Source organism: Capra hircus, chromosome 29 (genome assembly GCF_001704415.2).
Source record: "Capra hircus breed San Clemente chromosome 29, ASM170441v1, whole genome shotgun sequence".
In the NCBI taxonomy this organism is placed as follows: domain Eukaryota; kingdom Metazoa; phylum Chordata; class Mammalia; order Artiodactyla; family Bovidae; genus Capra; species Capra hircus.
The window spans coordinates 36,924,214-36,996,083 of NC_030836.1; the positions used below are offsets into that span (position 1 = coordinate 36,924,214).

The window sequence follows — 71,870 nt, forward strand, 5'->3', positions numbered from 1 at the left end:
CTTAAGGAAATTCAAGCACCAGATCACCTTACCTGTCTCCTGAAAGTCTGTATGTAGGTCAAAAAGTGGCAGTTAGAATCAGACACGGAACAAATGAAAGATTTAAATTTGTGAAAGGAGCATGAAAAGGTATACATTGTCACTCTGGTTATTTAACTTGTATGTAGGATACATCATTCAATATGCTTGCATCAATCCCAAGATGCAATCAAGTTTGCTGGGAAAAATATCAACATCTACAGATGTAAAGATGACACACCCTAATGGCAGAAAGCAAAGAAGAACTAAACAGCCTCGTGATGAGGAGAGGAGATGAAAGAACTAGCTTAAACTAAACATTCAAAAAACTATTCACAAATAGACACTCAACATTCAGGGCATCCAGTCCTACCACTTCATGGCATATAGATGAGGGAAAAGTGGAAACAGTGGCAGATTTTATTTTCTTGGGCTCCAAAATCACTATGGACCTTGACTGCAGCCAAAAAATAAATTTATATTAAAAAAAGACACTTGTTCCTTGGAAGGAAGAAAGGTTATGAAAAACCTGCACAGTGTATTAAAAAGCAGAGACTCACTTTGCTACAGAGGTCTGTAGTATGAAAGCTATGATTTTTCCAGTAACCATGTACAGATGTGTGATCTGGACCATAAGAAAGGGTGAATGCCAAAAAATGAAGCTTTTGAACTGTGGTGCTTGACAAGATTCTTGAGAGTCCCTTATACAACGAGGAGATCAAACCAGTCAATTGGAAAGGAAATCAACCTCTGACTCCTGACTCAGCTGAGGCATCTACTGAGGGCCTCCAGGTGGAAAGAACGGATGCTTCCACTGCAAAAGTGCCTAACCATGGCAGCTCCAAGCAAACAGTTTGTAGCTCCTCCCCAGGAGGAAGCTCTGAAAGGCTGAAGGCTCTGTGTACCCTCGGTTCCTGATACAAGCGTTTCATTCTCCCCAGAAGCATTGGAGGCCAAGGAAGGGGCATTCTGGGCCCTGGAGGAGGGGGATGGCTCAGGAATCCACTGGGGCCATCACTTACCAAATAGGACTGGAAAGGACAGAGCAGGCATATGTGGCAGAGAGCTGGTGACTGGGGTTTGGGAACAAGAGGGAACCAGCTCTGCATGAAGTACCTCACCCAAACTGCCCTGGAGGAGAAGCCCAGTGATAAGGTCATCTGAGATTGGATGAAAAGAGTCTATTTCATTACCCCTTATAATTCCTCTGACTGAGGAGGTGGTGGAGTTGGTGGGTCATCACAAATTCTTCCATGGCCTAGACCATCTTCAGTCACTATCCTTGGGGCTGCCTCTCTCCAGCTTCAGTCATGTAGTGCTGGAGGAAACTGCAATCATGTGTGCTGCTGGGTCAGGCCAATGACCATGTAAAGTCAATCATAGGACCCCATTTCCCTGCCAGGATGGCTGATCTAGGACTGCCCATGTGAACTGAGGTGGGTCATTCAGAGAACACCCTTGAACTCTGATGGCTCCAAGCTTCTTTCCTTACTAGGAGATGCCTTCGGGATATAAAACACAAGGCAGGTAGCTAACTCCCATATTAGGTGTAGAAGCCTTAAGGAAGAAATTTGTCAAGCTAAGACCTTCAAAGGAGAGGAAAGGGAAAGAGTGAGGGTGAGAAAGAGAGAACTGATGACTTCTGATTCCCTGGGTCCAGTCACTGAGATTTTTGTATTTGCTCTGATTCTTGTGTCCTGGATTCCTAGAATCATTTCAATGAGTCTCCACTTTCTGTAAATCCAGTTGGAGTGGTCTCCTCTCAAATGTGATTCAGACTTTGTTCTAGATCCTTCCCAATCATTGTACATATCCCAGACTCAAACAGAGGTACCCATTTGTTTCAGCACCATTAAGAGTGAAACACAAGGCAGGTAGTTTATTCTTTATTCTTTATTGAGAATAGGGTGTGCAGACCACCAAATACAGTTCACCAGCATCCTGGTCAGGAGTGCCCTAAGTGTGAGTGAGTGTTTGCTCAGAGCAGCCTTACTGATACCTGAACCACTCCAAGCATTTACACTGCCTGTGCCAGGCCAATCCTGTCATTTCCTCGATCATACACGGAGAAATACAGCCTCAGGAAGACGGCACCCAGGATCCAGTTCTCTGTAGATGTCCTCACTGTGTTCTCTTTAAAGGTGGTAAAGCAGTGGCCTCTAGAATCCTGGGGGAGTCAGAGACACACACCAGTCAGCCTGAGCTCTTACCTGGGACTTCTCCAATACCCAGACCCAGCACAATTCTTCATTTTATTTCCCTCTTTTGGTAAGTATCATGGGGTTTTCTCAGCAGCAGGGGATATGAGAGTTCATCCAAAACCAAAAGGGGCCAAGACATGAGGTTGCCATGAGGAAGGCTGTGGGGGAGGGGAGGACTGGGAGTTGGGGAAACAGAGGAATGAAAAACAACAAAGTCCTACTGTAGAGCGTAAGGAACTATATTCAATATTCAGTGATAAACCACATGAAAATGAATAAGAAAAATAATATATATTTTATATGTGTATAACTGAGTCACATTGCTGTGCAGCAGAACTTAACGCAACACTGAAGATCAGCCACCCTTCAATATAATTTTTAGAAAAGAGCGAGAGTGTCCATAGTTCTCCTTACTCCCTGTTTCTTTCCTTTTGACTCCTGTTCCTTGTTTTCTCTGCAGAGAATGCCGGTTTTTCTCCTGCATCTCCACAATCTGTACTTTATTAAAAAACTTTATTTTGTATTGGAGTATAGCTGATTAACAATATTCTGAGTTTCAGGTGGACAGTAAAGGGACTCAACCATATGTATCCATGTATCCTGGTCCCAAAGACCCCCTCCCATCCAGGCTGTCATATAACTGAGCGGAGTTCCCTGTGCTACACAGTAACTCATTGTAGTTTATCCATCTTAAATAGAGCAGTGCCCACAACACGTTCTTGAAGACTTAACTCAGCAACTCTGCGAAGCCTCCTTTGGCCCACACTCACCCTCTTTGGCCACTCCAGGGTTGGTTGGGTAACTTACTCTGGTTCTCCATCCCCACTGGTCAATTGTAGCCCTCATCACCCCTAGTAAGTCCCCAGTGCCCCAATGCAGAGCACCTTGGAATGCCATTTGCATGAAATCCAGGGCAGTTTCGCCTAGAACCAAGCAACCCTCTGTATGGCTCCATGAGTTTGTGGTTTTAGAATGCCTCAAATTTGCTCTCTTCCTCAAAGCCTTCTTTGAGCCCATCAGCCAGCTCTCAACTTCCATAGGGTGCTGACATGAAGCCTCCACCCTGTGCCGGGGCTGAGCAGTCACTGTGCACCCTTTAACATCTTAGCATCCAACCTCCTGCACAGGGGTAGGGTACCCCAGCTCACAAAGGAGGCACCTGGCCAGAGCAAGGGGAAGATGGCACTAGGGTGAACATGTAATTTATCATCCAAACCAGGAAAACTTCCAGAAGGGAAAGGAGATTGTTAATCCCTATGGTGGGACATCACACTGGGATTGTCCCAGCCATTCTCATTGTCACATGGCCCATTTCAGGGACTGCTAGAGCCGACTTTCCATGTTCACTGATCTGAGGGTTCAGATTGAACTGAAGCTCTTTGAGGACTGAGGACCTGAGTGTTCCCCTCTCCTTGTGATTCCCACCATGCCAGCATGGTGTGGCATCTCCATATTTATTTAAGGATGGTCAATGTCCCAGACCGCCCTTTACTTTCAAGTGCTTCGTCTTGTGGCAGGCTCTGGCCCAGCCAGAGGGGCTCAGGGGCTCAGGGGCTCAGCAGCATCTGCAATGGTGTGACATGGCCTGAAGAGGGCGCCCTCCTCCCTGCAGCAGCCCAAGTGTTCCTGCAAGTTCCTATTTTCGAACCAACCCTCAGGGTTGTCTCCTCACCTTGTGGATGTAGGCTCGAGCTGGCACTGGGTAGTTGATGCCGTTGATGGTGAAGATAATAGAGGGCAGGGTATAGATGGCAAAACATGAAATGTAGTGCTGTTAGAGAGAGAGGGAGAGAGGTTGGCCCTGAAGATCCTTGTTTGTGGGGAGACAGGGAATGATGCTGGGGCATGACCCTTCACCTCGGAACCCTGTGGTGTGGCACCGATGAGCTTCTGGATACTATTGACCAGTCTTCTTGGGCCAAGGATCAGTGATGTCCCGGTGTCCACAATGGCCTCACAGCCACCAGAACAAGCAATAACCTTTCTTTTCATGGAGATGCTGAGAGACAGTGGAAAAAGCAGGCATCAACGTAACTCTGAGTCTCCCCAGAGCTGGCCCCTTCCTAACTGTCTCCTAAACAGCCCTTTGTCTCTTGCTTTCTTTTCCTTTGCTCTCAACACAGCATCTTTCTTGACATCCTTGAATTCAGTACTTGAATACACCAGGAACTTTTGCACCTTGACACAAACTGGTCTTCCTTCCTAGAATAGTCCCCTCCGCTTTGACTAGCAAATTTCTTCTCGTCTTCCAGATTCCAGCTTAATTGTATTGTTTTCAGGGAAGTCTTTCCCACGGTGTTTATCAGTCTCCTGTCTTGGTCACTTTCTGTAGACCCTTCCTCATGTCTAGCATGTACCAAAATGACAGTTCACCATGTGGGTGAGTCATTTCTTGTACATCTGCCTTCTTAGATGTGAGGGCGAGTTTTATTCTCATTGCCTCCCTAAAGAGCCTGGCACACAGTGGATGAACAATGTTTCTGTGTTGAATGAGTGAATGAAGACTGTAAAAATAATGAATGAGAACCATCCAGAGAGCTGTATCTGGTGGGGAACAAACAATGGGTCAACTGCAGAGTGAAGATGGAGATTCACAGGGGCAGCAGAATCTCATAGTAGGGGGAGAGAGGGACTCCTCTGGGAGAGGGTGTCTCTCAGCACTGTTCCTACAACCAGCTCAGACCCTGAGACCCTGGCCAGGAAATACATGACTAGCCCACAGAAACCCCAAAGGACAGGTCAGCTTTTGTCTGAGGGTATCACACAGAATCCTATCAAGTATGCCTCTTGTCCTCAGGTCAGTCCTGGATCCCACCTTCCTAATTCTCTGTTATAGCCCCTGCCCCACTGTGTTCCCAGGTATGTGGGGTGTCTTTTTAATTAGTTGCTTTCATGTCGTAAGACTGCAGCCAACCTCTCTCCAATGCTGGGTAGCTGCTCCCTAAGGAGACCAGTTTCCCCCATTTTCTCAGGGCTTTCCCTGTTTTTAAACAGACATTTATCTCTGCTGAGAACTTCCTTGGTCCCAGGTAGCCCTGGACAGCTGATCGTCTTATAACTCTGTCCAGGCTAGTGAAATTCTCTCTGATCATCTGTTCACCACACTGTAGAGTCCTCTAACCATGCTCCCCACCTCAAAGGGCAGTGGGTGCAGCCCTCTCCCAGCTGCACAGACTTCTCCGGACACTTTTAGGACCCTGGTCAGAGCCCTGGTCAGAAGGCCTGCAGTGATTATGAACCCATGGATTGTTTGTGTATCTATGTGCTTGTATATGTGTTTGTATGTGTCTCTGTGTGTGTTTGTGTCACTGACTAGCTGTGCATATTTTTATGTGTCTCTGTGTATGTTTATATGTGTCTGCTTCTGTGTTTCCGTGTGTCTGTCTGTTTTGCTGTGGGTGGTGTATATGTCTGTGTGACTGTGTGTTTTAGAATGCATTTGTGTGTGTGTGCCTGTGTCCATGTACAATAGTGGGAGCATCATTGGGCTGACCCTCAGAGGGAGAGGCTTACCGGTCCATGTGTACACTCCAGTCGCCTGTGTGGATCAATGGTACCCAGTTGAGCTCTCCCTTGTAATAGTGGTGGTCCACCCCACCAAACATCACCACACTGCCCTTCGCCCTGCATGTGTAGAGAGAAGAGGGGGCAGGGATTCTTGGAGGACAGTAATGACAGCACTGTCTTAGAGCTGTGCTTGTCTACCCATCAAAGCCTTGTCTACCCAATAAGGTCCCCATTTACCGATGCAGAAATCGAGGCTAGGAGTGATTGAGATCCAGACTGAGGTCGGTTACTGGCTAATGAGTGGCACAGAGGAGGTTAGAAGCTGAATCATCTGGTTGGGCTCCACCCACTATGTCTTCTGAAGAGACCCTGGACCTCCTGTTACATGAATGTTCAGATACATTCAGAGGACAGGGTGCTGAAGCATTTTTACTTTTCCCTTGTCCAGCTTGTCATTTTTCAGAAAAATCAAGTCCTGGGAGCGCTAAGTGCGTGGGTTCAGGTCACCCAGAGTTGGCTCTGCTGGCCTGTGAACTCTACTGTCCAAACAGCCCCACATTCAGAAGGGACCCCACCTCTGCTCTCCCTGTCTTGAAATGCCTAATATTTCTTGAACAAGGGGTCCCATGCTTTGGTTTTGTGTCCCACACTTTCATTTTTCACAGGCTCCTGCAAATTGGGTAGCTGGTCCTGGGCTCCCAGTGAAATGCTAATGAGGAAGGAAAGATATCCACCATCCTTCTCCTTACTTCCTTATCAAATTCATAAGCAAATCCTATTGCCTTAACCTCCAACAGTTTTCCTGTTGCCTTCCATTAGCCATCCCCTTCAATCATCCCCCTAGACCAAGTTACTGGTCTTGAGCCCAGGAGCAGGGTTGTGTTCCAATAAAGCTTTATTCATAAAAGCCAGCGGTGAATCCAGGTAGGCCCCTGGGGCCATAGTTATCCTGGGTTTGATTATCTCTCAGGATACTTCTTTATCAAGTGTTCTATAATTTTCATGGAACTGAAAGCATGTTACAGCTAATTTGGAGAAAAGGATTGTCCATTTCCGACTTACTTGCCCAAGTAGAAGGCAAAAACAGGCTCAGAAAAGGCACCTTGATTCTTCAGGTTGTCAAAGATGGGTATGGTTCTTATGAAGGACATGTCAGGGTAGTTCAAGCCCAAGACGCCATCAAAAGGTACATGCTCAAACCCGTATTCCGCCACGCTTAGTCCGAATTCCTGATCAGTACTTAGAAGGTCCCCAATCTGTGGGAGAGAAGAGTGTTCCTGCTTGCAGATACATGAAGTGGGGCTAGGACTGGGCTGGCTGGGGTGCATTGCCATTAGATCCTCAGAGAATAATTGAGTCTGTTCTGTGTCTTTGGTGGACCTCAGACGGTTAGACCAAACTGGAAGGGAAATTTGGGTTCCATTTGTGAGAGGCTGTGTATTTTAAAACATCTGTCCCTCTGAAAAACACCACCTGAGTGAATCAAATTGGCCTCATGGCTTCTGTACAGGTGTGGCAACCAAGAGTCAGGCCAGGACCGATTGGTGCTGCCTTGTGGAGAAAATGAGTCGAGAGCAAGGTAGCCTTCTCTTTGGCATCACTCTGACCTAATGACAGGAATGGACTGCATTCTGTGTAAGGCACTGTGGATTCTGCATCTGTCCAGGAAGACAGAAGCTGAAAACACAGTCTTGCTTGCAGGGTTCTATGAAATTACTGCCTGGGGAATCCACTTTTGGGGATATGTGTGTATTTGTGTGAGTGTGTATGAGAGAAAGAGAGAGAGGGGAACTACTCAAGTACTTTCGGGGAGGCAGGCCATAGGTTTATTAGATTCTTAAGGGTCCCCTAGAGTGAGAACTCATTTATCAGGCCCCCTGACATCTGAGGCCTCCAATTTCCCACTCTGGATACCTGATCCCTTGACTATCCCTAGGGTCCCCGGATCAATTTTGTCCTGTCCCAATCACCCCACAGCAACTTCAGTCCTGAAAAGCCAGCCCAGCTCCACCACTTACCACATGTGTGACCTCAACAAGGCCCTTGCTGTCTGCACCTCAGTTTCCTCATATGTCTCATGAGCTAATAAGACCACCTGCTGTGTGGGGTTATTGCAGGATTAAACCAGTTATTACCTGAAAGTGCCTGGAACAGTGTCTCAGAATATAAAAGTGCGTGCTTTTCCCCCTCTCTTCTCGCTCACAGCAAAATGAACCTTGAACTGCTCATGGGCAGAAGAGCTGCATGTCCACACCTCAAGCCACTCTCTGGGTTAGCTAATCTGTTTGCTCGTGTGTCACCATGGACACTGCCTCCCCAGGGACAGGATCCTGTGGGTAAGATGGCCAATATCTATGGGAGTTAGACTAAGAAGGGTCCTGCCAGATGGTCCTGCATCTGTTTTGCAAGCATGGTCACTTCATAGCCAGTCTGACTCAGCTTCCATTTACACGTTACCCGAACGGTGTCATAAGCAAGAAATCCTTTCATGCTCCCAGATCCATAGGTGATGCTGAAGGTCTTTTGGGTAGGCCGGAAGGTGGAAGACTGATGATGTCGGAACCTAACGTGTGTAGCTGCAGACACAAGAGATGAGTGTCATCAGATGCCAAGGGTGGAAACAGGGTGGCAGGGCAAGTGAAGGGTGGTCCGGGTACGGGGTGTCTGTACTCACAACAGGCTGAACTGGGGCAAAAGACAGAGGGCACCCACAACTCAGATGAGCCTGTGTCAAAGACAACCTGGAATTCCTGAGGGGGTGTTCCAATGGTGATTTTACCCACGTAGACCATCTACAGGGAAAAGGAGGGAGTGGGTTATTGCTCAACTGGCTACTCTCTATTCCCACACTGTTGCCTCTCTCTGGGTGTCACATATCTCTTGGGATTACTTTTGAATCACTGTGCAGCTCAAAGCCTTTGATGACAGTAGTGCTTGCATTTGATATTTTTTTTTCTGTGCTACATGATATGCAGGATATTGACTCTATGACCAGGCGTTGAAGTGGTACCTCCTGCATTGGAAGCACAGAGGCATAACCACTGAGCTGCCAGGACCACTGGACACCCAGGAGAGTCCTGGTGCCTTCATTTGAGAACCTCTGTAGTCTCTTCCAACCCAGCCTCAGCATCCCCTTCTCCAGGATGTCCTTCTTGATTAACATCAGCCACTGTCTCTAAACTCAGACGACATCCAATCAACACCACACAGATGACCCTTTTCATGACATGTATTTACTCTTTGCCTATCTCTCAGGCTGGCATGGGCATTCTTGAAGACAAAATAAGACCCCCTTTTAATCTAAATACAGTAAACACAGTGTTAGATTCTTATGACCTTACATGAAATACGGGTTCAGTAACTTTTTACTGCTGTGGTTCTTGCATCTGTGGAAACTGAATTCTTCTGCCTGAGGATTCACAATTGCTTGGCAGTTGGTTGGTTCTACCTTTTGATCAGTGATGGTTCACTCTTCATCTGTGACTGAGTGGCTCACTTAGTTCAGAAGGAACAATCTCCCTCAAACTAATGACACATCTTTGACACAGAAATGGATGTTTACCTGCCACCTGGTCATTGCCGGGCCCTGTCACCAAGACCAAGAGTTGAGGATGAGAGTGCCTTCTTCTCTGGGTGGCGTACCTGTTTCCCAGGCTTTCTGCCTCCTGTAGGAGTCCCAACCCCAACATCCCACTTGGCCTCTCCAGATGAGCCCCAGTGCTAGGCTAGAGCACGAGGGGGCGCTGTGGAGCACCACCCCCAATACACTCACATCCATGATGTTCCTCAGGGGATGAATAGTTATATTTGAGCCACGAGAAGAAATCTGGGACTGTCTGTAAGCATGTTCCTTCAGGAAGTTTTTCAGCATGCTTTTTTCACTGAGGGTTTTTCTCATGGTCTTCACTTTTGTTAGAGGTATTCTTTCATTGAGCATTTGACAAAGAAAACAAAGAAGCTACAATTAGCTGTCAGTGTTAAGGTATATTGTCATTGTAATGGCCCTGTGTATTTTCCAATCATTTTTATGAGTCACCTAATTATCAGAATTTTATGCATATACTATGGTAAACACATAGGTTTGAATACAGGTTCTTTTCTGCAATCTTGGGTGAGCCATATGACCATGTGGGATCTCAGTCTCCCCCTAGGTAAAATGGTGGAATGTAACAATTCAAACCCTCCAAATAGAATATCTTGGGGATAAGTGAAGTGATGGATATAAGGTACCTGATAAATAGGAAATGGATGACAATGACATCCATCTCAACAATGACAGCCATTAGCATTGCTGTTGCCATCCCATGTGTCCTTCTCATAGAAGCTCAGGGAAGGAGGTAGAAGGGGGACTCTTATCCTCTTTTACAATGGAGCAGTTTGAAATGCAAGAGGTTTCTGAGTTGGCTTGGGTCACACTGCTTGTCAGATATGAAACAGTGTATATAAAACAGTGTATCTATCTCCAAGTTGAAAGAGAATTGAGACTTCAAAGAAGAATCAAGGAGATAGGGAAAAAGTGAGGAAAATTTAGGGGCTCGAGAAGGAAGGATGAGTCAACTGAAAAATTAAAAGAAAACAACACAGAGAGAAATACACTCACAGAGACTTCCAAAGAAATGGAGAGATAAATGACAGTGATACAGAGATGCAGACATAGACATATACACACTGAAGTATATGGGGGAAAAATAAGACATGTTGAATAAAATGTAGAAAAGTGCTATTCCACAAGACCACATCGACATCTGCATAGACTGTGCACTGAACAGTTGCAAGGAGTTCTATTTTCAATAGATCATGAGATGAATGGACCCCAAGAGTTGTGCAATCACGCAAATTTACACCAAGACCCTTGGGATCCACAGTTCCTATAGCAAGTTACTTATCAATAAGTAAGAGTTGAACATTAAGACTGTCAGGGATATATTCCATTCCCTTTTAAACCTGATGGGTGGAAGAATAGTCAGATGAAAAGAAAAATTTGAGAAAGGAATATGATGTGGATTACAGTCCCCATACTTACATGACTATGCACTCTGAGAAGGCAACCAGCCCGAGGAGCACAAGCCACTTCATACTTCTTTCTTAGCTCCAAGTACTCAGAGAAGTTCAGGTTCTTAGCATGTAGTGGTGACCAGAAGCCCCTAGTTATATATGCTCTGACATGCCTTGTTTTCCCCTTTGGGCCACTAAAAGTTCTGAGAAAACACAAATCTCAAGATAAAATCTTTACCTCCTTCAGTGTCCTTGGTGAGTGGACTTTGAAGCCTCTCAGAATACAGAGAATTGAACTATAATCTCTTCCTTGAAGCTTGGCTGGAAAATAAAACTGATCTGCATGGGCATCTACAAAGATGGAGAACCTTGACTACTTGGAGGAAAAAATGCTAAGAACATCATGAAAATGGATACTAAGGGCCATGCTCGACATTCTTGGTTTCATGTCATCTTCCTAGCCACTTCATGAGAAATGCATTGCTGTCTTTGTTGGAGAGGAGATTGCCAGGAAGATAAGTTGTCAAATGGCAAAGTGAAGAGTTCAGGGACAGCCCAGGGACAAACAACTGGCTTTACTTAGTGAGTCTAATGGCAGACATCAGGGGTACCTATGATGCCAGTCTGCATCAAAGATCTAGGGCAGAGCAGTACTTCAATTGCATGCTTGCAGTATTGGAAGAAATGTCATATGCATCCACAAGATATTTTATATCATCCAACAAATGTACAAGGAAGAACTGTGTGCTGGGTTCTGGGTTAAAGGTTTCAAAGTCAAAGTTGATCAAGACAAAACTAGTCTCTATCTTAAGAGTGCTAGCAGTCTAGCTCTCAAAAACTCTTGGCCCCAGGAGGCAAGAGAAATGATAATAGGACTAGGTTGCCATGTTGGACTCTGGGCAGTACAGGCTTTACCACTGAGAGCAACCTTTCCTACATTTCACCCATGCTGGAGAGCAGGCCAGTTGGCCATGTTTTCAAGAGAAGTCATAAGTTTGGATATTTATGTACAATCTACTGATTTTAATGTTCAGTTCAGTTCAGTAGCTCAGTTGTGTCCGACTCTTTGCGACCCCATGAATCGCAGCACGCCAGGCCTCCCTGTCTATCACCAACACCCAGAGTTCACTCAGAGTCACGTCCATCGAGTCAGTGATGCCATCCAGCCATCTCATCCTCTGTCGTCCCCTTCTCCTCCTGCCCCCAATCTCTCCCAGCATCAGAGTCTTTTCCAATGAGTCAACTCCTCACATGAGGTGGCCAAAGTACTGGACTTTCAGCTTTAGCATCATTCCTTCCAAAGTAATCCCAGGGTTGATCTCCTTCAGAATGGACTGGTTGGATCTCCTTGCAATCCAAGGGACTCTCAAGAATCTTCTCCAACACCACAGTTCAAAAGCATCAATTCTTCGGCACTCAGCCTTCTTCACAGTCCAACTCTCACATCCATACATGACCACAGGAAAAACCATAGCCTTGACTGGATGGACCTTTGTTGGCAAAGTAATGTCTCTGCTTTTGAATATGCTATCTAGGTTGGTCATAACTTTCCTTCCAAGGAGTAAGCGTCTTTTAATTTCATGGTTGCACTCACCATCTGCAGTGAATTTGGAGCCCCCCAAAATAAAGTCTGACACTGTTTCTACTGTTCCCTCATCTATTTCCCATGAAGTGATGGGACCTCATGCCATCATCTTCGTTTTCTGAATGTTGAGCTTTAAGCCAACTTTTTCACTCTCCTCTTTCACTTTCATCAAGAGGCTTTTTAGTTCCTCTTCACTTTCTGCCATAAGGGTGGTGTCATTTGCATATCTGAGGTTATTGATATTTCTCCTGGCAATCTTGATTCTAGCTTGTGTTTCTTCCAGTCCAGTGTTTCTCATGATGTACTCTGCGTATAAGTTAAATAAGCAGGGCGACAATATACAGCCTTGACGTACTGCTTTTCCTATTTGGAACCAGTCTGTTCCATGTCCAGTTCTAACTGTTGCTTCCTGGGGCACTTGCAATCTTCCCAAACCAGGTCTCAAACCCATATCTTAAGCACTGGATCAGAAAGGAAAACATTCTTGAAGGAATTTGAAATACATCACTTTTAAATGAAACTTGGCACCATGGCCTATTTTTGAGGAGACTAATAGAGTGTTGTCCCCTACTGTAAGCAACCTCCTGAGATCAGGACTGATTTAGTTTCCCCTCCCAAGTGTTCCTATAGCATCTTGAAGCTGTCCCTGCCATGTGGTTTTGATCTTGCTTGAGTTTCTGAAATCCACACTAGACCACAGCTTCCAGAGGGCAGGCCTGTCACTTGACTCACTTGTAAGTATATGTCAGTAGATCTTATCTCATTATACCAGACTCTAATGTCAAGACAAGGCTAACACAAAGATCAGTTATTCTATTATGAGTGTTAGGTTACAAGTACAATGACTGTAATCAAACCCTAAATAACATTTGTCTTAAATACAAGACAATTTCAATTCACTCTCATACAATGTTAGTGCACGTCTCTCCACAGGGGTGGGAACCCACTTCTTTCTTGTCACATCTTCCACCTCTGCTACTTACCTCTTGTCTGATATGGCTGCTCCAGTCATTACATGTGCATTCCAGCTAGTGGGACAGAAAATAATACTTCCATTTGGAAGTGACATATCACCTCTACTCAAATTCCACTCTCCGAAGTATCTTCCATGGTCATGGCAAACCTGGGGGTGGTTTCTGGGGGTCCACAGAAGGGCAGGGGAATGTGATCTTACTATAGAACATTCATGATGAGTAACAAGGGCCACCGCTCTTCATTCATGTCCCTGTAATTCATTGTTCTTTGGTTCTCCCCACACAGCTCTCAGTCTGTTTTGGGCTACAGATATGGATATGGAAGAGGCTATAAGAGAGGAAATGGCCCAGGCTGTACAAATAAGGAGAAAACAAGAAAGGAAAGAAGATAAGAAAATATAAAAATGCAAAATCTATAGAAAAGCCTGCTTGTAGTCATAATTTTGCATTCATGCAATTTATGTATACTTGTGGTTTATGAATCAATTTATAAAGTAAAAAATAAGACAAATGTAAAATATAAATATATTAACTAAACCCAACAAAATAATAAATTGAAAGTGAAGTCGCTCAGTCATGTCCGACTCTTTGCGACCCCATGGACTGTAGCCTACCAAGCTCCTCTGTCCATGGGATTTTCCAGGCAATAATACTGGAGTGGATTGCCATTTCCTTCTCCAGAGGATCTTCCCAACCCAGGGATCGAACCCGGGTTTCCTGCATTGTAGACAGACGCTTTACCATCTGAGCCACCAGGGAAGTTAACAAAATAAGGCTAGATCATATTAAACACATAATAGTATCAGGATTAAGTTTGGATGCACATTGCATCCAAACCAAAACTTTAGCAAGATAAACTTGACTTTTCTCCCCCACTGAAACAAAGCTGGAGGTGGGCCAGCCAGAACTTGGGTGGTGTCCATCTCCAGGGTTACATGTTTGTTCAATACAGCTTCAGGAATTCCAACCATCACAACTAAAATCCAGACAATAGTTAGGAAGTAGGTGGGGAAGGGAAGAATCTCATCTCTCTGCTTGCATCTCAAAGTCACCAGTCATGACTAAGAGCACAGGTGGGTAGGAAATGCAGTCCTGTAGCTACTGGGCTCATAGCTATATAACAAACTATTTTCAGTCTTGAAAGAGAAGCAGAGAATAGATCATTTTGTAGGTAGCCAGCAGTGTCTGCCTTAAAGAACAAACCTTTTCTGAATGGATTAGGCTGAACGGCTGGACACAGTGTGGGAGCCAGGGGGAAGGAGTAGCAACGAGAAACAGCTAGATGGATCTGAACTGTGCTCCAGAAAAAAGAGGCAGGCTGGTCAGTAGAGATCTTCTAAGGACTGAAATGAAGATTACACATACCACATGACCCAATTTGTTTTGAAAACTTCTTTCCAACTCAGGTCCCAAATCTCTCTCAGTCTTCAGCTTCTAAATACCTTGCCTTTGTTACCTCACATCCTGACCTACCTGTCTCACCTTCCTTATTTCTGTTCACATCACTTATCCATCTAGTTCACCACCATTACAAAATCCAGTATTGAGAACTTTTCAACACTTTCTAGAATTGGGTTGAAACACAGTGACTCTTTCTACTTTAGTATTTGTTTGTCCTGATCAAGGTTGTTTGAAAGGACTGAGATGGCTAGAATTATGGAGATCTCACGTTTCCTCTAAAATCCCAACCAGGAATGTGATTTCCTTGGACCTGGAGGGGATGTGTTCACTTTTGGATCCACAGGTCTTAGCAGAACAGTAAGTCCCCTTGTATACGAACAAATTACATTTGAAAAGGGTGTTCAAAAATCCCAATTTCTTCATAAGTCCAGCAAAGTTACTTAGGTAGCCAACTAAGACAATTGGCTATATATTGCTGTGGATTAATAGCTTTATGACACTTTTTACACAAATAATACATAAAAAACAAACACAAACAATAACAGAATCATTTTTAATCTTATAGTACCTGGATAGGGAATGGCAACCTACCCCACTATTTTTGTTTGGAGAATCACCATGGAAATAAGACCCTGGCAGACTGCAGTCCATGTGTTTCAAAAGTCAGATGCAGCTGAGCAACTAAAAACACCTTTAAAAATAAAATAGTAGTACTGTCTACATTACCACTGCGTTTATACTTTCTTTCAGAAAGTGAAGCCTTGAACTAAAAGTCCTGCACTATTGTACTCCATACAGTTCTGTATAGTAAAGTACGCAAAATTACACCCACTTGTTTGGATGTGCCCATGACAATGTGTGTCAGATCTGTGAACTAACTGATGTGAATGCACTTGCAAATGCACTTTTACATGTTTGACAGTTTTCAACTTGAATGTTTATATGTAACAAACTTGCTACACAGGTTTTCAGTGAATGTATATAGTGAAGGAACAAGAGAGGAGAGTAAGGAGCTGCCTGTTCTTTCCCTTTTTGCATGTATTATGGCCACTTTGAATAGGAATTTCACTGGATGTAATTGAGGCCTGGTGTATGGGAACATGGCTGCAAGTGACAGAGGACCAGGATCCCAGGCGGTAGGACAAGAGCCATGGTTGGTTGAAAACAGCCAAGAGTGCAAAATAGGAGGAAACAAGTTTTCACTGGTTTATGTGAAAGACTTAGCAAATATCTGGATTTCTGTGTAGTGATTGAGCAGTGGATTAGAGGAGCAGTCCCTGTTGCCCAGGATGAGCAAGATAGGAGAAGAGAGAGGAGACTGAACCCTGAAAATGAAATGTATCCCAGGTCAAGTATGTCTAGTATTGAAGGGATGTAAGTCCTGTCAATTTATCTGCTCCGTTCTGCAAAGAATTAGAGTTGTAAAAGAGGGAAGGTCCACACTATGCTAGCACCTTATTCTTCTTCTGTCCAGTGAACATTGATTTCTAATGCCATTTCTTTATAAACAGAGGATGCACTTTGTATGATTTAAGTCTTCTAATTTACTGTTCCATATAAACTTTTGGTGCTGTTCTGTGCCCAGGCACATGGGGCCCTGGGGCCTTGCAGGCTCTGTTTCTGCTCAGAGTGCACTGTATGGGGATCTGCTGTCGTCTGGGCCCTGGGTTATATCTTCAGTCTGGGTTCACATCTGAGGGGTTAACTCTAGTTGGGTTTAATTCTATCATCTTGCTCTTTATCTTCAGTTTGTCCCATGTTCTTTCTTTCCATTTCTCTTTTTATGCCTGACTTCTTTGTGACTGAGAAGTTTTTATGATTCCCTTTTATATCCTTTGCCACTTTATTAACTGTAACTGTTTTTTTTTAAAAATTTTACTTTATTTTACTTTACAATGCTGTATTGGTTTTGCTATTCATCATCATGAATCCACCATGGGTGCACACGTGTTCCCAATCCTGAACCCCCCTCCCACCTCCCTCCCTATACCATCTCTCTGGGTCATCCCAGTGCACCAGCCTCAAGCATCCTGTTTCCTGCATCAAACCTAGACTGGCAATTCGTTTCTTATATGATATTATACATGTTTCAATGCCATTCTCCCAAATCATCCTACCCTCTCCCTCTCCCACAGAGTCCAAAAGACTGTTCTATACATCTGTGTCTCTTTTGCTGTCTCGCATACCGAGTTATCGGTACCATTTTTCTAAATTCCACATATATGTGTTAGTATACTGTACTGGTGTTTTTCTTTCTGGCTTACTTCACTCTGTATAATAGGCTCCAGTTTCATCCACCTCATTAGAACTGATTCACATGTATTCTTTTTAATGGCTGAGTGATACTCCATTGTGTATATGTACCACAGCTTTCTTATCCATTCATCTGCTGATGGACATCTAGGTGGCTTCCATGTCCTGGCTACTATAAACAGTGCTGCGATGAACATTGGGGTACATGTGTCTCTTTCAATTCTGGTTTCCTCACTGTGTATGCCCAGCAGTGGGATTGCTGGGTCATAAGGCAGTTCCATTTCCAGTTTTTTAAGCAATATCCACACTGTTCTCCATAGTGGCTGTACTAGTTTGCATTCCCACCAACAGTGTAAGAGGGTTCCCTTTTCTCCACACATTCTCCATCATTTATTGCTTGTAGACTTTTGGATTGCAGCCATTCTGACTAGTGTGAAATGTTTTAAAAGTAGTTTTAAGATCCATGGTATGCATCTTTAACTTGCCAGTCTATCATTATTAATTATGATAATCATTAAATTATTTATTTATTTATCATTTCTTTGTCTGTACTGGGTCTTAGCATGGCATGCAGGATCTTCTTTGTGCTAGGGACTCTCTATTTTAGGATGGCAAGCTCAGTACTTGCAGCGTGTAAACTCTATTTGAGACATGCAGGCTTAGTTGCTCATTGACATGTGGGATCTTAGTTATCTGGGAAAGGAACAAAACTTTGCCATTTGCAAATGTTTTGCATTGCAAAGTAGATCCTTAACCACTGGACCACCAAAGAAGTATTTACCTTTTAATACATATTACATACGTGTCATTTTGGGTACTGTTCATTCCCCTTGTAGATCCAGATTTTCACTTCGTCTTAAATTCCTTCTGACTTGAGACCTTTTAAAAAACATTTATTACATTGGTCTGTTGGTGGTGATGCAGTCTTGTAGTTGTTGTATGTCTGAGAAAGTATTTTATCTTGTTTTTGATATGTATTTTTCTTGGGTATAGAATTCTGAGTCAATTATATTTCTCTCAGCATTTTAAGATGTGGTGCCATTGTCCTCTGGCTAACATTGTTTCATATGCCTAATTTGCTGTCATCCCCATTTTTTGTTCTACTGTGTCTGTTTTTCCTTCTGGTTACATTTCTCTGGTTGATTGTCTTAAACCATGACTTATGATGTGCCTTTGTATAGTTGTCATATTTCTTGTCCTTGAGTTAATTGAGCTTTTGTGTTAATGGGTTTAAAGCTTTCATCATATCTGGAAATTTTTCAGCCAGTAATTATGAAGTTCTTTTCTCTATTCTCTTGTCTTTCACTTCCTGTGGGATTCCGTTTACATATATTTTAGCACTCTTAAAGTTACTTCAAATCTCTGTGATGCACAAATAATTTTTTCCCACAGTCTTTCCATTTCTATTTTACATGTCTCTATTTAACATACTCAATATTCTTCAGCTTCGTGAATATAAGGGTTATTGATGTAGTAAGTTGGTGATGGATAGGGAGGCCTGGCGTGCTGCGATTCATGATGTCGCAAGGAGTCAGACACGACTGAGTGACTGAACTGAACTGAAGCATTTTAATGCCCTTCCCTGCTAATTATATAATATATGTTTTACTTGTGTTTTTACTAATTGTTTTTTCCTTCATTATGGATATATTCTTGCTTCCTTAGACATCTGGATTTTTTTTTCTTTTTAAATTTATTTATTTATCTTTATCAGAGGATACTTACTTCACAATATTGAGATGAAAGTAGGACAAATACTTTCACAATTTATAGGGAAATTTTATTTTTTTATATTTATGTTTATTTTATTTATTTTTTTGCTTTACAATACTGTATTGGTTTGCCAAACATCAGCATGAATCAAATCTTAAATTGGATTGTGGATGTGGTCACTTACCTTTAGATGCTGGATATTTTTAAATTTTTATAAATTATTCCTTTCATTGTTTGCAAACACTGTTAATTTCTTGGAAACAATTTCATTTTTTGAAGGCATGCTGTTCAGGTTTTTAAGCTGAGATGAAACCAGCCTTTAGACCAGGTTTAAAATTTCCCACTAGCAAGGCAATATTGTCTTCAGGGCCTTATTGATCTCATGGGAATTATGAGTAATTTCCATGCTGATGGGTGGGGACACAATTAGACTTGGTGCAATTTGAGACTCAAGGATTGTTCCCTATAATTCTGACCAGTACTATCAATGCTCTGCTTAAAACTGGAGGGGTACCACCTGTACTTTCCCACAGTTCTGTGTATGTAGCTCTCTCCTGTGAGCTCTAACTATATAGAGTCACAAATCTCTCTTCTTGGGGAGACTGTCTCTGCCTAGATATCCGTTCCATGTATGTGTTGGAAACTAATTCTAGAGTTGAAGCAATTGTAGAACTCACCTTGCTTGCTCCCCTCCTCAAGAATCCATTCTCTGCTGTCAGATGTTTGATGTAAAAGAATGCTCTTTCTTTAGTCTTTTCTACTTTGGAGTTGTTTGAGACAGGAGGATAAATGTGTCCTTTGCTCCTCTATGTCTACCAAAATGGAGGTCCCCCTGCAATCAGAACTCACTGAATGCCTTGTGAATGCTAGGCACTGACTTCTGTGCATGGGTGCAGACTTGGCTGGGGTTAAGTGTTGGGGCCTTAGTCTTAGGGAGCCCCAGTCTTGCTGGAGAAACATGCCAATTACAAATAGCATTTGCTATGTGGTATGTTCAGTTCAGTTCAGTCTCTCAGTCATGTCCCACTCTTCACAACCCCATGGACTGCAGGACGCCAGGGCTCGCTGTTCTTCATGAACTCCTAGAGTTTGGGTAAACTCATGTCCATCAAGTCAGTGATGCTGTCCAACCATCTCATCCTCTGTTGTCCTTTTCTCCTCCTGCCTTCAATCTTTCCCAGTAACAGGGTCTTTTCTAATGAGTCAGTTCTTCACATCAGGTGGCCAAAATATTGGAGGTTCAATTTTAGCATCAGTCCTTCCAATGAATATTCAGGACTGATTTCCTTCAGGATTGACTGGTTTGATTTCCTTGTACTTGAAGGGACTCTCAAGAGTCTTGTCCAACACCACAGTTCAAAGCCATCAATTCTTCATCGCTCACCATTCTTTATGGTGTAACTGTCACATCCATACATTACAACTTGAAAAATCATAGCTTTGATTATACTGAACATTTTCAGCAAAGTAATGTCTCTGTTTTTTAAAAAATTGTATAGATTTGTCACAGCTTTCCTTGAAATGAGCAAGCATCTTTTAATATCATGACTGAAGTCATTATCTGCAGTGATTTTGGGGCCCCTTCAAATAAAGTCTCTCACTGTTCCCATTGTTTCCCCATGTATTTGCCATGAACTGATGGGACCAAATGCCATGATCTTTATTTTCTGAATGTGGAGTTTAAACCAGGTATTTCACTCTCCTCTTTCACTTTCATCAAGGGGCTCTTTAGCTCCTGTCCAATTTATGCCATTAGGGTAATGTCTTCAGCATGTCCTTAGTTTTGTGTGTATTGATATTACACACAGCAATCTTGATTCCAGCTTGTGCTTCATCCAGTTGGGTATTTGGCATGATGTACTCTGCATATAATTTAAATAAGTGAGGTGACAGTATACAGCCTTTACCTACTCCTTTCCCAATCTGGAATCAGTCCGTTGTTCCATGTTCAGCTCTAACTGTTGCTTCTTGACCTGCAAACAGATTTCTCAGAAGGCAGGTAAGATGGTCTGGTATTCCCATCTATGTAAGTTTTATACATTTTGTTGTGATCCACACAGTCAAAGGCTTTTGCATGGTCAATAAAACAGAAGTAGGTGTTTTTCTAGAATTCTCTTGCTTTTTCTATCATCTAACGAATATTGGCAATTTGATCTCTGGTACCTCTGCCTTTTCTAAATCCTTGAACATATGGAATTTCATAGTTCATGTACTGTTGAAGACTTGCTTGGGGAGATTACTTTGGTAGCATGTGAGATGAGTGCAACTGTGTGGTAGTCGAACATCCTTTGAAATCACCTTTCTTGGGAATTGCAATGAAATCGACCTTTCTTGTCCTGTGGCCACTGCTGAGTTTTCCAGATTTGCTAGCATATTGAGTGCAGCACTTTAACAGCATCATCTTTTAGAATCTGATATAGCTCTATTGCAATGCCATCACCTCCACTAGCTTTGCTCATAGTGGTGCTTCTGAAGGCCCATTTGACTTTGCATTTCAGGATGTCTAGGTCTAGGTGACTGATCACACCATCGTGGTTATCTGGGTCATTAATATCATTTTTGTGCAGTTTTCCTATGTATTCTTTCAACCTCTTCTTAATATATTCTGCTTCTGTTAGGTCCATACCATTTCTCTCTTTTATTGTGCCCATCTTTGCCTGAAACATTCCCTCCCAATCTCTAATTTCCTTGAAAAGATCTCTGGTCTTTACCATTCTAATGTTTTCCTATGTTTCTTTGCAGTGATCATTTAGGAAGGCTTAAAAAAATTTTTTTTTAATGTATTCTTGCTATTCTTTGGAACTATGCATTCAGATGGGTATGTCTTTCCTTTCTCCTTTGCCTTTTGCTTCTCTTCTTTTCTAAGTTATTTGTAAGTCCTCCTAAGACAACCATTTTGCTTTTTTGCATTTCTTTTTCTTGGGGATGGTCTTGATGTGGAATGTACGGATCAAAAAACAAAGATCATGGAATTCAGTTCTATCACTTCATGGAAAATACCTGGAGAAACAATGAAAACAGTGACAGACTTTATTTCTCTGGGCTCCAAAATTACTGCAGAGAGTGACTGCAGTTTAAAAAAAAAAAAAAAACAAAACAACACACTAGCTCCTTGGAAGAATAGCTATGAAAAACCTGACAGCATACTAAAAAGCAGAGGCATTATTTTAGAAGCAAAAGTCTGTAGAGTCAAAGCTATGGTTTTACCAGAAGTCGTGAGTGGATGTGAGAGTTGGACCATAAAGAAAGCTGAGCAGCAAAGAATTGATGCTTTTGAACTGTCGTGTTGGACAAGACTCTTGAGAGTCCCTTGGACTGCAAGGATATCCAACCAGTCCATCCTAAAGGAAATCCGTCCTGAATATTCATTGGAAGGGCCAATGCTGAAGCTGAACCTCTAATACTTTGGCCACCTGATGGGAAGAACTGACTCATTAGAAAAGACCCTGATGCAGGGAAAGATTAAAGGCAAGAGGGAAAGAGGAAGACAGAAAATGAAATTGCTGGGTGGTATCATCAACTTGATGAACATGAGTCTGAGCAAGCTCCGGGAGTTGGTGATGAACAGGGAAACCTGGCGTGCTGCACCCCATGATACAGAAAAGAGTTGGATATGACTAAGAGACTGAACTGAACTGATGTACAGAGGACATTAGGGTGTAGGCAGAAGCCTCGGGATCCAGTCAAGCCTGTGGCTCTGGTTGGAGTGCTGAAAAATTTAGGCGGAAAGGGAGGCTTCCCATCCTCTGGTGCAGCTCCTTGAATCCAAGGCAAGGAGCACATGATTTTGAATGTGTTAACAAATATTGTTTTCCATAAAAAAAAAAAAACAAAAACAAAAACTGTTTTCTTCAGGAGTGAGAACTTTGACTGAGTCTGTTCTCTAGATTTTACTGAACAATGTGGAAGGAATATGGAGTGGGCTGAATCTGCAAAAATTAAGTGACCAGCTGCTGGATGGCCAGGATTATGGTAGACATTCTACACTAGATGGAAAACAAATCCAGAGAAAAAGGTCTCTTCTGGAGTGTACATGTCAATGTATCACATTGTTTCAGAAGATCACTTCAATCATGTTTTGGGGCAAGCAAGAAATGCAAGATGGGTGGTTTGCTTTTGTCAATTCCTGTGGGTAGTTAGATGACTAAATGTTTGGTTACTTAATTGCATGGTCGGAATTATGCTTGGGAAAGAAAACAAGATGAGGCCCACACATATTTCATCATTAAACAGCAAGCATAGGAAGGTATCTAAGGCAACTGTAGGTAATTTAAACATGAGGGGCCAAAGGGGACAGATTCATTTAACCGGGTGAGATTGGATTGTACAGGTTGCCATAGCTGTTGCTATGACAAGTAACTATAACAGCTACTTTTTGCTATGCTGGAGATGTGGGAAACTGACAAGAGACCAAGAGCCTTTACGACTTTCCTTGCAGTGTGATTTCAGGGGAGAAGTAATTGATAAGGAAAGGCTGACTGGTAAGACTGAGGAAGGGAGTAATCTGAGCCAGTAATTATTTGCTCTTGTGGGAGCCCAGAAAACAGAAGCATCGGCTCAGTCAGAGTTCTGTGTCAGGGTTCAGAAATAGATGTCATTCGGCTTGAATCAATATTTAGCCTCTGGGATGGCAGCCATAACCTCTAAACAGAAGATTTCCTTCTCCCCAAGTGGTAGAATAAATCATATTTGTTCCGGACTCAGGAACCCAGAAAGCTCTATGGGCCACTTGCTCTTTGCCGGCACACATGCAATCTTGAAGGTGAAAAAATCATGGTGCCCATTTTCCAGATGAGAAAACTGAGGTTAAGGGACTTGATCAAGGCCACACAGCTAAGCATGTGAAAATCAAAGCACAAACCCAGTGTAACAGTCCTCAAATTGTGTGATTTTGCTCCATACCCATTGGGAGTGTTGGGTGTCATCTGGCACTATTGCTTAGGCAGAAGCAAGCAATGTTCAGGCTTCAGTTGAAGAAAGTAAGGGAAACCAGTAGACCATTAAGCTATGACCTAAATCAAATCCCTTATGATTATATAGTGGAGATGAAAAATAGATTCAAGGTCCAGGGTCTTTTGAATCTATTTTTCATGTTTGGGAACGCATGTAAGAATTAAAGATTTTAAAATTAAAAAAATAAAAAACTAAAAAAAAAAGTGAATTCATAAAAAAATTCAGTTATAAGCAATTGATTAGAAAAAAAAAAAAGAAAAATAGATTCAAGGGATTAGGTCTGGTAGGCTGAAGAACTATGGATGGAGGTTTGTTACATAGTACGGGAGGTGGTCGCCAAAACCATCCCTAAGAAAAACAAATGTGAGAAGGAAAAAGGGTTGCCTGAGGAGGCCTTAAAAACAGCTGAGAAAATAAGAGAAGAGAAAGGCAAAGGAGAAAGGTTAATATATACCCAATGGAATGCAGAATTCCAGAGAATAGCAAGGAGAGATAAGAAAGTCTTTGTAAGTCAACACTGCAAGAATTAGAGGAAAACAGTAGGATTGTAAAGAGCATAGATCTCTTCAAGAAAATTGGAGCTACTAGAGGAACACTCCATGCTTAGATGGGCACAATAAAGGACATAAAGTCAAAGACCTAACAAAAGCAGATGAGATTAAGAAGAGGTGGCAAGAATGCACAGAAGAACTATACAAAATGGTCATAATGACCAGGATAGGCATGATGCTGGGGTCACTCACATAAAGCCAGATATACTGGAGTATGAAGTCAAGTGGGCGTTAGGAAGCATCACTATAAGAAAAGCTAAGGAAGGTGATGGAATTCCAGCTGAGCTGTTTAAAATTCTAAAGAATGTGGCTGTAAAACTGCTTCATTCAATATGTCATCAAATTTGGAAAACATCAGTGGCCACAGTGCTGGAAAAGGTCAGTTTTCATTCCAATCCAAAAGAAAGGCAATTCCAAAGAATGTTCAGCCTATCATGCCATTGTGCTCATCTCACTTGCTAGCAAGGTAATACTCAATATTCTTCAAGCTAAGTTTCAACAGTACATGAACTGAGAATTTCCAGGTATACAAACTGGTTTGAGGAACCAGAGATCAAATTGCCAACATCCATTGGATCATAGAGAAAGCAAGGGAATCCCAGAAAAGCATTTCCATCTGCTTCACTGACTATGCTAAAGCCTTTCACTGTGTGGACCACAACAAACTGTGGAAAATTCTTAAGGAAACGGGAGTATCAGATCATCTTACCTGTCTCCTGAATAGACTGTATGTAGCTCAAAATGCAGCAGTTAGAATCAGACACGAAACAACTGAAAGACTTAAAATTGGGAAAGGAGAATGAGAAGGTATACATTGTCACTCTTGTTATTTAACTTATATGTAGGATACATCTTTCAATATACTGGTCTGGATAAATCACAAGCTGGAATCAAGATTGCTGAGAGAAGTATTAACATCCACAGATATAAAGATGACACTGCCCTAACAGCAGAAAGCAAAGAAGAACTAAAGAGCCTCTTGATGAGGAGAGGAGATGAAAAAACTAGCTTACACTCAACGTTCAAAAAACTATTCATAAAAAGATACTCAACATTCATCGCATCCAGTCCCACCCCTTCATGGCATATAGATGAGGGAAAAGTGGAAACAGTGGGAAGATTTTATTTTCTTGGGCTCCAAAATCATTATGGACCTTGACAGCAGCCACAGAATTAAAAGACACTTGCTCCTTGGAAGGAAGAAAGGCTATGAAAAACTTGCACAATGCATTATAAAGCAGAGACTCACTTTGCTATAGAGGTCTGTAGTGTCAAAGCTATGATTTTTCCAGTAACCATGTACAGATGTGCGATCTGAACCATAAGAAAGGGTGGATGTCAAAAAATTGAGCTTTTGAACTGTGGTGCTTGAGAAGATTCTTGACAGTCCCTTATGCAACAGGGAGATCAAACCAGTCATTCGGAAAGGAAATCAACGTCTGACTCCTGCTGTCTCAGCTGAGACATCTACTGAGAGCCTCCAGGTGGAAAGAACGGATGCTTCCACTGCAAAAGTGCCTAACCATGGCAGCTCCAAGCAAATAATTTGTAGCTCCACCCCTGAAGGAAGCTCAGAAAGGCTGAAGGCTCTGTGTACCCTGGGTCCCCCGATACCTGAGTTGCATTCTCCCCAGCAGAACTGGAGGCCAAGGAAGGGCATTCTGGGCCCTGGAGGTGGGTGATGGCTCAGGGATCCACTGGGGCCACCACTTACCAGGTAGGAATGGAAAGGACAGAGCAGGCATATGTGACAGAGAGCTGGTGCCTGGCATGTGGAACAAGAGGTAATGAGCTTTGCATGAAGGACCTCACCCAAACTCCCCTGGAGGAGAAGTCTAGTGATAAGATCATCTGAGATGGGATGAAGAGAGTCTGTTTCATTACCCCCTATAATTCCTCTGAATGAGGTGGTGGTGGAGTTGGTGGACCATCACAAACTCTTCTCTGGCCTAGACCATCACCCAGTGGCTATCCTTGGGGCTGCCTCTCCCCAGCTTCAGTCATGTAGTTCTGGAGGAAATTGACAATCATGTGTGCTCCTGGGTCAGGCCACAAGACCGTGTAGAGCCAATCATAGGACCCCATGTTCCTGCCAAGATGACTGAGCTGTGGCTGTACATGTGATCTAAAGTGGGTCATTTAGAGAACACCCTTAAACTCTGATGTCTATAATCTTTTCTTTCCTTATTGGAGATGCCTTCAGGATATAAAACCCTAGGGCAGGTAGCTTGGACTCCCTCACTAGGTGCAGAAGCCTTACGGAAGACAGTTGTCAGGCTAAGACCAACAAAGAAGAGGGAATGAAATATGAGGGTGTGAAATTGAGAACTGATGACTTCTGATTTCTTGGGTCCAGACACTGAGATCTTTGTATTTGCTCTGATATTTGTGTTCTGGATTCCCAGAATCATTTCAATGAGTCTCCCCATTCCTTGAGGCCAGTTTGAGTAGTCTCCTCTCAGATGTGATTCAGACTTTGTTCTAGATCCTTCCCAATCTTAGTACACCTCCCAGACACAAACAGAGGCACCCATTTGATTCAGCACCATTGAGAGTGAAACCCTTTATTCTTTCATGAGAATAGGGTGTGCAGACCACCAAATACAGTTCAGCAGCATCCTGGGCAGGAGTGCCCTAAGTATGAGTAAGTGTTTGCTCAGAGTGGCCTTACTGATTCCTGAACCACACCAAGCATTTACACTGCCCATGCCAGGCCAATCCTGTCATTTCCTCAGTCAAAGACTGAGAAATACAGCCTCAGGAATACGTCACACAGGATCCAGTTCTCTGTAGATGTCCTCACTGTGTTCTCTTTAAAGGTGGTATAGCAGTGGCCTCTAGAATCCTGTAGGAGTCAGAGACACACACCAGTCAGCCTGAGCCCTTATGTGGGACTCCCACAAATATCCAGATCCAGCAACATTGTTGGTTTTATTTCCCTCTTTTGGTAAGTATCAAGGAGTTTTCTCATTAGCAGGGGATATGAGAGTTCATCCACAACCAAAAAGGGCCAAGACATGCAGTTTCCATGAGGAAGAGTGTGGGGGAGGAAAGGACTGGGAGTTGTGGATACAGAAGAATGATAAACAACAAAGTCCTACTGTAGAGTATTAGGAAATATATTAAATATCCAGTCATAAACCACATGAAAAGAATAAGAAAAATAATATATAATTTTTATGTTTAAAACTGAGTCACTTTGCTGTGCAGCAAAACTTAACGCAACACTGAAGATTAGCCAGAGTTCAATATAATCTTTAGAAAAGAATAAGAGTGTCCATAGTTCTCCTCACTCCCTGTTTCCTTCCTTCTGACTCCTGCTCCTTGTTTTCTCTGCAGAGAATGCCTGTTTGCCTCCTGCTTCCCACAATCCACAATTAAAAAAAAAAAACCAAACAACTTTATTTTGAATTGGAGTATAGCTGATTGACAATATTTTGAGTTTCAGGTGGACAGTAACGGGACTCACCCATATGTATGCATGAATCCTGGCCCCCAAAATACCCCTCCCGTTCAGGCTGTCATATAATTGAGCAGAGTTCCCTGTGCTACACAGTAACTCGTTGTTGGTTATCCATCTTAAATAGAGCAGTGCCCACAGCACGTTCTTGAAGACTTAACTTAGGAACTCTGGGAAGCCTCCTTCAGTCCGCACTCACCCTCTTTGGCCACTCCAGGCTTGGTTCGGTAACATACTCTGGTCCCCCATCCCCATCGGTCAGTCCTAGCCCTCATCACCGTAAGTCCCTCAACTCAGAGCACCTTGGGATGCTATTTGCATAGAATCTAGTGAAGTTTGCCTAAAACCAAACAACTTTCCATACGGTTCAATGAGTTTGTGACTTCACAATTCCTGAAATTCCCTCCCTTCCTCAAAGCCTTCTTTGAATTCATGTCTGTTACAAACTCCCGCAGGGAGCTGACATGAAGCCTCCACCCTGTGCTGGGGCGGAGCAGTCACTGTGCATCCTTTATTCACCTTAGTATCCAACCTCCCCACAGAGGGGTCGGTACCCTAAATCACAAAGGGGGCACCTGACAGAGCAAGGCGAAACGGCAGCCGAGAACTAGCCTGACCATGTAATTTATCATCCAAACCAGGAAAACTGCGAGAGAAGGGAGACTATTAATCCCTATGGTAGGATAGCACACTGGGACTGTCCCCAGCCATTCTCCTTGTAATGTGGCCTATTTCAGGGACTGCTAGAGCTGACTCTCCGTGTTCATCCATCCGAGGGTTCAGATTGAACTGAAGGTCTTGGAACACTGAAGACTTGAGTGCTCCCCTCTCCTTGTGACTCCCACCATGCCAGCATGGCGTGGTGTCTCCACATTTATTTCAGGATGATTAGTGTCCCAGACAGCCCTTTACTCTCAAGTGTTTTTTTTTTTTTTTTTTTTTTTCTGGCAGGCACTGGCCCAGCCACAGGGCTCAGCAGCATCTGCAACAGTGGAAGATGGCCTGCAGAGGGCAGCCTTCTCCCAGCCCCAGGCCAAGGGTTATTTCAAGTTCCTATTTGAGAACCACCCCTCAGGGTTCTGTCCTCACCTTGAGCATGTAGGCTTGAGCTGGGACTGGGTAACTGATACCATTGATGGTGAAGATAATAGAGGGCAGGGTATAGATGGAAAAACATGAAATGTAGTGCTGTTAGAGAGAGAGAAGGAGAGAGGTTGGCCCTGGAGATCCTTCTTGTGTGTGGATACTGGGAGTGACCCTGGGGCATGAGCCTTCTTCACCTTGGAACCCCATAGCGTGGAGCTTCTGTATGTTATTGAACAGTCTTCTTGGGCCAAGGTCAGTGATGTCCTGGTGTCCACAAGGGCCTCGCAGCCACCAGAACAAGCAATAACCTTTCTTTTCATGGAGATGCTGAGAGACAGTGTGACAGAGAGGGCATCAAGGTCACTCTGAGTCTCCCCAGAGGTGCCCCCTTCCCGACTGTCTCCTAAACAGCCCTTTGTCTCTTGCCCTCTTTTCCTTTGCTCCCAATACAGCACCTTCCTTTCCATCCTTGAATGCAGTACTTGAATACACCAGGATCTTTTGCACCTTGACACAAGCTGGTTATTCTTCCTAGAGGAGCCCCCGCCCCTTTGACTAGCAAATTTCTTCTCATCTTCCAGATTCCAGCTTAGTTGTCATGGTTTCAGGGAAGTCTTTCCCCCAGTGTTTATCAGTCTCCTTTCTTGACAGTCTCTGTAGACCCTTCCTCATGTCTGCTGGTGCTGCTGTCACTTCAGTCGTGTCCGACTCTGTGCGACCCCATAGACGGCAGCCCACCAGGCTTCCCTGTAGCTGGGATTCTCCAGGCAAGAACACTGGAGTGGGTTGCCATTTCCTTCTCCAATGCATGAAACTGAAAAGTGAAAGTGAAGTCGCTCAGTCATGTCCGACCCTCAGCAACCCCATGGACTGCAGCCCACCAGGCTCCTCTGCCCATGGGATTTTCCAGGCAAGAGTACTCTCTAGCATGTACCAAAGTCACAATTCACTATGTGTGTGTGTCATTTCCTGTGCATCTACCTTCTTAGATGTGAGGGCGAGTTTTATTCACATTGCCTCCCTAAAGTGCCTGGCACACAGTGGATGCCCAATGCTCGTGTGTTTAGTGAGTGAATGAAGACTGTGAAAATAATGAATGAGAAACATCCAGAGAGTTGTATCTGGTGGGGAACAAATAACAGGTCAACCACAGAGTGAACATGGAGATTCGCAGGGGCAGCAGAATCTCACAGTAGAGGGAGAGAGGGGTGCCTCTGGGATAGGGTGTCTCCTAGCACTGTTCCTACAACCAGCTCAGACCCTGAGACCCTGGTCAGGAAATACATGACTAGCCCACAGTAACCCCAAAGGACAGGTCAGCTTTTGTTTGAGAGTATCACACAGAATCCTATCAATTATTGCCTTTTGTCCTCAGGTCATTCCTGGATCCCAACTTCCTGATTCTCTGTTATAGCCCCTGCCCTACTGTGTGCCCAGGTACGTGGGGTGTCTTTTTTATTAGTTGCTTTCACGTCTTGAGACTCTCTCTCTACAGTGCTGAATAAGTTGCTCCCTTAGGAGACCAGTTCTACCCGTTTGTTCAGGACTTTCTGTGTTTTTAAATTCATATTTATCTGTACTGAGAACTTCCTTGGTCCCAAGTAGGCCTGGACAGTTGGTCATCTTATAACTATGTTCAGGCTGGAGAAATTCTCATTGATCCTCTGTTCACCACACTGTAGAGTCCTCTAATCATGCTCCACGCCTCACAGGGCAGTGGGTGCAGCCCGCTCCCAGCTGCACAGACCTCTCCAGACCCTTTTAGGACCCTGGTCAGAAGGCCTGGGGTAATTATGAAACCATGAGTTGTTTGCAATCTATGTGCTTGTGTGTTTGTATGTGTGTTCGTATGTGTCTCTGTGTGTGCTTTTGTGTCTCTGACTAGCTATGCATGTTTATATGTGTCTCTGTGCATGTTTATATGTGTCTGCTTGTGTGTTTTTATATGTCTGTGTGTCTGTCTGTGTCGTTTTGGGTGGTGTATATGTCTGTGTGACTGTGTGCCTGAGAATGCATTTGTGTGTGTCTGCCTGTGTCCATGTACAGTAGCGGGAGCATCACTTGGGCTGACCCTCAGAGGGAGAGGCTTACCAGTCCATGTGTACACTCCAGTTGCCCGCTTCAATCAATGGTACCCAGTTGGGCACTCCCTGGTAGTAGGATTTATCCACCCCACCAAATATCACCACACTGCCTTTTGCCCTGCATGTGTATAGAGAAGAGCTGGAGGGTGGGAGTGGGGATCCTTGGAGGACAGTAAGAACAGCACTGTCTTAGAGCTGTGCTGGTCCACCCATCACGGCCCTAATAAGGTCCCCATGTACAGATGAAGAAATTGAGTCTAGGAGCGATTGAGATCTAGACTGAGGTTGGTTACTGGCTAACAAGTGGCACAGAGGAGGTTAGAAGCTGAGTCACCTGGCTGGGCTCCACCCACTCTGTCTTCTGAAGATGCCGCGGACCTCCTGCGACCTGAGTGCTCAGATACACTCAGAGGACATGGTGCTGAAGCATAATGGCTTTCTCCTTGTCCAGCTTGTCATTTTTCAGGAAGTTCTAAGGGTGTGGGTTCAGGTCACCCAGAGTTGGCTCCGCTGGCCTGTGACCTCTACTGTTCAAATGGTCCCACATTCAGAAGGGAACCCACCTCTGCTCTCCTGTCTTGAAATGCCTAATATTTCTTGAACAAGGGGTCCCACACGTTTGTTTTGTGTCCAACATTTTGATTTTTCACTGGCTCCTACAAGTTGGGTAGGTGGTCCTAGGCTCCCAGTGGAATGCTAATGAGGAAGGAAAGATAGCCACCATCCTTCTCCTTCCTTCCTTATCAAAATCATAAGCAAATCCTATTGCCTTTTCCTCCAACTTGTTTCCTGTTGCCTTCCATTAGCCTTCCTCCTCACTCTCCCCGCTATACCAAGTTACTGGTCTTGAGACCAGGAGCAGGGTTGTGTTCCAATGAAACATTATTTATAAATGCCGGTGGTGAAGCCAGGTATGGCCCTTAGGCTATATATCCTGGGTTAGATTATCTCTCAAGATACTTCTTTATCAAGTGTTCTATAATTTTCATGCAACTGAAAGCATCTTACAGCTAATATGGAGAAAGGGATTGTCCATCTCAGACTTACTTGCTCAAGTAGAAGGCAAAAACAGGCTCAGAAATGGCACCTTGATTCTTCAGGTTGGCAAAGATGGGGATAGCTCCAAAGATGGATATGTTGGGGTAGTTCAAGCCCAAGACACCATCAAAAGGTGCACCCTCACACCCGTATTCTACAACGCTTAGACTGCACAGCTGGTCAGTACTTACAAGGTCCCCAATCTGTGGGAGAGAAGAGTGTTCCCACTTACAGATACGTGAATTGGAGCTTGGACTGGGCTGGCATGCATTGCCATTAGATCCTCAGAGAAGAATTGAGGCTGTTCTGTGTCTTTGGTGGATCTCAGATGGTTAGACTAAGCTGGGAGGGGAATTTGGGTTCCATTTGAGAGAGGCTGTGAATTTTAAAACAGCTGCCCCTCTGAAAAACACCACCTGAGTGAATCAAATTGGCCTTATGGCTTCTGTACAGGTGGGACAACCAAGCGTCAGGCCAGGACCCATTCATGCCCCCTTGTGGAGAAAATGAGTCGAGAGCAAGATAGCCTTCTCTTTGGCATCACTATGACCTAATGACAGGAATGGACTGCATTCTCTGTAATGTACTGGGAATTCTACATCTGTCCAGGAAGACAGAAGCTGCAAACTCAATCTTGCTTGCAGGGATCTATGAAATTACTGCCTGAGAAATTCACTTTTGGGGATATGTGTGTATTTGTATGAGTGTGTATGAGAGAGAAAGAGATAGACGGGAACTACTCAAGTACTTTGGGGAGGCAAGCCATAGGTTTTGTTAGACTCTCAAAGGCATCCTAGAGTGAGAACTCATTTATCAGGCTCCCTGACATGTCTGGCCTCCAGTTTCCCATTCTGAATACTTGAAGCTCTTGACTGCCCCCAGGGTCCTTAGATCAGTTTTATACTGTCCCTAAACGCCCCACAGCAACTTCAGTCTTGAAAAGCCAGCCCAGTTCCACTGTTTACCACATGTGTGACCTCAGCAAGGCTCTTGCTGTCTGTACCTCAGTTTCCTCATATGTCTCTAGAGCTAATCAGACCACCTGCTGTGTGGGGTTATTGCAGGATTAAACCAGTTATTACCTGAAAGTGCTTGGCACAGTCTGTGAATATAAAAGTAGGTGCTTTCCCCCCCTCTTTTCGCTTCCAACAAAATAAACCTTGAACTTCTCATGGGCAGAGGAGCTGCAAGTCCACACCTCAAGTCACTCTCTGGGTTAGCTAATCTGTTTGCTCGTGTGTCACCATGGGCACTGCCTCCCCAGGGACAGGATCCTGTGGGTAAGATGGCCAATGTCTATGGGAGGTAAGCTAGGATGGGTCCTGCCAGATGGTCCTGAATCTGTTTTGTAAGCAGGGGTCACTGCATAGCCAGTCCTGACTCAGCTTCTGTTAACACATTACCCGAACAGTGTGATAAGCAAGAAATCCCTTCATGTTCCCAGATCCATAGGTGATGCTGAAGGTCTTTTGGGTAGGCGGGAAGGTGGAAGACTTGTAATGTCTGAACCAACTTGTGTAGCTGCAGACACAAGAGATGGGTGTCATCAGGTCCCAAGGGTGGAAACAGGGTGGCAGGGCACAGGTTGAACTGGGGCAAAAGAGGGAGGGCACCCACAACTCAGATGAGCCTGTGTCAAAGACAACATGGAATTCCTGAAGGGGTGTTCCAATGGTGATGCTACCCTCATAGAGCATCTACTAGGAGAAGGAGGGAGTGGGTTAGTGCAGAACTGGCTACCCTTTCTTCCACACTGCTGCCTCCCTCTGGGTGTCAAATATCTCTTGAGATCAATTTATAACCACTGTGCAGCTCACAGCCTTTGATCACAAAGGTACTTACATTTGATATTTTTTCCTGTGCTACATTGTATGCAGGATATTGATTCTATGACCCGGTGTTGAAGTGGTACCTCCTGCATTGGAAGCCCAGAGGCATAACCCTGGACCTCCAGGAAGCTGGACACCCAGGGAAGTCCTGGTTCCTTCATTTGAGAAGCTCTGTAGTTTCTTCAAACCCAGCCTTATCCAGGAGGTCCTTCTTGATCAACCCCAGCCACTTCCTCCAAACTCAGACCACATCCAATCAACACCACACAGGTGACTCTTTCATTTAACATGTGTTTACTTTTTGCCTATCTCTCAGGCTGGCATGGGCATTCTTGAAGGCAAAATAAGCCCTTTTTCTAATCTAAGAACAGTAACCAATGTGTTAGATTCTTATGGCCTTACACGGAATACAGGTTCAATAACTTTTTACTGCTGTGGTTCTTGCATCTGCGGAAACTGAATTCCTCTGTCTGGGGATTCACAGTTGCTTTGCAGTTGGTTCTACCTTTTGACCAGAGATGGTTCACTCTTCATCTGTAACTGAGTGACTCCCTTAGTTCAGAAGGAACTGCTGCTGCTGCAGCTAAGTTGCTTCAGTCGTGTCTGAATCTATGCAACCCCATAGACAGCAGCCCATCAGGCTCCCCTGTCCCTGGAATTCTCTAGTTAAGAACACTGGAGTTGGTCACCATTGCCTTCTCCTCAGAAGGAACAATCTCCATCAAACTAATAACACATCTTTGACACAGAAATGGAAGTTTACCTGCCACCTGGTAAGTTTTGGGCCCAGTTACCAAGACCAAGAGTTGAGGATGATAGTGTCTTCTCCTCTGAGTTGGGCGTCTTTTGCTCAGGGTTTCTGCCTCCTGCAGGAGCCCCAGCCCCAACATCCCACCTGTCACCTCCAGATGAGCCCCAGTGCTAGGCTAGAGCATGAGGGGGAGCTGTGGAGCACCATCCACCCAAAACACTCACATCCATGATGTTGCCTAGGTGGTGAATAGTTATAATTGAGCCATGAGAAGAAATCTGGGACAGTCTGTAAGCATGTTCCTTCAGGAAATTGTTCAGCATGTTTTCTTCACTTAAGGTTTTTCTAATGGTCTTCACTTTTGTTAGAGGTATTCTTTCGTTGAACATTTGGCAAAGAAAACAAAGAAACTACAATTAGCTTTCAGTGTTAAGGTATAACTGTCATTGAAATGGCCCTGTGTATTTTCCACTCATTTTTATGAGTCACCTTATTATCAAAATTTTATGCATATACCATGACAAAGACATAGGTTTGAATAAAGATTCTGTTCTGTAATATTGGATAAGCCATAAGACCATGTGGGGTCTCAGTATCCTCTCAGTAAAATGGTGGAATGTAATGATTCAAACCTTCCAAATAGGACATCTTGGGGATAGTGAAGTGATGGACATAAGGTGCCTGATAAATAGAAAGTCTCAACAATGACAGCCACTAGCATTGCTGTTGCCTCCCCAATGTATACTTCTCATAGAAGCTCAGGGAAGGAGGTAGAAGGGGGATTCCTGTCCTCTTTTACAAGGGAGGAATTTAATATGCAAGAGGTTTGAAAGTGAAAGTGGAGAGTAAAAAAGTAGGCCTAAAGCTCAACATTCAGAAAACGAAGATCATGGCATCCGGTCCCATCACTTCGTGGGAAATAGAGGGGGAAACAGTGGAAACAGTGTCAGACTTTATTTTGGGGGGCTCCAAAATCACTACAGATGGTGAGTGCAGCCATGAAATTAAAAGACGCTTACTCCTTGGAAGAAAAGTTATGACCAACCTAGACAGTATATTCAAAAGCAGAGATATTACTTTGCTGACTACGGTCCATCTAGTCAAGGCTATGGTATTTTTCTGTGGTCATGTATGGATGTGAGAGTTGGACTGTGAAGAAGGCAGAGCACCGAAAAACTGATGCTTTTGAACTGTGGTGTTGGAGAAGATTCGTCCCGTGGACTGCAAGGAGATCCAACCAGTCCATTCTGAAGGAGATCAACTCTGGGATTTCTTTGGAAGGAATGATGCTAAAGCTGAAACTCCAGTACTTTGGCCACCACATGCGAAGAGTTGACTCAGTGGAAAAAGACTCTGATGCTGGGAGGGATTGGGGGCAGGAGGAGAAGGGGATGATAGAGGATGAGATGGCTGGATGGTATCACTGACTCGATGGACATGAGTCTGAGTGAACTCCGGGAGATGGATGGACAGGGAGGCCTGGCATGCTGCGATTCATGGGGTCGCAGAGTCGGACACGACTGAGCGCCTGAACTGAACTGAACTTGTGAGTTGGCTGTGGTCACACTGCTTGTCAGATATAAAACAGTGTATAAGTAGCTCTCCCAATCCTCCCCAAGTTGAAAGAAAAGAGATAGCTGAAAAATGAATCCAGGGGATGGGGAACAAGTTAGGGAAATGTAGAGGCTTGAGAAGGAAGGATGAGTCAAATAAAAATTAAAGGAAAACAACACAGAGAGAAATGCACTCAGAGACTTCCAAAGAGATGGAGAGATGAATGATAGTGATACAGAGATGCAGACATAGACATATACACACTGAGTTAGAGAGGGAACAAAGAGGACATGCTAAATAAAATGTAGAAAAGTGCTATTCCACAGGACCACACCTGCATCTGCACTGACTGTGCACTGAACAGTTGCAAAGAGTTCCAATTTCAATAGGTCATGACATGACTGGAACCCAAGAGTTGTGCAGCTATGCAAATCTACACCAAGACCCTTAGGACCCACAGTTCCTATAGCAAGGTACTTATCAATAAGTAAGGGTTGAACTTTAAGATTGTCAGGGAAATATTCCATTCCCTTCTAAACCAGATGAATAGAATAATCAGGTGAAAAGAAAAATCACAGAAATGAATATGATGTGGCTTTTGGTCTCGATACTTACATGACTCTGCAATCTGAGAAGGCCACCAGGCCGAGGAGCACAAGCCATTTCATGCTTCTTTCCTGGCTCCAAGTACTCAAGGAAGTTCAGGTTCTTATCATGTAGTGGTGACCAGAAGCCCCTAGTTATATATGCTCTGACATGCCCTAGTTTAGTCCTTTAGGCCACTAATAAGTCTGAAAAAAGCACAAAGATCTTGATAAAATCTTTACCTCCATCAGTGTCCTTGGTGAGTGGACTTTGAAGCTTCTCAGAATACAGAGAATTAAACTTTAATCTCTTCCTTGAAGCTTGGCTGGAAAATCAAACCGATCTGCTTGGACATCTGCAAAGATGGAGAACCTTGCCTACTTGGAGAAAAAAACTGCTAAGACCATCATGAAAATGGATACTAGGGGCCATGCTCGACATTCTTGGTTTCATGTCTTCTTTCTAGCCACTTCATGAGATATGCATTGCTGTCTTTGTTGGAGAGGAGATTGCTAGGAAGATAAGTTGTCAAATGGCAAAGTGAAGACTTCAGGGACAGCCCAGGGACATACAACTGGCTTTATTTAGTGAGTCTAATGGCAGACATCAGGGACACCTATGATGCCAGGCTGCATCAAAGATTTAGGGCAGAGCAGTACTTCAATTGCATGCTTTCAGTATTGGGAGAAATGTCATATGCATCCACAAGATATTTTATATCATCCAACAAATGTACAAGGAAGAACTGTGTGCTGGGTTCTGGGTTAAAGGTTTCAAAGTCAAAGTTGATCAAGACAAAAGTAGTCTTTATCTTAAGACAGCTAGCAGTCTAGTTCTTACAAACTCATGGCCCCAGGAGGCAAGAGAAATGATACTAGGACTAGGTTGCCATGTTGGACCCTGGGCAGCACAGGCCTTACCACTGGGAGCAGCCTTTCCTTCACTTCACCCATGCTGGAGAGCAGGCCAGTTGGCCATGTTTTCAAGAGAAGTCAGAAGTTTGGATATTTATATACTAATTTTTTTCTCCCAAAGAACAGTGGGAATGAAAACTCCACAGCGATGTGCTGGAATCAGCCTTCAGTTTCTGCAGGTTTTATTTCTCGCCTAGAGTTGGGAGTGTAGTGGGGACAGAGAGAAATTTAATTCATGTCAGTTGATTTACAAAGAGACTGAATGCATACTGAACATGCGTGTTTCCTTTCTATTTATAAAGAAAGATCACCGGGCACATACAAACCAACGAATTTAACTGCTGAAGATAAATGGATATACTTCTGATATAATTTCCCCATGAGGTCTATGCCATGATAAATTTTGTCTGCCAAATACAAAAAAATCATTGTGAAATATCTTCCCAATCAAAGAAGACAAAACAAATGTGGCAGCCAAGTAAAGACAATCATGTTTAATGACTCATCCAGGACTCCCAGGCCCTATTCCTGCATGAGATCTATCCATGACTATCCCTTGAATACAACAGGAGCCTCTCCTAGTCACCAGATGTGTGTAGATCAGGCACTGTGTCTTAACACTCATTTTTGCACATTGTTTAAATTCAGTTTTGGTAGTTCAGTCCTAATGGGGGAATATGATGTCACTGAAAAATGACACACATATATACTCTTTGAATTATGGTGTTGGAGAAGACTCTTGAGAGTCCCTTGGACTGCAAGGAGACCCAACCAGTCCACCCTAAAAAAAAAATCAGTCCTGAATATTCACTGGAAAAACTGATGCTGAAGTTGAAGCTCCAATTATTTGCCCACGTGATGGGAAGAACTGAGTCATTGGAAAAGACCCTGATGTTAGGAAAGACTGAACGCAGGAAGAGAAGGGGAAGACAGGATGAGATAGTTGGATGGCATCACCAAGTCGATGGACATGAGCTTGAGTAAGATTCGAGAGTTGGTGATGGATAGGAAAGCCTGGCATGCTGCAGTCCATGGCGTTGCAAAGAGATGGACACGGCTGAGGGACTGAACTGAACTGAACAAATTGAGAACAAAGGCTGATAAATCTAATTGCATCAAGTTGATGACTAGTTGCCCATAACAACACATTACTTAAGTAGCTTTAAAATTCAGAATTATGACTACATTCAGAGTGGAATATCTTCTAAGGAAAAACAAAAATACTGCCCATCCAAAGCAAAACCAAAGAAAATCAAAAGAAATACAGGAAAGAAATCTGAAACTATATTCAACAAATTATTGTTCCTCATATTGTTTCTGTTATTGTGACAAAATCATATATATGTTAACATGAAAAACAAGACAATAATTAAAACTAATGTTCTGAAGTAAGCCTTTCAGTGGCTAGAAAAAGAGGTTCACTACTAACATGAAGAACTTTAATTAAAACCCTGCTATCTTTAATCTTGAACTGAAAGCATAAGTTTGTACCAAATAATTAAATTCCTTTTTATTTTATTTTTTAAGGAAAATGTGTCCTTCCTGCTCTGACCAAAGGAAAGCCTACAAACAATGACAACTTGATAACAGTGACTATTCTGAGGTCTAACATGGAGCTTCTAAATACATTTTCCATCAGACAATGCATGGATTCTTAAAGAGATGGCTGATTTCTGGACTGGGTAAAGAAATGCGGAAAATAATCTTGGGAATCTTGAAGGACAAGAAAGCTGAGGGACTTCAAAGACCAATGGGGACTGGACAGAAATTTTTGGAATCCAAATGAAAAGGTCAAACATCTATCAGTTTGTTGGGCAGAATGAGGTTTCTGCTTCTCAACACACTGTTTATGTCACTCATAGCTCTCCTACCAAGAAGCAAAAATCTTCTGATTTCATGGCTGCAGGCAGCATCCACAGTGGTTTTAGAGGCTAAGATAAAGAAATCTGTCAGTGCTTCCACCTTTTCTCCTTCTATTTGACAAGAAGGATGGGCTGGATCCCATGATCTTAGTTTTTTAATATTTAATTTTGGTGTCCAAATGTTTTAAGGAACATCTAACTTGTCACTGCGAGGGCACCAACTCACCATTCTGAGCACTGAGAAAGGAAAATAATCATCAGTATTTATGCTATTTTTGTTTCTATTAAGCATAGGTTATGTAACTACAAACAGTTCTGGGAAAACAAGCTAGACTGTCCCTTCTGGGGGTGATGAGAGAGTGGTAGGGAGCAACTATAATACAGATGAAGGCTCACTCACTGGCCTGCAGCTCACCTCCTGCTGTGGAGGTCTGGTTCCTAATAGACCAAGGACTGGTACTGGTCCTGATCCACTGTGCTGGTATTGTGGACTCCTGCTCTAAAACCAATAGTGGATTGCTTTGGCTAGTATACTCATTTTCACTATATTGATTCTTCTGATCCATGAACATGGTATATTTCTCCATCTATTTGTCTCCTCTTTGATTTCTTTCATCAGTGTTTTACAGTTTTCTATATATAGGTCTTTAGTTTCTTTAGGTAGATATATTCTTAAGTGTTTTATTCTTTTCGTTGCAATGATGAATGGAATTGTTTTAATTTCTTTTTCTACTTTCTCACTATTAGTGTATAGGATGCAAAGGATTTCTGTGTGTTGATTTTATATCCTGCAACTTTACTATATTCATTGATTAGCTCTACTAATTTTCTGGTGGAGTCTTTAGGGTTTTCTATGTAGAGGATCATGCCATCTGCAAACAGTGAGAGTTTTATTTCTTGTTTTCCAATTTGGATTCCTTTTATTTCTTTTTCTGCTCTGATTGCTGTGGCCAAAACTTCCAGAACTATGTTGAATAGTGGTGGTGAAAGTGGACACTCCTGTCTTGTCCCTGACTTTAGGGGAAATGCTTTCAATTTTTCACCACTGAGGATAATGTTTGCTGTGGGTTTGTCATATATAGCTTTTATTATGTTGAGGTATGTTCCTTCTATTCCTGCTTTCTGGAGAGTTTTTATCATAAATCGATGTTGAATTTTTTCAAAGGCCTTCTCTGCATCTATTGAGATAATCATATGGCTTTTATATGAAATCTCTATCAAGCTATCAGTGATATTTTTCACAGAACTAGAACAAATAATTTCAAGATTTGTATGGAAATACAAACAACCTCAAATAGCCAAATCAATCTCGAGAAAGAATAATTGAACTGGAGGAATCAACTTGCTTGACTTTAGGCTCTACTACAAAGCCACAGTCATCAAGACAGTATAGTACTGGCACAAAGACAGAAATATAGATCAATGGAACAAAATAGAAAGCCCAAAGATAAATCCACACACATATGGACATATTATCTTTGACAAAGGAGGCAAGAATATACAATGGAGTAAAGACAATCTCTTTAACAAGTGGTGCTGGGAAAACTGGTCAACCACTTGTAAAAGAATGAAACCAGATCACTTTCTAACACCACACACAAAAATAAACTCAAAATGGATTAAAGATCTAAATGTAAGACCAGAAACTATAAAACTCCTAGAGGAGAACATAGGCAAAACACTCTCCGACATAAATCACAGCAGGATCATCTATGATCCACAACCCAGAATTCTGGAAATAAAAGCAAAAATAAATGAATGGGATATAATTAAAATTAAAAGCTTCTGCACAACAAAAGGAAACTATAAGGTGAAAAGACAGCCTTTTGAATGGGAGAAAATAATAGCAAATGAAGCAACTGAGAAACAACTAATCTCAAAAATATACAAGCAACTTATGCAGCTCAATTCCAGAAAAATAAACGACCCAATCAAAAAATGGGCCAAAGAACTAAATAGACATTTCTCCAAAGAAGACATATGGATGGCTAACAAACACATGAAAAGATGCTCAACATCACTCATTATTAGAGAAATGCAAATCAAAACCACAATGAGGTACCACTTCACACCAGTCTGAATGTCTGCGATCCAAAAGTCTGCAAGCAATAAGTGTTGGAGAGGGTGTGAAGAAAAGGGAACCCTCCTACACTGTTGGTGGGAATGCAAACTAGTACAGCCACTATGGAGAACAGTGTGGAGATTCCTTAAAAAGTTGCAAATAAAACTGCCTTATGACACCACAATCCCACTGCTGGGCATACACACCAAGGAAACCAGAATTGAAAGAGACACATGTACCCCAATGTTCATCGCAGCACTGTTTATAGTAGCCAGGACATGGAAGCAACCTAGCTGTCCATCAGCAGATGAATGGATAAGAAAGCTGTGGTACATATACACAATGGAATATTAGTCAGCCATTAAAAAATACATTTGAATCAGTTCTGATGAGATGGATGAAACTGGAGCTGATTATACAGAGTGAAGTAAGCCAGAAAGAAAAACACCAATACAGTATACTAACACATATATATGGAATTTAGAAAGATGGCAATGATGGCCCTGTATGTGAGACAGCAAAAGAGACACAGATGTGTAGAGCAGACTTATGGACTCTGAGGGAGAGGGAAAGGGTGGGATGATTTGGGAGAATGGCATTGAAACATGTATACTATCATGTAAGAAATGAATCGTCAGTCTGTGTCTGATGTGGGATGCACAATGCTTGGGGCTGGTGCACGGGGATGACCCAGAGAGATGTTATGGGGAGGGAGGTGGGAGGGGGGTTCATGTTTGGAAACGCATGTACACCCATGGTGGATTCATGTCAATGTATGGCAAAACCAATACAGTATTGTAAAGTAAAATAAAGTTAAAAAAAAAAACAACAAGCCAATAGTGGGACATTCTGTAAGACAAACCACCCTGCTTACTCCCAGTTTCTGAACAAATAAATGGCATTAAAATTGGGAGAGGAACAGTTATTTCATCTTAAAGGAGAACAACCAAGTGCACCATACAACTGCACTCTCTCAATAAACTGTGAAAAGACATCTGCTTTTTGAGAATAAGGGAAATGTGCACATGGACTGGATATTAAATGTTAATTTTATTGGGAACAAAGAGCATTTTTTTTAAACATCCCATTCAGTTCAGTTCAGATCAGTCTCAGTCATGTTCGACTCTGCGACCCCATGAATCACAGCATGCCAGGCCTCCCTGTCCATCACCAACTCCTGGAGTTCACTCAAACCCGTGTCCATAGAGTCGGTGATGCCATCCAGACATCTCATCCTCTGTCGTCCCCTTCTCCTCCTGCCCCCAGTCCATCCCAGCATCAGAGTCTTTTCCAATGAGTCAACTCTTTGCATGAGGTGGCCAAAGTACTGGAGTTTCAGCTTTAGCATCATTCCTTTGAAAGAACACCCAGGAATGATCTCCTTTAGAATGGACTGGTTGGATCTCCTTGCAGTCAAAGGGACTCTCAAGAGCCTTCTCCAATACCACAGTTCAAAAGCATCAATTCTTCGGTGCTCAGCTTTCTTCACAGTCCAACTCTCACATCCATACATGACCACAGGAAAAACCATAGCCTTGACTAGGTGGACCTTTGTTGGCAAAGTAATGTCTCTGCTTTTCAATATGCTATCTAGGTTGGTCATAATTTTTCTTCCAAGGAGTAAGAGTCTTTTAATTTTATGACTGCAATCACCATCTGCAGTGATTTTGGAGCCCCCACAAATAAAGTCTGACACTGTTTCTACTGTTTCCCCATCTATTTCCCATGAGGTGATGGGACCAGATGCCATCCCATTATTTTACCCCTAATACTCATTATGTACGTTTTGTGAAATGCTCATCTCATACTTAAAATACTTATTGAAAAATGAATAAGAAGTAGAAGAGAGAATGAAATGAGTGTCTGTCTTGATTTAAGAACAGATCTGTGTAGCTGCTATGGGTTGAATTGTGTCCACCCTTGACTCCCAATGTGATGGTATTAGAAAGTAGGGCCTTTGGGAGGTAACCAGGTTGACATGTGTTTTTGATGGTGGTCTCTCATGATGGGATTAGCCTTTCCCTATTTTTCTCTTATTCTCCCTCTTCCCCCTTCCCTTCAACCAACATATGTGAGAAGATAGCAAGAAGAGAAAGACTGATGCAAGTCAAGAATGCCTTCACCAGAAACTCACTTGGCCATCACCTTGATGTTGCATAGTCTCCAGTTTATGACAACTTGTGGGACTAAGAGGTTAGTTTTGTAGTTTTTGATGCCAAATGATAAAATACAGGGCTTATGACACTCTTCTTTATTATTTATGTTGTGTTTGAAATAGTTTTGTAGTAGAAGTTTATACAAAGTCCATTTTGAAGTTTCTGTCTTAGAGATACCCTGAGGAGCCCAAGATAGAAGATTCTGGGAGGTCCTCAATGAACGAGTGGTTGGAGGACAACATGCTCCTTACTCCAACTCATCTCTTGTCATCTGAAAACAGTCCCCCACACCTGAGAACCTTACACCCCCCCCCACCATCTGCATGTCCATTACCCTGCTAAGCTGAGTCATCTAGCTGGAGATGGTGATGATTAAGGACAAGGTCTGGAAGCAGAAGGAATGCGGACATTTAGAAAGAATGAACTGGGAAGACCTGTCCTTGGTTTTCCCTTCCTTAGGGCCATCTGCAGGTGAGGGAGGGCCCGGGTAGAGAGGAAGCCACAAGTGGCACTGCATGGATATTTGCAAGAGAAGGGAGGAGGAATTCAGAACCCAGGAACCAGGAGGTGGGCAGCTTGCACAGGACCCAGGAGGGAAGGAAGAAGCACTGGGAAAAGAATAGTGCCTACCTGAGGGCCAGACCTACCTGAGTCTTCCATTTAAACTTGGAGGTCACATCCTTCCTGCTGGAATTCCGGCTCCAGATGTGGATGGGAGAGAGCTGTATTCACTCAAACTGAGTCACAGGGCAGCCTCCCTCAGAGCCCTTTGATTCCGCTCTAACTGTGGGTATCATCCCAAGCCAGAGAGCAAATGGCAGGTCATCCAGAAGATGACCTACTTTAAACAGTATTTAAAATACTACAAAATTTGTCTTAGAGTCCTGGTATATCTAGTTCCCCAAGTTTTTTAGCAGAGATGATTGATCAGCCTAATTCGGGTTTCTGCTGAGGAATCTACAAACTTCCCCATGGGTAACTTCTGACTTTTAAGTACCCGATCTCATCCTGCAGAACCCAAATGATAGTATGTTCCAGTGGGCAAGACCTCTAAGGTCCTCAGTGTCACAGCAGCTTTGTGCCAAGTGGTCTACCATTCCCAGTTCTGATCCCTGGACCCATGAACATCACCAGACAGTTATAGCCCCAGGCCCACCAGAGGCATCCTCGGCATCCTGAGGAACACACACCTCAGAGCCACTTGTCCACTGATTGGCACTGAGCTTCAGTCTGGAACAAGTGTTCTGGAGCAAGTCCAGTCTCCTTCATCCAAGAGTTGGGAAACTGAACTCTGGGGTGTATGCTGCTGCTGCTGCTGCTAAGTCGCTTCAGTCGTGTCCAACACTGTGACTCCATAGATGGCAGCCCACCATGCTCCCCAGTCCCTTGGATTCTCCAGGCAAGAACACTGGAGTGGGTTGCCACTTCTTTCTCCAATGCATGAAAGTGAAAAGTGAAAGCGAAGTCACTCAGTCATGTCCGACTCTTAGCGACCCCATGAACTGCAGCCTACCAGGCTCCTCTATCTATGGGATTTTTCAGGCAAGAGTACAAAAGTGTGGTGCCATTGCCTTCTCCCTGGGGTGTATGACTCACTCTAAAGCTGCAGGTAAGTTAGAGAAGACTTGGGACCCAGGAACTCTGGTTTTCAGACCAGGAGACTTCTAGGAAGGGAAAAATGAGAGAAAGCTCAATTGCATCCACTGCTGGGCAGCTTATAGATTTCTGCAGGCACCAGAGTGGAAGTTCCTTTCCCGTTGCCCCTCAACTCTGGTTCTGATTTAATTAGCAGACATGCCTTCTTGTAGTAGCTGGAAAGCAATACTGCAGGCTCTTTCTTTGGGTTCCAGGCACAGTGGGGGAGCCCCAGCTGTAGTGACCCTAGGAGGCAGTCATGCAGGTGGTGACTGACTCATTCCCAGCTCAGAATCCCAGGAGCTCCAAATCCTCATTCAGACAACACAGACCCTTGGGAGACTGGGTAACATGAACCTGCATTCACAGTGAGAAGAATTCTTTTCTCAACCTTCTGGCAACTTAGATAATGGTTTTATGTTTCCTCAGGGAACCCCTGGCTGAGGAAGGCTGAGGTCTGAGGCTAGCCTGGATTAGAGGATGCGTTCCCTCTTTGATGCTCAAAATAGACCTTGGAGATTCAAAGGCCTTGAGTGAATTACAATCACTCTTATGTTTTTTAGATACTTTGCTTTATGAATCTGGTTGGAGAAAAAGGACAGAAACTCAGGACAAGGCTGGACATCTCTGGGCCCCAGCTGATTGTGAGTTGAGTTCCAGCCTCCAGGCTTCACAGTCAGGTGCTTATGTAATTCACAAGCCACCTTTGAGGAAGCAAAAGAGGAAAGAGTTTTTGGGCAGAGAGCAGTGTGGTCAAAGGGCAGTGGGAATCACATGGGGCAAGATGAAACAAGAGTCATTACTTGTTTCTTTGCTCTCTCAGTTCTTTGGCATTTCTACTCCTGAGAACAAGTACATGGAGATAGCCAGAGGCATTGGTGGTGCCCCTGGCACCTGATGCTTTTGGTGATAACCAGTTTATGGACATGCCCCTGAATCCAGAGCATATTCAGCCTCATGATAGCCCCAGGTTCTCCTTTCTTGGGAAGGCTGACATGGATCATCGCTGCTAACTCACAAGTGAAGCATGGGATAAGGCCATGGTGGTTGACCTGTAGTACAAGCTCCAAGCATGGGAGGAAGATTGGCAATGGAACGGTAGCCATTTATTAAACTTGGTTACCTTGGTCCTTAGCAGGGGACACTTTCAACATTTAGAATGTTTTTCTCACAGCTTTTTGCATGGCCAAATCCTTCTCAACATTTAGCATCATCTCAAATGAGTTTCTGTCAGGCTTGTTTCCCTGGCCACTGCACTCTCACAAGCACAGACCCTCATCCAGAAAGTGCCTAGACACTTCCCTCCATCAAATCAATAATTAGAGTTACCAATGTGGAAAGGTGGGATAAGGATAAATAGAGAGTTTGAGATTAATATATATATATATATATATATACTACTTTATTTAATAGATAATCAACAAAGACCTACTGTATAGCACAGGAATTCTGCTCAATAATCTGCAATATCCTGTATGGGAAAAGAATCTAGGAAAGAAGGGATACATGCCTATGTATATGGGAATTAATTTCTCATACAGCTGATATTAACACAATGCTGTAAATCAACTATATTCCTATATAAATTAAAAGCTGATTAAAAAAATGCTTACATGTAGACATCCATGGAGTTCTTTAGACTCGCAGGACTTCAGATATGATGCTGGATATGGCAGAACGGGTGCAGAAATTACAGACATTATCTGAGGTTACATTTTCCTGAGCTTTGGTATCTTTTACTTCTAGTGGCACCTTTGTTTTGTCTTTGGAGGATCTAATACAAGGGCTTGGAGACACCAGCTGGGTGTTAGTTGAAGGATGAGAGGGAGGCACTAGTGGGAGAGTGTTGGGGCACTTTTGAGGCACAACTTATTTCCCAATTTCCCTGTGAAAACAGGCTATAGCTTCCGTCTTCATGACTTGCATGAAAACAGATCCAGACTGAATTCATCTTTTTTCATGTCCTGCTTCCCGTGAGACCTCACTGGTTTCTCTGGGAGAATTTTTTTAAAAAAGTTTTTGTCCAATTAATTAAAATAAGTAACTTTATATTAAAAATAATTTTGGCTGTACTAGGTCTTCATTGCTGCTCGGGACTTCTTTATCTGCAGCGAGCAGGGGCTACTCTGTAATGGCAGTGCGCTGGCTTTTCAATCCTGTGCTTCTCTTGATGTAGACAACAGGCTCTAGGGCACTTGGGCTCAGCAGTTTTGGCCCACTGGCCTAGTTGCCCTGGGGCATTTGCGATCTTTCCAAACCAGGTCTCAAACGCATATCTTAAGCACTGGATCAAAAGGGAAAATACCCCAGAAGGAATTAGAAATAAATCACTTTTACATGAAACTTGGCACCATGGCCTATTTATGAGGAGACTGAGAGAGGATTGTCCCTGCTTCAAGCAACCTCCTGAGATGAGGACTGATTGAGGTTCCCCTCCCAAGGGTTCCTACAGGATCTTGAAGCTGTCCTGCCATGTGGCCTTGTTCTTGCTTCAGTTTCTGAATCCCACACTAGAGCACAGCTTCCAGAAGGCAGGGATGTCACCTGACTCACTTCTAAGTATATGCCAGTAGATTTTGCCTCATTCAGACCCTAATGTCAAGACAGGGCTAACACAAAGATCAGTTATTCTATTATGAGTGTTAGGTTACAGGTTCAACGACTGTAATCAATCCCTGAATAACATTGTATTAAATACAACACAATTTCGATTCTCTTTCATATAATGTTAGTGCAGGTCTCTCCACAGAGATGAGGGCCCATTTTTTTCTTGTCACATCTTCCCCCAGTGCTGCTTACCTCTGGTCTAACATGGCTGCTCTAGCTCCTATCATTATATCTGCATTCCAGCTAGTGGGACAGAAAATAATACTTCCATTTGGAAGTGAGATATCACCTCTACTCAAATTCCACTGGCCCAAGTATCTTCCATGGTCATGGCAAACCTGGAGGTGGTGGGCACACAAAAGGGCAGGGGAATGTGATCCTACTGAAGAACGTTCATGATGAGTAACAAGGCCCACCACCCTTCATTCATGTCCCTTTAATTAATTCTTCTTTGGTTCCCTTCACACAGCTCTCAGTCTTTTTTAGCCTGCAGATATGGATATGGATGAGGTTATAAGAGAGGACATGGTCCAGGCTGTACAAATATGGAGAAAACAAGAAAGGAAAGAAGATAAGAAAGTATAAAAATGCAAAATCTAAAGGAAACCATGCTTATAATAATAATTTTGCATTTATACAATTTAAGTATAATGGTTGATGAATCAGTTTATAAAATAAAAATTTATAGAAATGTAAAATATAAATATATTCACTCAACCCAACAAAATAATAAGGCTATATCATATTAAACACAGAATAGTATCAGGATTAAGTTTGGATGCACATTGCTAAAAGCTAAAACAACAATAACTTTAGCAAGATAAACTTGATTTTTCTCTCCCACTGGAACAAAGCTTTAGGTGGGCCAGAAAGAGCTTGGGTGGTATCAGTCTCCAAGGTTACATGATGGTCCAATACAACTGCAGGAATTCCAGCCATCACAACTAAAATCCAGACAACAGTTAGGAAGAAAGTAGGGAAGGGAAGAGCCCCATCTTTCAGCTAAATCAACTCCTTGAAAGCAGATTTCCAAGAAATCCCTCTTACAGTTCTGCTTGCATCTCTAAGTCACCAGTCATGACTAAGAGCACGGGTGGGCAGGAAATGCAGTCCTATAGCTACTGGGATCATGGCTATATAACAAACTGTTTTCAATTTTGAAAGAGAAGGAAGTTTTGTAGGTAGCCTGCAGCACCTGCCTTAAAGACCAAACCTTTTATGAATGGATTAGGCTGAACGGCTGGGCACAGTGTGGGAGTTAGGCGGAAGGTACAGCAATGAGAAACAGCTAGATGGATCTGAACAGTGCTCCAGAAAAAAGAGGCAGACTAGCCAGTAGAGATCTTCTAAGGACTGAAGTGAGGATTATACATGCCACATGACCCTATTTGGTTTGAAAACTGCATTTCCAACTCAGGTCCCAAATCTCTTTCAATTCTTCAGCTTCTAAATACCTTGTCTTTGTTACCTCACATTCTGACCTACCTGTCTCACCTTCCTTATTTCTGTTCACATCACTTCTCCATCTAGCCCACCAACATTGCAAGATCTAGTACTGAGGAGTTAGCAACACTTTCTAGAAGTGGGTAGAAACACAATGACTATTTCTACTTTAGTGTTTGTCTTTAGCAAGATCTTCTGAAGGACTGAGATGGCTAGAATTATGGAGATCTCAAGTTTGAGACCTTTTTAAAAAACATTTCTTGTTACATTGGTCTGTTGGTGGTGATGCAATCTTGTTGTGTGTCTGAGAAAGTATTTTATCTTTTTTATGATATGTATTTTTCTTGTGTATAGAATTCCGAGTCAAGTAGATTTCTCTCAGCATTTTAAGATGTGGTGCCAGTGTCCTCTGGCTAACATTGTTTCATATGCCTAATCTGCTGTCTTTCCTATTTTTTGTTCTACTTTGTTTTTCCTTCTGGTTACGTTTCTCTGGTTGATTGTTTTTAACAATGAATTATCATGCACCTTTGAATAGTTGTCATATTTCTTGTCCTTGAATTAATTGAGCTTCTGTGTTAATGGGTTTAAAGCTTTCATCATATCTGGAAATTTTTCAGCCAGTAATTATGAAGTTCTTTTCTCTATTCTCCTTTCACTTTCTGTAGCGTTCCATTTACATATATTTTAGTATTCTTAAAGTTGTTTCAAATCTCTGTGATGCACAATTAATTTTTTCCCACAGTCTTTTCATTCCTATTTTCCATGTCTCTATTTAACATACTCAATATTCTTCAGCTTCATGAATATAAGGATTATTGATGTAGTAAACATTTTAATGTCCTTCCCTGCTAATTATGTAATTTATATTTTAACTGTGTTTTTGCTAATTGATTTTTACCTCATTATGAATATTTTCTTGCTTCTTTATACATCAGAAATGTTTTTCTTTTTAAATTTATATATTTATCTTAACTAGAGGATAATTACTTTACAATATTGTGATTGACCTAGGACAAATATACTCACAATTCATATGGAAATTTTAAGTTGGATATTGGATGTGGTAAATTTTCCCTTTGGCTGCTGGATATTTTTAAATTTTTATAGATTATTTCTGGCACTATTTGCAAACACTGTTAATATCTTGGAAACAATTGTATTTTTTGAAGGCTTGCTGTTCAGGTTTTTTAGCTGATGTGAGACCAGCCTTTAGACCAGGTTACTATTCCCCACTAGTAAGGCAATATTGTCTTCAGGGCTATACTGATGTCATGGGAATTATGAGTAATTTCCATGCTGGTGGGTGGGGACATCATTAAACTTGGCTCAATTTGAGACTCAAGGATTGTTCCCTATAATTCTGACCAGTACTATAACTCTCGCCTGAGAACTGAAGTGGTATCACCTGTACACTTGCACAGTTCTCTGTGTGTAGCCCTCTCCTGTGAACCCTATTTACAGTCTCAAATCTCTCTTCTTGAGGAGACCGTTTGTCTCTGCATAGATAGCCCTTCCATGTATGTGTTGGAAATTATTTCTAGAGTTGGGGCAATTGTAGAACTCACCTTGCTTGCTCCCCACCTCAGGAATTCATACTCTGCTGCCTGATGTTTGATGTAAAAAAATGTTCTTTCATTTATCTCTTCTACTTTCAAGTTGTTTGAGACAAGAGGATAAATGTGGCCTTTGCTCCTCTATGCCTACCAAAATGGATGTCCCCCTGCAATCAGAGCTCTCTGAATGCCTTGTGGATGCTAGGCACTGTGCATGGGTGCAGACTAACTAGGAATATGTGTTGGGGCCTTGGGGAGCCCTGGTTTGTGGGAGAAACATGGCAATTACAACTTGCATTTGCTATGGGGTATGTCCAGTTCAGTTCATTTCAGTTGCTCAGTCATGTCCAACTCTTTGAAACCCCATGGACTGCAGCACGCCAGGCTTCCCTGTCCTTCACCAACTCCTGGATCTTGCTCAAACTCATGTCCATCGAGTCGGTAATGCCATCCAACATTCTCATCCTCTATCGTCCTATTCTCCTCCTGCCTTCAACCTTTCACAGTAATAGGGTCTTTTATAATGAGGAAGTTCTTCACATCAGTTGGCCAAAGTATTGGAGCTTCAGCTTCAGCATCTGTCCTTCCAATGAATATTCAAGATTGATTTCCTGCAGCATTGACTTGTTGGATCTCTTTGTAGTCCAAAGGACTCTCAAGAGTCTTGTCCAACACCACAGTTGAAAACCATTGATTCTTCATTGCTCACCATTCTTTATGGTCCAACTCTCACATCCATACATGACAACTAGAAAAATTATAGCTTTGATAATACTGAACTATTTCTGCAAACTAAAATCTCTGTTTTTAAAAATGCTGCTAGGTTTGTCATAGCTTTTCTTCAAACAAGCAAGCATCTTTTAATTTCATGGATGCAGTCATCATCTGCAGTGGTTTTGGAGACCCCCAAATTAAAGCCTCTCGCTGTTTCCATTGTTTCCCCATCTATTTGCCATGAAGAGATGGGAAAAAATGCCATGATCTTCATTTTTTGAATGTGGAACTTAATCAGATGCTTCACTCTCCTCTTTCACTTTCACCAAGAGGCTCTTCAGTTTCTCTTCACGTTCTGCCATGTGTCTTCTGCATATCTGAGGTTACTGAGATTTCTCCAAGCAACCGTGATTCCAGCTTGTGCTTCATCTAGTTGGGCATTTTGTATGATTTACTCAGCATATAATTTAAATAATCAGGGTTACAATATACAGCCTTTATGTACTCCTTTCCTGATTTGGAACCAGTCTGCTGTTCCAAGTTCAGTTTTAACTGTTGCTTCTTGACCTGCATACAGATTTCTCAGAAGGCAGATAAGATAGTCTGGTATTCACATTATGTAAGTTTTCCACAGTTTGTTGTGATCTACACAGTCAAAGGCTTTAGCATGGTCAATAAAGCAGAAGTAGGTATATTTCTGTAATTCTCTTGCTTTTTCTATGATCCAATGGATGATGGCAATTTGATCTCTGGTTCCTCTGCCTTTTCTAAATCCAGCTTGAACATATAGAATTTCACAGTTCATGTACTGTTGTAGACTTGCTTGGAGAAATTACTTTGGTAGCATGCGAGATGAGTGCAAGTGTGTAGTAGTTGAACATTCTTTGAAATCGCCTTTCTTTGGGATTGCAATGAAAACGACCTTTCCAGTTCTGTGGCCACTGCTGAGTTTTCCAAATTTGCTAGCATATTGAGTGCAGCACTTTAACAGCATCATCTTTTAAGATTTGAAATAGCTCTTCAATTTCATCACCCCCCACTAGTTTTGCTCTTAGGTATGCTTCTTATGGCCCTCTTGACTTCACATTTCAGGATGTCTAGTTCTAAGTGAGTGATCACACCATCGTGGTTATCTCGGTCAAAAATATCTTTTTTGTATAGCTCTTCTATATATTCTTTTAACCTCTTCTTAATATATTCTGCTTCTTTTAAGTCCATGGCATTTCTGTCTTTTGTAAGGCCCATCTTTGCATGAAATGATCCTTCCCTCACTCTTATTTTCTTGAGCAGATTTCTGGTCCTTCACATTCTATTGTTTTCCTCTATTTCCTTCCACTGATCACATAGGAAGGCTTTTTAAAAATCTCTTCTTGCTATTCTTTGTAACTCTGCATTCAGATTGGTATGTCTTTCTTTTCTGATTTGCCTTTTGCTTCTCTTCTTTTCTAAGTTATTTCTAAGGCATCCTCAGACAACCATTTTGCTTTTTGCATTTCCTTTTCTTGGGGATGGTCTTGATGAGTTACGTACAGAGCCAAAAATGAAGATAACTGCATCCAGTTCCATTATTTCATGGCAAATACACGGAGAAACAATGAAAACAGTGACAGACTTTATTTTCCTGTGCTCCAAAATCACTGCAGATAGTGACTGCAGCTGTGAAAAAAAAAAAAAAAAAGACGCTTTCTCCTTGAAAGAAAAGCTATGAAAAAACTTGGCAGCATACTAAAAAGCAGAGACATTACTTTACCAACAAAGGTCTGTATAGTCAAAGCTATGGTTTTTCCAGAAGTCGTGAGTGGATGTGATAGTTGGCCCATAAAGAAAGCTGAGCACCAAAGAATTAATGCTTTTGAACTGTGGTGTTCGACAAGACTCTTGAGAGTCCCTTGGAGTGCAAGGAGATCAAACCAGTCCATCCTAAAGGAAATCAGTCCTGAATATTCATTGGAAGGACCGATGCTCAAGCTGAACCTCCATTACTTTGGCCAGTTGATGGGTAGAACGGACTCATTATAAAAGACCTCAATGCTGGGAAAGATTAAAGGCAGGAGGCAAAGCAGAAGACAGAAGACGAAATTCTGGGTGGCATTACCAACATGATGAACATGAGTTTGAGCAAGCTCTGGGAGTTAGTGATGGACAGCGAAGCCTGGTGTGCTGTACCCCATGATATAGCAAAGAGTTGGACATGACTGAAAGACTAAACTGAGCTGATGTACAGAGGACAATCAGGGAGCAGGCAGAAGTATTTAAGGAAGGAGGAAGGAACAATTTCTGGACAGCTGACAATGATGGGTTGGCAGGTGGTTTAAGGCTGGAGAAACTGTAGGGAAGTTATTCTATGCCAGGTGGAGAGAATGGTAAGAGAAAGGCAGGGTGGAAGTGCTGGGATTTCTCAGAGGACAAGATCCCTATTCTACTAAACTTTATCAATGCTAAATATTGTTAGCTGTTTGGAAACATGAGTTTTGTTTTGGAAGTGGTAGAGCAATATTCAATGGAATGGCTGATGCTGAAGATGAAGCTCCAACACTTAGGCCATCTGATGTGAAGACCCAGCTCATTGGAAGAGACTCTGATGCAGGGAAAGACTGTGGGCAGAAGGAGAGGAAATAAAAGGATGAGATTGTGAGATGGCATCACAGACTCAAAGGACATGAGTTTGAGGAAACTCCACGAAATAGTGAAAGACAGGGAAGCCAGCTTTATGGCTGAACATGTGATCACAAAGAGTCAGACATGACTTAGCAACTGAACAATACCGATGAGGACACATGGTCTAATGAAGGCTCTGGTCCTGGTGGGAGTGGAGAAAGTTTTAGGTGGAAGGAGAGGCTTCCCATCCTCTGGTGCAGGTCCTTGAAACCAAGGCAAGGAGCACAAGATTTTGAATGTGTTACCAAACATTATTTGCTAAGAAAACAAAAAACTGTTTTCTGCAGCAGAGAGAGCTTTGACTGAGTTTATTCTCTAGATTTTACTGAGGGATGTTGAAGGGATCTGGAGTGGGCTAAGTCTGTAAAAACCAGGTGACCGGCTGCTGGAGGGTGAGGCTTGTGGTAGACATTCTGCACTAGGTGGAAAATGAATCCAGAAAAAGTGTCCCTTCTGGCGTTTACATGCCAATGTATCACATTGTTTCAGCAGATCACTTCAATGTTGTCTTGGAGCAAGCTAGAAATGTAGGATGGGTGGTTTGCTTTGGTCAATTCCTGTGGGTAGTTAGATGACTAAATGTCTGATTACTTCATTGAATGCTTGGAATCATGCTTGGGAAGGAAAACTAGATCAGGTTCACACATATTTCATCCTTAAACAGCAAGCATAAGAAGGTATCTAAGACAACTGTAGGTAATTTAAACATGAGGGGCCAAATGGAGACAGTTTCATTTAACAGGCTGAGATTGGACTGTACAGGTTGCCATAGTTGTTGCTATGACAAGAAGCCATAAAATCTACTTGTTGCTACACTGGAGATGTGGGAATCTGAAAAGAGACCAAAAACCTTACAACTCTCCTTGCAGTGTGATTTCAGGCTAGAAGTAGTTGATAAGGAAAGGCTGACTGGTAAGTATGAGGAAGGGAGTAATCTGAGCCAGCAATCAGTAGCTCTTTTGAGAGCCCAGAAAACAGAAGCATTGACTCAGTCAGAGTTCTGTGTCAGGGTTCAGATATAGATGTCATTTGGCTTGAATCAATATTTAGCCTTGGGGATGGCAGCCATATCCTCTAAACAGAAGATTTCCTTCTCCCCATGTGGCAGTACAATTCATAATTGTTCCAGACTCAGAAACCCAGGAAGTCCTCTCAGGGCCATTTGTTCTTAGCAGACACACACGCAATCTAGAAGGTGGAACTATCATCATGGTGCGCATTTTCCAGATGAGAAAACTGAGGTTAAGGGACTTGATCAAGGTCACACAGCTAAGCACATGAAAAGCCAAGCACAAACCCAGGGTAACAGTCCTCAAATTGTGTGTTTTTGCTCCATACCTACTAGGAGTGGTGGATGGAGATCTGGCACCAATGGTTAGGCAGAAGCAAACAGTATTCAGGCTTAAATTGAAGTAATTAAGGAAAACCACTAGACCATTAAGCTATGACCTAAATCAAATCCCTTATGAATTTATAGTGGAGATGAAAAATAGATTCAAGGGATTAGGTCTGGTAGCCTGAAGATCTATGGGTGGAGGTTTGTAACACTGTACGAGAGGTGGTCACCAAAACCATCCCCAAGAGAAACAAGTGTGAGAAGGAAAAGGAGTTGCCTGAGGAGGCCTTAAAAACAGCTGAGAAAATACGAGAAGTGAAAGACAAAGGAGAAAGGGAAAGATATACCCAATGGAATGCAGAATTCCAGAGAATAGCAAGGAGAGATAAGAAAGTGTTTGTAAGGCAACAGTGCAAGAATTAGAGGAAAACAATAGAATTGTAAAGAGTATAAAGCTCTTCAGGAAAATAGGAGCTACCAGAGAAACACTTCATGCAAGGATGGGCACAAGAAAGGACAGAAAATCAAAGACCTAACAAAAGCAGAAGAGATTAAGAAGAGGTAGGAAGAATGCACAGAAGAACTGTTAAAAAACCAGTCATAATGACCAGGATAGGAATGATGCTGGGGCCACTCATGTAAAGCCAGATATACTGGAATATGAAGTGGGCCTTAGGAAGCATCACTACAAACAATATTAGGAGAGGTGATGGAATTCCAGCTGAGCTATTTAAAAATCCTAAAGAATGAGGCTGTAAAAGTGCTGCATTCAATATGTCACCAAATTTGGAAAACAGCAGTGGCCACTGTGCTGGAATAGGTCAGTTTTCATTCCTTCCAAAAGAAAGGCAATTCCAAAGAATGTTCAAACTGTCATGCAATGTGCTCATCTCACTTGCTAGCAAGGTAATGTTTAAAATCCTCAAGCTAAGCTTCAACACTACATGAACTGAAAACTTCCAGATGTACATACTGGTTTGAGGAACCAGAGATCAAATTGCCAACATCCATTGGATCATAGAAAGAAGGGAATCCCAGAAAACCTTTCTGTCTGCTTCACTGACTATGCTAAAGCCTTTCCTTGTGTGGACCTCAACAAAGTGTGGAAAATTCTTAAGGAATGGGAGTACCAGATCACCTTACCTGTCTCCTGAGAAGTCTGAATGTAGGTCAAAGAGCCGCAGTTAGAATCAGACATGGAACAACTGAAAGATTTAAAAGTGGGAAAGAAGTGTGACAAGATATACATTCTCACTCTGGTTTTATAGGATACTTGTATATAGGATACATCATTCGATATGCTGGATTGCATAATTCCCAAGCTGGAATACAGATTGCTGGGAGAAATATCAACAACCACAGAGATGAAGATGACACTGACCTAATAGCAGAAAGCAAAAAAGAAACTAAAAAGCCGCTTGATGAGGGGAGGAGATGCAAAAACTGGTTTAAAACTCAAAATTTTAAAAACTACTTACAAAAATATACTCAACATTCATGGCCTCATGTCACTCCACTTCATGGCATATAGATGAGGGAAAAGTACATACAGTGGCAGATTTTATTTCCTTGGGCTCCAAAAACACTACATACCTTCACTGCAGCCACAAAATTAAAAGACACTTGCTCCTTGGAAGGAAGAAAGGCTATGAAAAACCTGCACAGTGTATTAAAAAGCAGAGACTCACTTTGCTACAGAGGTCTGCAGTGACACAGCTATGATTTTGCCAGTAATCATGTACAGATGTGCGATCTGGACCATAAGAAAGGGTGAATGGGAAAAAATTGAGCTTTTGAACTGTGGTGCTTGAGAAGATTCTTGAGAGTGCCTTATACAAAAAGGAGATCAAACCAGTCAATCGGAAAGAAAATCAACCTCCCTGCTGTCTCAGCTGAGGCAACTACTGAGGGCCTCCAGGTGGAAAGAACAGATGCTTCCACTGCAGAAGTGCCTAACCATTGCAGCTCCAAGCAAATAGTTTGTAGCTCCACCCCTGGAAGAAGCTCAGAAAGGCTGAATGCTCTGTGTACCCTGGGTCCCTCGATATGTGTTGCATTCTCCGCAGCAGCATTGGAGGCCAAGGAAGGGGCATTCTGGGCCCTGGAAGTGGCGGATGGCTCAGGGATCCCCTGGGGTCACCACTTACCAGGTAGGACTGGAAAGGACAGAGCAGTCGTATGTGGCAGAGAGCTGGTGACTGGGGTGTGGGAACAAGAGGTAATGAGCTTTGTATGAAGTATCTCACCCAAACTCCCCTGGAAGAGAAGCCAAGTGATAAGATCATCTGAGATGGGATGAAGACAGTCTATTTCATCACCCCTTATAATTCCTCTGAATAAGGAGGTGGTGGAGTTGTTGGGTCATCACAAACTCTTCCAGGGCCTAGACCATCTGCCAGTCGCTATCCTTGGGGCTGCCTCTCCCCAGCTCCAGTCACGTAGTTCTGGAGGAAATTGACAGTCATATGTGCTGCTGGGTCAGGGCCAAAGACAATGTAAAGCCAGTCATAAGACCCCTTGTCCCTGCCAGGATGGCTGATCTAGGGCTGTACATGTGAACTGAGGTGGGTCATTCAGAGAACACCCTTGAACTGTGATGTATGCAATCTTCTTTCCTTACTAGGTGATGCCTTTGGGATTTAAAACCCTCAGGCAGGTAGCTTGGACTCCCTCACTAGGTGTAGAAGCCTGAAGGAGGAAAGTTGTCAGGCTAAGACCATCGAAAAAGAGTGAAGGGAAAGAGTGAGGGTAAGAGAGGATTGATGACTTCTGATTTCTTGGGTGCAGTCACTGAGGTCTTTGTCTTTGCTCTGATTCTTGTGTCCTGGTTTCCCAGAATCATTTCAATGAATCTCTTGAAGCCAGTTGCAGTTGGGCTCCTCTCCATTTTGATTCAGACTTGGTTCTAGATACTGCACTCCGAGACACAAACAGAGGCACCGATTTGTTTCAGCACCATTAAGAGTGAAACCCTTTATTCTTTCCTGAGAATAGGGTGTGCAGACCACCAAATACAGTTCATCAGCATCCTGGGCAGGAGTAGCCTAACTGTGAGTGAGTTTGTGTTAGGAGCAGCTTTACTGATTCCTGAACCACTCCCAGCATTTACACTGCCCGTGCCAGGCCAATCCTGTCATTTCCTCGATCAAAGACTGAGAAATACCGCCTCAGGAAGACGTCACCCAGGATCCAGGTCTCTCTAGATGGACTCACTCTGTTCTCTTTAAAGGTGGTATAGCAGTGGCCTCTAGAATCCTGGGGGAGTCAGAGACACACACCAGTCAGCATGAGCCCTTACTGGTGACTCTCCCCAATATCCCGACCTAGCACAATTCTTTGTTTATTTCCCACTTTTGGTAAGTATCAAGGGGTTTTCTCAGCAGCATGGCATATGAGAGTTCATCCAAAACCAAAGAGGACCAAGACATGAGGTTGCCAGGTGGAAGGGTGTGGTGAGCAGAGGACTGGGAGTTGGGGAAACAGGAATGAAAAACACAAAGTCCTTCTGTAGAGCATAAGGAACTATATTCAGTATCCACTGATAAAACACATGAAAAAGAATAAGAAAGCATAACTGAGTCACATTGCTGTGCAGCAGAACTTAACACCACACTGAAGATTAGCCACACTTCAATATAATTATTTAAAAAGAACAAGTGTGTCCATAGTTCCCCTCACTCCCTGTTTCCTTTCTTCTGTCTCCTGCTCCTTGTTTTCTCTGCAGAGAATGCTGGTTCTCCTCCTGCATCCCCACAATCTGTACTTTATTAAAAACAACTTCATTTTGTATTGGAGTATAGCTGATTAACAATATTCTTAGTTTCAGGTGGACAGTAAAGGGACTCAACCATATGTATCCATGTATCCTGGTCCCAAAGATCCCCCTCCCATCCAGACTGTAATGTAACTGAGTGGAGTTCCGTGTACTACACAGCATTCTGTTGTTGGTTATCCATCTTAAATATAGCAGTGCCCACAACATGTTCTTGAAGACTTAATTAAGTAACTCTGGGAAGCCTCCTTCGGGCCACACTCACCCTCTTCGGCCACTCTCAGCTTGTCTGGGTAACTTACTCAGGTTCCCCATCCCCACTGGTCAGTTCATAGCCCTCATCACACTTAGTAAGTCCCCAGTGCCCCAGTGCCCCAGTGCACACCACCTTGAGATGCCATTTGCATGGAATCCTGTGCAGTTTTGCCTAGAACCAAGCAACCCTCCATATGGCTGAATGTGTTTGTGGTTTTAGAATTCCTGCAATTCCCTCTCTTCCTCAAAGCCTTCTTTGAGCCCATTAGCCTGCTCTGAACTCCCATAGGAAGCTGACATGAAGCCTCCACCCTGTGCCGGGGCTGAGCAGTCACTGTGCGCCCTTTATTCACCTTAGCATCCAGCCTCCCCACAGAGGGGTCGGGTATCCCAACTCACAAAGGAGGCACCTGGCCAGAGCAAGGGGAAATGGCAGCTGAGAACTAGGGTGACCATGTAATTTATCATCCAAACCAGGAAAACTTTGAAAAGGGAAGGGAGACTGTTAACTTGTGCTAGAATATCAGACTGGGACTGTTCCCAGTGATTCTGTTTGTAACATGGCCTATTTCAGGGACTGCTAGAGCTGACTTCCATGTTCATGCACCTTACGGCTCAGATTGAACTGAAGCTCTTTGAGGACTGAGGACCTTAGTGTTCCCCTCTCCTTGTGACTCCCACCGTGCCAGCATGGTGTGGCGTCTCCACATATATTTCAAGAAGATCAGTTTCCCAGACTGTCCTTTAATCTCAAGTGGTTGGTTTTCTGGCAGGCACTGGCCCAGTCACAGGGCTCAGCAGCATCTGAAATGGTGTGACATGGCCTGCAGACTCCACCCTCCTCCCAGCAGCAGCCCAGGGGTTCCTGCAAGCTCCAGTTTGAGAAACAACCCTGAGTATTGTCCCCTCACCTTGAGGATGTAGTCTCGAGCTGGCACTGGGTAGTTGATTCCATTGATGGTGAAGATGATAGAGGGCAGAGTACTGACCGCAAAACATGAAACGTAGTGCTATTAGAGAGAGAGGGTGAGAGGTTGGCCCTGGAGACCTTTGTGGTGTGTGGAACCTGAGAGTGACCCTGGGGCATGACCCTTTACCTCGGAACCCCATGGCGTGGCACCAATGAGCTTCTGTATGTTATTGACCAGTCTTCTTGGGCCTTCGATCAGTGACGTCCCAGTGTCCACAACAGCCTCGCAGCCACCAAAGCAAGCAATAACCTTTCTTTTCATGGAGATGCTGAGAGACGATGGAAGAAAGTGGGCATCAAGGTCACTCTGAGTCTCCCCAGAGCTGCCCCCTTCCCGACTGTCTCCTAAACAGCCCTTCATCTCTTGCCCTTTTTTCATTTGCTCTAGACACAGCACCTTTCTTGACATCCTCGAATGCAGTATTTGAATACACCAGGCTCTTTTGCACCTTGACACAGAATGGTCTTCTTTCTAAGAAGACTCCACTCCCTTTGACTAGCAAATTTCCTCCCATTTTCCAGATACCACCTTAATTGTATTGTTTTCGGGAAGACTTTCCCCTCGTGTTTATCAGTCTCCTGTCTTGGTCACTCTCTGTAGACCCTTCCTCATGTCTGCTGCTGCTGCTGCTGCTAACTCACTTCAGTCGTGTCCGACTCTATGTGACCCCATAGAAGGCAGCCCACCAGGCTCTGCCATCCCTGGGATTTTCCAAGCGAGAGTACTGGAGTTGGTGGCCATTGCCTTCTCCTCCTCATGTCTAGCATGTACCAAAGTGACAATTCACTATGTGGGTGAGTCACTTCATATACATCTGCCTTCTTAGATGTGAGGGCGAGTTTTATTCTCCTTGCCTCGCTAAAGTGCCTGACACAGAGTGGATGCCCAATGTTTGTCTGTTCAGTGAGTGAATGAAGACTGAGAAAACAATGAAAAACATCCAGAGAGCTGTATCTAGTGGGGAACAAATATGAGTCACACAGAGTAAAGATGGAGATTCACCGGGGCAGCAGATTCTCATAGCGGTGGGAGAGAGGGGCTCCTCTGGGAGAGGGTGTCTGCCAGCACTACTCCTACAACCAGTTCAGACCCTGAGACCCTGGTCAGGAAATACATGACTAGCAAATGGAAACCCCCCAAAAGAGGTCAACTTTTGTCTGAGGGTATCACACAGAACCCTATCAATTATGCCTCCTGTCCTCAAGTCACTCCTGTATCCCACCTTCCTGATTCTCTGTTATAGCCCCTGTCCCACTGTGTGCCCAAGAACGTGGGGTGTCTTTTTTATTAGTTGCTTTCGTGGCTTTAGACTGCAGCCAACCTCTCTCCACTTCGGGGTAGCTGCTCTCTAAGGAGACCAGTTTTCCCCATTTGTTCAGGGCTTCCCAGTTTTTAAACAGACATTTATCTGTATGTCCTAGGTAGCCCTCAATTGTTGGTCTTCTTATCATAACTCTGTTCAGGCTGGTGACATTCTCCCTGATTCTCTGTTCACCATCTGTAAAGTCCTCTAACCATGCTTCCCACCTCAAAAGGCAGTGGGTGCAGCCCTCTACCAGCAGCCCAGACCTCTCTGGTACCTTTTAGTTCCCTGGTCTGAGCCTGGCTCAGAAAGCATGGGGATTATGAACCCATGTGTTGTTTGTGTATCCATGTGCTTGTGTGTTTGTTTGTATGTGTGTTTGCATGTATCTATGTGTGTGCTTGTGTGTCTCTGACTAGCTATGTATGTTTTTATGTGTCTCTGTGTAGGTTTATATGTGTCTGCTTGTGTGTTTCCATGTGTCTGTGTGTCTGTCTGTTTCGTTGTGGGTGGTGTATATATCTGTGTGACTATGTGTCTAGAATGCATTTGTGTGTGTCTGCCTGTGTCCATGTACAGTAGCAGGAGTATCACTTGGACTGATCCTCAGAGGGACAGGCTTACCGGTCCATGTGTACACTCCAGTCACCAGCTTGGATCAATGGTACCCAGTTGAGCTCTCCCTTGTAGTAGCGGTGGTCCACCCCACCAAACATCACCACACTGCCCTCCCACTTGTCTCTGTAGAGAGAAGAGAGGGGGTGCTCCTTGGAGGACATTAATAACAGCACTGTCTGAGAGCTGTGCTTGTCCACCCATCAAGGTCCTAATAAGGTCCCCATGTACAGATGCAGAAATAGAGTCTAGGGGCAATTGAGATCCAGACTGAGGTCCCTAACTGGCTAATGAGTGGCACAGAGGAGGTTAGAAGCTAATCACTTGACTGGGCTCCACCCACTATGTCTTCTGAAGAAGCTCTGGACCTCCAGCGGCCTGAGTGCTCAGAAACCCTCAGAGGACAGGGTGCTGAAGTGTTTGGCTTTCTCCTTGTCCACCTTGTCATTTTTCAGAAAAATCAAGGCCTGGGAATTCTATTGGTGTGGGTTCAGGTCACTCAGAGTTGCCTCCCATGGCCTGTGACCTCTACTAGCCAAAGGGCTCCACACTAGAAGGGACACCACTTCTGTTCTCCCTGCCTTGAAATGTTTAATATTTCTTGAACAAGGGGTCCCACAATTTTGTGTCCTACACTTTCATTTTTCACTGGCTCCTACAAATTGGGTAGCTGGTCCTGGGCTCCCAGTGAAATGCTAATGAGGAAGGAAAGATATCCCCCATCCTTCTTCCTCCTTCCTTATCAAATTCATCAGCAAATCCTAATACGTTTTCCTTCAACTTGATTCCTGTTACCTTCCATTAGTCTTCCTCCTCACTCACCGCCCCTCCCCCACCACCCCAAGACCAAGTTACTGGTCTTGAGCTCAAGAGTAGGGTTGTGTTCTAATAAAAAGTTATTTATAAAAGCCAGTGGTAAAGCCAGGTAGGGCCCTGGGGCCATAGTTATCCTGGGTTAGATTATCTCACAGAATACTTTTTTACCAAGTGTCCTATAATTTTCATGCAACTGAAAGCATCTTACAGCTAATTTGGAGAAATGGATTGTCCATCTCAGACTTACTTGCTCAAGTAGAAGGCAAAAACAGGCTCAGAAATGGCACCTTGATTCTTCAGGTTGTCAAAGATGGGGATGGCTCCAGAGAAGGATAGTTTGGGGTAGTTCAAGCCCAAGACGCCATCAAAAGGTATACCCTCAAACCCATATTCTGTCACACTTAGACCGAACGGCTGGTCAGTACTAACAAGGTCCCCAATCTGTGGGAGAGAAGAGTATTCCTACTACAGATATGTGAAATGGGGCTAGGACTGGGATGGGGTGCATTGCCATAAGATCCTTGGAAAAGAATTGAGGCTGGGCTCTGTCTTCGGTGGCCCACAGATGGTTAGACCAAGCTGGGAGGGGAATCTGGGTTCCATTTGAGAGAAGCTGTGAATTTTAAAACATCTGCCCCTCTGAAAAACACCACTTGAGTGAGTCAAATTGGCCTCATGGCTTCTGTACAGGTGGGGCAACCAAGAGTCAGGCCAGGTCCCATTGGTGCCTCCTTATGGACAAAACAATCGAGAGCAAGATAGCCTTCTCTTTGGCATCACTATGACCTAATGACAGGAATGGACTGCATTCTCTGTAATGTACTGGGAATTCTGCATCTGTCCAGGAAGACAGAAGCTGAAAACTCAATCTTGCTTGCAGGGTTCTATGAAATTACTGCCTGGTAAGTTCCCTTTTGGGGATATGTGTGTATTTCCGTGAGTGTGTATGACAGAGAAAGAGAGAGAGGGGGGAACTACTCAAGTACTTTGGGGGAGGCAGGACATAGCTTTATTAGACTCTTAATGGTCGTCTAGAGTGAGAACTCATTTATCAGACTCCTTGAATTCTCAGGCCTCCAGTTTCCCATTCTGGATACCTGAAGCCCTAGTCTGCCACCAGGGTCCCCAGATCAGTTTTATTCTGTCCCCAAATGTCTTACAGCAACTGCAGTCTTGAAAAGCCAAACTAACTCCACCTTTTACCACATGTGTGCCCTCAGTAAGGTCCTTGCTGTCTGCACCTCAGTTTCTCATATGCCATCAGTTAATCAGAGTAACTGCTGTGTGGGGTTGTTGCAGAATTAAACCAGTTATCACCTGAAAGTGCCTGGAACAGTCTGTGAAGATGAGAGTGGGTACTTTTATCACCTCTTCTCACACCCAGCAAAATGAACCTTGAACTGCTCATGGACAGAGGAGCTGCAAGTCCACACCTCAAGCCACTCTCTGGGTTAGCTAATCTGTTTGCTCATGTGTCGCCACAAGCACTGCCTACCCAGGGACATGTTCCTGTGGATAAGATGGCCAATATCTATATGAGATAGGCTAGGGAGGGTCCTGCCAGATGGTCCTGCATCTGTTTTGCAAGCAGTGGTCACTCCATAGCCAGTCCTGACTCAGCATTTGTTACACCATTACCCGAACTGTGTCATGAACAACAACTCCTTTCATTCTCCCAGATCCATACATGATCCCGAACGTCTTATTGGCAAGCCGGAAGGTGGAAGACTGACGATGTCTGAACCTAATGTGTGTAGCTGCAGACACAAGGGATGAGTGTCATCAGGTGCCAAGAGTGGAAACAGGGCCACAGGGCAAGTGAAAGATGGTCCGGGAACAGGATGTCTACTCACAACAGGTTGGGCTCTTGCAAAAGACGGAGGACACCCACAAGTCAGATGAGCCTGTGTCAAAGATAACCTGGAATTCTTGAGGGGGTGTTCCAATGGTGATGTTACCCACGTAGAGCTTCTACAGGGAAAAGAAGGGAGTGGGTTAGTGCAGAACTGGCTACCCTCTGTTCCCACACTGATACCTCCTTCTGGGTATCACATATCTCTTGAGACCACTTTCTAGCCACTGTGCAGCTCAAAGACTTTGGTCACAGAGGAGTCTGCATTTGATATATTTTTCCTGTGCTACATTTTATGCAGGATATTGACTCTATGACCAGGCATTGAAGTGGTACCTCCTGCATGGGAAGCCCAGGGGCATAACCACTGCACCTCCAGGAATGCTAGACACCCAGGGAAGTCCTGGTGCCTTCATTTGAGAAACTCTGTAGTCTCTTCAAACCCAGCCTTAGCACCCCCTTCTCCCGGAGGTCCTTCTTGATCAACCCCAGCCACTCCCTCTAAACTCAGACCACATCCAATCAACACCACACAGGTGACCCTTTCACTTGACATGTATTTACTCTTTGCCTATCTCTTAGGCTGGCATGGGCATTCTTGAAGACAAACTAAGCCCTTTGGCTAATCTAAAAACAGTAACCCCAGTGTTAGATTCTTATGGCCTTAAACACAATACAGGTTCAATAAATTTTTACTGCTGTGGTTCTTGCATCTGTGGAAACTGAATTCCTCTGCCTCGGGATTCGCAATTGCTTTGCAGTTGGTTTTACCTTTTGAAAGTGATAGTTCATTCTTCATCTGTAACTGAGTGGCTCACTTAGTTTAGAAGGAACCATCGCCCTCAAACTAATGACACATCTTTGATGCAGAAATGGATATTTACCTGCCACTTGGTAATAGCTGGGCCCAGTCACAAAGACCAACAATTAAGGATAAGAGTCCTTCTCCTCTGAGTGGGGTCCCTGTTTTCCAGTATCTCTACCTCCTGCAGGAACCCCAAACCCAACATCCCACCTGACACCTCCAGATGAGTCCCGGTGCTAGGCTAGAGCACTGGGGGAGCTGTGGAGAACTATCCTCCCCAAATACTCACATCCATGATGTTTCTCAAGGGGTGAATAGTTAGATTTGAGCCATGAAAGGAAATCTGGGACAGTCTGTAAGCATGCTCCTTCAGGAAATTGTTCAGCATGTTTTTTCCACTGAGGGTTTTTCTCACGGTCTTCACTCTCCTTAGAGGTATTCTTTCACCGAGCATTTGACAAAGAAAACAAAGAAGATGCTACAACAAGCTGTCAGTGTTAAGGTATAACTATCATTGTAATGGCCATGTATACTTTCCAATCATTTTTATGAGACACATTATTATCAGAATTTTATGTATATACCATGGCAAGGACATAGATTTGAATACAGGTTCTGTTCTGCAATCTTAGGTAAGCTATATGACCATGTGGTATCTCAGTCTGCCCTTCGGTAAAATGGTGGAATGTAACAATACAAACCCACAAATAGAATATCTTGGGGATAAGCAAAGTGACGGATATAAGGTACTTGATAAATAGAAGTTTCAAAAATGACAGCCATTAGCATTGCTGTTGCCATCCTACTCTATCCGTCTCATAGAACCTCAAGGAAGGAGGTAGAAGGGGGACTCATCTTCTTTTAAAAGGGAGCAGTTTGAAATGCAAGAGGTTTCTGAGTTGGCTGTGGTCACAGTGTTTGTCAGATAAAAAACAGTGTATATGAAACAATGTATCTTTCTCCAAGTTGAAAGAGAAGAGAGAGTTGAAAGAAGAATCCAAGTTATAGGGAACAAGTAAGGGAAATTCAGAGGCTTGGGAAGGAAGGATGAGTCAAATGAGAAATTAAAAGACAACAACATAGAGAGAAATACACTCCGAGTGACTTCCAAAGAGAGGGAGAGGTAAATGACAGTGATACAGAGATGCAGACATAGACATATACACACTGAAGTAGACAGGGAAAAAAGAGGACATGTTGAATAAAATGTAGAAAAGTGCTATTCCACAGGGCCACACCGACATCTGCATAGACTGAGCACTGAACAGTTGAAAGGAGTTGCATTTTCAACAGGTCATGAAAAGACTGGAACCCAAGAGTTGTGCAACCATGCAAATCTACATCAAGATCTTGGGACCCACAGTTCCTATAGCAAGTTACTTATCAAAAAGAAAGAGTTGGACTTTAAGATTCTTAGGGAGATATTCCATTCCCTTCTAAACCTGATGGGTGGAAGAATAAGCAGATGAAAAGAAAAATCCGAGAAAGGAATATGATGTGGCTTACTGTCCCCATACTTACTTGACTATGCACTCTGAGAAGGCCACCAGCCCAAGGAGCACAAGCCACTTCATGCTTCTTTCCTGGCTCCAAGTACTCAGGGAAGTTTGGGTTCTTAGCATGTAGTGGTGACCAGTAGTCCTTAGTTATATATGCTCTGACCTACCTTAGTTTTCCCCTTTAGGCCACTAAAAGATCTGAAAAACACACAAAGCTCTTGATAAAATCTTTACCTTCATCAGTGTCTTTGGTGAGTAGCCTTTGAAGCTTCTCAGACTAGAGAGAATTGAAGTGAAATCTCTTCCTTGAAGCTTGGCTGGAAAATCAAACTGATCTGTATGGACATCTACAAAGATGGAGAACCTTGACTACTTGGAGAAAAACTAAGAATATCATGAAAATGGATACTAGAGGCCATGCTCGACACCCATGGTTTCATGTCATCTTCCTAGCCACTTCATGAGATATGCATTGCTGTCTTCATTGAAGAGGAGATTGCTAGGAGGATAAATTGTCCAATGGCAAAGTGAAGACTTCGGGGACATCTCAGGGACATACAACTGGCTTTAGTTAGTAGGTCTAATGGCAGACATCAGGGGCATCTATGATGCCAGTCTGCATCAAATATTTAGGGCAGGGCAGTATGTCAATTGTATGGTTTCAGTATTGGAAGAAATGTCATAAGGATCTATAAGATATTTTATATCATTCAACAACTGTACAAGGAAGAACTGTGTGCTAGGTTCTGGGTTAAAGGTTTCAAAGTCAAAGTTGATCAAGACAAAAGTAGTCTTTAGCTTAAGAGAGCTAGCAGTCTAGTTCTCACTAGACTCATGTTCCAAGGAGGCAGTCAATATGATACTAAGACTAGGTGGCCATGTTGGACTCTGGGCAGCACAGGCCTTACCACTGGGAGCAGCCTTACCTCCACTTCACCCATGCTGGAAAGCAGGCCAGTTGGCCATGCTTTCAAGAGAATCAGAAGTTTGGATATTTATGTACAATCTACTGATTTTACTGTTAGCAACTTCTTCTTCTTCTTTTTTTTTTTTTTCTTGAAAAAACAGTGGGAATGAAATCTCCACAGCGATGTGCTGGAATCAGCTTTCAGTCTATGCAGGGTTTTATTTCTGGCCTAGAGTTGGGAGTGCAGTGGGGACAGAGAGGAATTTGATTCATGTTTGTTGATTTACAAAGAGATATATGCATACTAAACATGCTGACTCATTGGAAAAGACCCTGATATTAGGAAAGATTGAAGGCAGGAGGAGAAGTGGAAGACAGAGGATTAGATAGTTGGATGGCATCACCAAGTCGATGGACATGAGCTTGAGCAAGCTCCGGGAGTTGGTGATGGATAGGGAAGCCTGGCATGCTGCAGTCGATGGCATTGCAAAGAGACGGACACAACTGAAGGACTGAACTGAACTGAACTGAACAAATTGAGAACAAAGACAAATCTAATTGCATCAAGTTTTTGACTAGCTACCTATAACAACACATTGCTTAAGTGGCTTTAAAATTCAGACTTATGACTCTACATTCAGAGCGGAATATCTTCTAAGGAAAAACAAAAATACTGCCCATCAAAAACAAAACCAAAGAAAACCAAAAGAAATAAGGAAAGAAATCTGAAACTATGTTCAACAACTTCAGTTCAGTTCAGTTGCTCAGTCATGTCTAACTCTTTGTGAGTCCATGAACAGCAGCACACAAGGCCTCCCTGTTCATCACCAACTCCTGAAGTCCACACATACTCACGTTCATTGAGTTTGTGATGCCATCCAACCATCTCATCCTTTGTCATCCCCTTCTCTTCCTGCCATCAATCTTTTCCAACATATGAGTCTTTTCAAATGAGTCAGCTCTTCGCATCAGGTGGCCAAAGTATTGGAGTTTCAGCTTCAGCATCAGTCCTTCCAGTGAACATTCAGGACTGATTTCCTTTAGGATTGACTGGTTGGATCTCCTTTTAGTCCGAGGGACACTTGAGAGTCTTCTCCAACACAATAGTTCAAAGGCATCAGTTCTTTGGGGCTCAGCTTTCTTTATATTTCAACTCTGACATCCATACATGACCACTGGAAAAACCATAGCCTTGATTACACAGACCTTTGTTGACACAGTAATGTTTCTGCTTTTCAATATGCTGTCTAGGTTGGTCACAACTTTCTTTCCAAGGTGTAAGTGTGTTTTAATTTCATGGCTGCACTCAACATCTGCAGTGATTTTGGAGCCCAGAAGAATGAAGTCAGTCACTGTCCCCACTGTTTCCCCATCTATTTCCCATGAAGTGATGGGACCAGATGCCATGATCTTAGTTTTCTAAATGTTGAGCTTTAAGCCACCATTTTCACTCTCTTCTTTCACCTTCATCAAGATGTTCTTTCATTCTTCTTCACTTTCTGCCATAAGGGTGATGTCATTTGCATATCTGAGGTTATTGATATTTCTCCCAGCAATCTTGATTCCATCCTTGCTTCCTCCAGCCCAGCGTTTTCATGATGTAATCTGCATATAAGTCAAATAAGCAGAGTGACAATATACAGCCTTGACGTACTCCTTTCCTATTTGGAACCTGTCTGTTGTTCCATGTGCAGTTCTAACTGTTGATTCCTGACCTGCATATCGGTTTCTCAAGACGCAGGTCAGGTGGCTTGGTATTCCCATCTCTTTCAGAATTTTCCATATTTTATTGTGGTCCACAGAGTAAAAAGCTTTTGCATAGTCAGTAAAACAGAAGTAGATGTTTTTCTGGAATTCTCTTGCTGTTTCAATAATCCATCAGATGTTGGCAATATGATCTCTGGTTCCTCTGCCTTTTATAAAACCATCTTGATCATCTGGAAATTCATGGTTCATGCATTGCTGAAGCTTGGCTTGGAGAATTTTAAGCATTACTTTACTAGCTTGTGAGATGAGTGCACTTTTGCTGTAGTTTGAGCATTCTTTGGCACTGCCTTTCTTTGGGATTGCAATGAAAACTGAACTTTTCCAGTCCTGTGGCCACTGCTGAGTTTTCCAAATTTGCTGGCATATTGAGTGTAGCACTTTCGCAGCATCATCTTTCAGGATTTGAAATAGTTCAACTGGAATTCCATCACGTCCACTAGCTTTGTTCATAGTGATGCTTCCTAAGGCCCATTAGACTTCACATTCCAGGATGTCTGGCTCTAGGTGAGTGATTACACCATCATGATTATCTATGTCGTAAAGATCTTTTTTTGTACTGTTCTTCTGTATATCTTGCCACCTCTTCTTAATATCTTCTGCTTCTGTTAGGTCCATACCATTTCTGTCCTTTATTGAGCTTATCTTTGCATGAAATATTCCTTTGGTATCTCTAATTTTCTTGAAGATATCTCTAGTCTTTCCTATTCTATTGTTTTCCTCTATTTCTTTGTACTGATCACTGAGGAATGCTTTCTTATCTCTCCTTGCTATTCTTTGGAACTCTCCATTCAAATGGCTATATCTTTGCTTTTCTCATTTGTTTTTTTTGCTTCCCTTATTTTCACAGTTATATATAAGGCCTTCTCAGACGGCCATTTGGCTTTTTTGCATTTCTTTTTCTTTGGGGTGGTCTTGATTCCTGTCTCCTGTACAACATCATGAACCTCCATCCATAGTTCATCAGGCACTCTATTAGATCTAGTCCCTTAAATCTACTTCTCACTTCCGCTGAATAGTCCTAAGGGATTTGATTTAGGTCATACCTGAATGGTCTAGTTCTTTTCTCCACTTTCTTCAATTTCAGTCTGATTTTGGCAAAGTCACCATCAACTCCTAGTCTTGCTTTCACTGACTTTATAGAGCTTCTCCATCTTTGGCTGAAAAGAATATAATCAATCTAATTTTGGTGTCGACCATCTGGTGATGCCCATGTATAGAGTCTTCTCTTGTGTTGTTGGAAGAGGGTGTTTCCTATGACCAGTGCGTTCTCTTGGCAGAACTTTATTAGCCTTTGTCCTGCTTCATTCTGTACTCCAAGACCAAATTTGCATGCTACTCCTTGTGTTTCTTGACTTCCTACTTTTGCATTCCTGTCCCCTATAATGAAAAGGACATCTTTTTGGGGTGTTAGTTCTAGAAGGTCTTGTAGGTCTTCATAGAATTGTTCAACTTCAGCATTACTGATTGGGGCATAGACTTTGATTACTGAGATATTCAATGGTTTGCCTTGGAAATGAACAGAGATAATGCTGTCATTATTGAGATTGCATCCAAGTACTGCATTTCAGACTCTTTCGTTGACTGTGATGTCTAGTCCATTTCTTCAAAGGGATTCCTGCCCACCATAGTTGACATTTGGTCATCTGAGTTAAATTCACCTACTCCAGTCCATCTTAGTTTGCTGATTCCTAGAATGTCTATTTTCACTCTTTTCATCTCCTGTTTGACCACTTCAAATTTGCCTTGATTCATGGGCCTAACAATCCAAGTTCCTATGCAATATTGCTCTCTACAACATCGAATCTTGCTTCCATCACCAGTCCCATC

At 43.1% G+C, this 71,870-nt stretch overlaps 2 protein-coding genes and 1 pseudogene across 2 annotated transcripts; all 3 read right to left on the reverse strand.

The window, feature by feature from the left end:
• LOC102179637 (pregnancy-associated glycoprotein 1-like) lies at positions 1,863 to 10,840 on the reverse strand. The gene is made up of 9 exons (XM_005699664.2): positions 10,750 to 10,840; positions 9,499 to 9,649; positions 8,401 to 8,518; positions 8,184 to 8,302; positions 6,789 to 6,982; positions 5,733 to 5,843; positions 4,077 to 4,218; positions 3,892 to 3,990; positions 1,863 to 2,185 (listed from the first exon to the last, which is right to left on the reverse strand). Exons 1-9 carry the CDS (start codon positions 10,800 to 10,802, stop codon positions 2,036 to 2,038), a joined length of 1,137 nt encoding a protein of 378 aa, XP_005699721.1. The 5' UTR covers positions 10,803 to 10,840; the 3' UTR covers positions 1,863 to 2,035.
• On the reverse strand, positions 26,847 to 36,621 carry LOC108634201 (annotated as a pseudogene).
• LOC102179073 (pregnancy-associated glycoprotein 1-like) lies at positions 58,425 to 67,488 on the reverse strand. The gene is made up of 9 exons (XM_005699663.2): positions 67,392 to 67,488; positions 66,160 to 66,310; positions 65,067 to 65,184; positions 64,852 to 64,970; positions 63,461 to 63,654; positions 62,407 to 62,523; positions 60,606 to 60,747; positions 60,420 to 60,518; positions 58,425 to 58,736 (listed from the first exon to the last, which is right to left on the reverse strand). Exons 1-9 carry the CDS (start codon positions 67,442 to 67,444, stop codon positions 58,587 to 58,589), a joined length of 1,143 nt encoding a protein of 380 aa, XP_005699720.2. The 5' UTR covers positions 67,445 to 67,488; the 3' UTR covers positions 58,425 to 58,586.

Excerpts from the sequence above, each read along its gene's own strand:
- LOC102179637 (XM_005699664.2), bottom strand. The coding sequence starts at position 10,802 with ATGAAGTGGCTTGTGCTCCTCGGGCTGGTTGCCTTCTCAGAGTGCATA. Across the intron at positions 8,519-9,498 it reads CCCTGAGGAACATCATGGAT|ATGGTCTACGTGGGTAAAAT; the intron begins GTGAGTGTATTG and ends TTTTCCCTGTAG. Across the intron at positions 5,844-6,788 it reads TTTGCCTTCTACTTGGGCAA|GGCGAAGGGCAGTGTGGTGA; the intron begins GTAAGTCGGAAA and ends CTACACATGCAG.
- LOC102179073 (XM_005699663.2), bottom strand. The coding sequence starts at position 67,444 with ATGAAGTGGCTTGTGCTCCTTGGGCTGGTGGCCTTCTCAGAGTGCATA. Across the intron at positions 64,971-65,066 it reads TTGCAAGAGCCCAACCTGTT|CTACACACATTAGGTTCAGA; the intron begins GTGAGTAGACAT and ends TTGTGTCTGCAG. Across the intron at positions 62,524-63,460 it reads TTTGCCTTCTACTTGAGCAA|AGACAAGTGGGAGGGCAGTG; the intron begins GTAAGTCTGAGA and ends TTCTCTCTACAG.